General features: G+C 32.0%; 4 protein-coding genes across 30 annotated transcripts; 2 read left to right on the forward strand and 2 right to left on the reverse strand.

Moving 5' to 3' along the window:
- Positions 1–14,952: 14,952 nt before the first annotated feature.
- LOC112280198 (mitochondrial import inner membrane translocase subunit TIM14-1) lies at positions 14,953–15,765 on the forward strand. The gene has a single exon (XM_024515401.3). It carries the CDS (start codon positions 15,202–15,204, stop codon positions 15,538–15,540), a length of 339 nt encoding a protein of 112 aa, XP_024371169.1. The 5' UTR covers positions 14,953–15,201; the 3' UTR covers positions 15,541–15,765.
- Positions 15,766–15,834: 69 nt separating this feature from the next.
- Positions 15,835–22,228, reverse strand: LOC112280197 (uncharacterized). Of its 11 annotated transcripts, XM_073532893.2 has the most exons (14): positions 22,180–22,228; positions 21,248–21,472; positions 20,614–20,679; positions 20,343–20,434; positions 20,129–20,174; positions 19,756–19,836; positions 19,415–19,583; positions 19,140–19,305; positions 18,989–19,054; positions 18,671–18,802; positions 18,422–18,491; positions 18,036–18,091; positions 17,744–17,809; positions 16,559–17,616 (listed from the first exon to the last, which is right to left on the reverse strand). In XM_073532893.2, the coding sequence occupies exons 5-14, from the start codon at positions 20,138–20,140 to the stop codon at positions 17,583–17,585; spliced, it is 852 nt and encodes a 283-aa protein (XP_073388994.1). In that variant the 5' UTR covers positions 20,141–20,174; positions 20,343–20,434; positions 20,614–20,679; positions 21,248–21,472; positions 22,180–22,228; the 3' UTR covers positions 16,559–17,582. The 11 variants fall into 11 exon arrangements, 4 of the variants coding, with proteins under 4 accessions (XP_073388994.1, XP_073388995.1, XP_090105277.1 ...); XR_012217202.2 differs by lacking the exons at positions 20,614–20,679; positions 21,248–21,472; positions 22,180–22,228 and adding exons at positions 15,835–16,058; positions 16,331–16,432 and having other exon boundaries at positions 16,849–17,616; XR_012217201.2 differs by lacking the exons at positions 20,614–20,679; positions 21,248–21,472; positions 22,180–22,228 and adding an exon at positions 16,134–16,432 and having other exon boundaries at positions 16,849–17,616.
- Positions 22,229–24,071: 1,843 nt separating this feature from the next.
- On the reverse strand, positions 24,072–31,859 carry LOC112279889 (uncharacterized). 3 transcript variants are annotated; one of them, XM_024514619.3, is made up of 13 exons: positions 31,322–31,859; positions 30,975–31,027; positions 30,623–30,705; positions 30,127–30,397; positions 29,654–30,004; positions 29,041–29,268; positions 28,617–28,859; positions 28,321–28,504; positions 27,993–28,111; positions 27,408–27,763; positions 26,973–27,115; positions 26,351–26,758; positions 24,072–26,132 (listed from the first exon to the last, which is right to left on the reverse strand). In XM_024514619.3, exons 1-13 carry the CDS (start codon positions 31,659–31,661, stop codon positions 24,322–24,324), a joined length of 4,590 nt encoding a protein of 1,529 aa, XP_024370387.1. In that variant the 5' UTR covers positions 31,662–31,859; the 3' UTR covers positions 24,072–24,321. The 3 variants fall into 3 exon arrangements, with proteins under 3 accessions (XP_024370387.1, XP_024370388.1, XP_024370390.1); XM_024514620.3 differs by having other exon boundaries at positions 26,351–26,749; positions 31,322–31,857; XM_024514622.3 differs by lacking the exon at positions 31,322–31,859 and adding an exon at positions 31,237–31,259.
- Positions 31,860–62,252: 30,393 nt separating this feature from the next.
- LOC112280380 (SWI/SNF complex component SNF12 homolog) lies at positions 62,253–66,578 on the forward strand. 15 transcript variants are annotated; one of them, XR_016502248.1, is made up of 7 exons: positions 62,253–63,832; positions 63,940–64,076; positions 64,413–64,494; positions 64,865–64,957; positions 65,471–65,579; positions 65,929–66,149; positions 66,297–66,578. XR_016502248.1 is itself a non-coding variant. In XM_090249152.1 (2 exons), exons 1-2 carry the CDS (start codon positions 62,478–62,480, stop codon positions 64,013–64,015), a joined length of 1,431 nt encoding a protein of 476 aa, XP_090105278.1. In that variant the 5' UTR covers positions 62,253–62,477; the 3' UTR covers positions 64,016–64,229. The 15 variants fall into 15 exon arrangements, 1 of the variants encoding a protein (XP_090105278.1); XR_016502246.1 differs by having other exon boundaries at positions 65,929–66,578; XR_016502249.1 differs by having other exon boundaries at positions 65,479–65,579; positions 65,929–66,578.
- The last annotated feature ends 5,511 nt before the right edge of the window (positions 66,579–72,089 follow it).

Here is a 72,089-nt window from a genome sequence, read left to right on the forward strand (position 1 = left end):
AATGTTAAAGAAGAATGATGAATGATTGGTACTTGCTTAAAAATTATTATTGTAGGTAAACTCCAAAAGTATCAAATATTCATTCCAATCATTATGGTGAACTACTACAAATGTCCATAGCATATCTTTTAGGATCCAATTTTTATGCTCCATTTATCTATCTATTTGAAGATGGAAGGTTGTAGACATGGTAAGTCATATGTTCAATAGCTTAAATAAGGCTTGCCAAAAATTCCCCATGAAGCATGGATGCTGATCTGAAATAATGACATAAGATAATCTATGGTTACAAAAGAGAGTATCAAAGAAGACTCGTGCAAGTACTAAGGCATTAATATTAGAGCATACTACAATCAAATAAAGTTGCTTCAAGAGTTGGTCCGTAAAGACAACAATTACAATATAATTATAAGATATCTATAGTAAACATGTAATAAGATCTATATTCATTTGCTTCCAATGTGCCATATGTAGTAGAATTGGTTGTAATAGCGTAGGAAATGCTATGTTGTGTGCTTTGTTACATTGGCATGATTCATAAGAATGCACAAAAGCTTAAAAATCATAATCCAAACCTATCCAAAATCATGTCCTTGAGATTTGTCCTAAAATCTTATAGCATCTTAGGTATTTAAATATTGGAATATCGTCTTTCTCTTAAAGTATATGCATTCAAAATATAGCATTATTAGGTACATAAATTTTTTTCTTAAAATAGAATAAGCCATCATTGAGATGATAATCTTGATATTATACATCGTGCACTCTTAGTTGATTGTTAATCATCTTTAAATAAGCATTATGATGCATAGCTTCTTTCCATTTTGCTCCTCTCGTTAAGTCTAAAATGTCACTACTAATGGTACTAACTTTTGCCTTATTATTTGCTTTGGATTTTAAGTCAAATTTATATAATAAGGTATTTAATATATTATTTTTTTTATCCATGTTTATATTGAAGCTAAATGTCAAAGAGCTGCAACTGTTCTTTCCAATGATAATGCCATGATTTCATATTTTTCAAAAATCATGTAGTAGGAGTTGGTGATCAGTTCAAACAGTCATTAGCTTCTCCAATAAATAGTGTCGCCACATCTTTGTACAATTACTAGTTGCTCTCGATCACGTGCAGAATAATTGCTCTTTGTCCTTCTAAGCTTATGTGATTCATATGCCAGAAGTTGAAGGCCCCTATTAAAGACTTGTTGAAGAATCGAATCAATAACAAAGTTGGAAGCATCAATATTAAGTACATAGAAGGTCGGGATCATGTGGTTGTAATATTAGAGTAGTAATCAATGCCTCCTTCAATTTCTTGAAGGCCTTTTTTTATTCTAGTTTCTATTCAAATGAAGCACTTTTTTTTAATAAGCTTGTTAGAAAGGTAATAATGTGTACAAATTATCAAACAAAATGGCAATAATATCCAACAAGGTCCAAGAATGAAGGACTTCAAAAGTATCTTAGAGAATTGGCCAATCTTCTATTACTTTTACCTTGTCTTATTCCATGTACATGCCTTTAGAAGATACTATATATTCCAAAAAAATAACCTCTAACTTCCAAAGTTTACACTTTGATTACTTGTAATAAAAGCGATTGTCATGTAGCCAATGCATCACTTTCTATAGATGTTATTCATGCTTCTCAGGGATTTTACTATAGATTAGGATATCATTAATAGAAAAGATTACATACTTATTTAAAAGGTCCTAAAATAGTCTATTTATGTGACCCATAAAAGAGGCTAAAAGATTGGTGAGGCCAAAAGATAATATAAGTCATTCAAAATGTCTATAGCACATACAAAATGCCATCTTTTTTATATCTTCTTTGACAATAGGTATCTACCAATAATCACTCCAAAGCTCTAATTTACTAAAAATAGTTACACCTTCAAGTTGGTCAAGAAGATCATCTAGACGTGGAAGTAGATATACATTCTTAATAGTTTGTTTATTGAAGCCTTGATAACTGATGCAAAGTTAAAGTCTACCATCTTTTTTGGATACAAAGAGTATAGATACTTTCTATAGTAATGTACTTTCTTAAATGAGGTCTTTCTCTAAGAATTCTTTTAATAACTTTTATAATTTTTTAAATTTATTTGATGTTAGGCAATAAATTCACCGACTTATTAATTTGGTCTCAAGTACTAGTACTATTTTGAAGGAGGTACCTCAATTAAGTAGGATGCTACTAGCTAAGTCAATTGAAAAGACATCTCAATATTCATGTATGAATTGTTTTATTGCTTTTCCTCTTTTGATTGTCTTTTCTATTATTGAAGCAAGATTCAAAACCACTACATATATCGGTTGCTTATGCCATATTTGTTTCTTCTTAAAGGTCATTTCTACAAGTGAGCTTTTAGCCGTAGATCATTTTGCTATTTCATTTGATATAGGGGTACAAAAAATCACAGTGCATCTTCCATCCTTAAAAGAAATTATCCTTGTTAGTCAATTGACTTATTTATTTTCCATGTCTAGCCATGGCATACCAAGGATAACATCATATCTAAGCTTTGTTACTCTGAACTTCTTCCTCAAGGCATAAGTATCATTTAGCCTTAAGATTTTTTCTATACTTGTCTTGCTCAACACATTTTTTCAATCATTTACTAGATATATACTTCTTCTTTTGATTAAATTTTTTTAATCTCAAGTCAATTGGTAATTACTATCAAGATATAATTTTTTATAGAGCCACAATTTACAAGCACTCGATATGGATGTCTTCTTAATTAACTTGTTAGACATACTAGTCGATCCTTTTGATAGTTGTTCAAGGCCATGTTGTTTGTCTTTGAGAAATAACAACTATCTCTAGCATTGGCCCTTGATGCCTTTATTAGAGAGTATTATTTTCTTGCTTTATTTCTTCATTAACTTGGTAGTTCTTAAGATTGTGAATCATTTGTAATTTATTGGTGCTTGAACTTTGATATTTTGGACAGTCTCTGATCTGATGGTCTGGCTCCTAACAATAAAAAAAAATAATCTCTTTTGTGCCAATATTTGTTGTCTCTATAGTATCAATGGTCCTTACAAAGCATCAATCTATATCGGCATTGGCTGTTGCATCATAGTATTGGCTAGTAGCATAGAACCTTGTGATATAGATTGTATTTTATGATTTTTGAAATCTATAGCATTGATTCTCTTTGCAATCATAATTTATAAATCAAATAATTTATAATTCAAATATTTATAAATCCCTTAATTTCATTCAAATAACTAAAGGTATATATAATCCCTTCATTGGTATTTATCCTAGATAATTGAAAGTATTGCCGTAAGCTAAAAAGCCATTGGCATATATTTTCTTGCCTTAAGGTCCTTGAATATGTATCAAGCTTTTTCAATTTTAGCCTAATAAATATCAACTTCTTTGTTTTAGAAGATTCTATTTGTGTTTGTAGAATAGCTATCTAACCTAAGAGATGTATCTCAGTCTCCATCTGAGATTGCTCTGCCATATCTTTCATGCTATAATTTCCTTGCTAAACTTTGCTATTATAATGTCTTTTCTCTTTTCAGATAGCCTCTAAAAGTAGCTTGTTGTAGCTCCAAAATATTACTTGATGTAATCATAACAATTGACTCTCAAGTAAATAGTAGCTATTAAAACACTACTAAAGAATAGATTAACACTTGCTTTGGTACCAATGAAATAAGTCTAGATTCTCTAAAGTCTAAAATCTTACCAGGTCCATAATGTGAGCCATTTTTTTTTCTCCCCTCACTTAAGTTCAATTTGATTCAATTGTAATTTAGATTAAAATTTAATATTAATCAATATAGGTATATAAACCATAAAATAGTAAATAAATAAATAAAAATGATATAATAATTATAATTAATTCAATCAAATACAAAAAGTTAAGTATATAATTTTTATGATTTTTTAAATGTTATAGTCTAATTAGTTAATTGCCTTCTAAGGTTTACTTGATCAAGCTTAAAATCTGAAAATTATGAATAAAAATAAAATAAAATAAAATAAATTAGAATTAATAACTGAAAATTAATTGAAGAGTTTAAAATAACCATAATAATAATTTGAAGGTAAAAAAATAAAATTTATAAACTAAGATTGAAAGTAAAAGGTGAAAATAAAAAGAGAAGATTAATTTTTTTCCTCTTATCTTTTAAAGATAAAGATGGATGAAAAGATAAAACTTTATTATTACTAATTGGAATAAGAAAAAAGTTTTTTAAAATTATTAAATAAAATAAATTAATGATAATAATAAAATTAAGAACTAATATAGTAAATTAAGTAATAAAAGAATGTGATTAGAGGATGATAAGAGGAAAAAAAAAAAAAAAAAAAAAAAAAAAACATACCTTTAGTATGTCAAGTTGGATTCAGCCACCCTTTGCCACTCAAAAATTCACCAAAAATTCCCCAAGACTCTTGTGCATGTTAATTTTGGTGTAATGTAGGTTAACTCTAGCATACTCCTATTTCTTCAAAACTTATAGAAATCCGACCCGAAATGCTTGAGATATGGTTCTTTCTAAGTAGAGCCACTTAGATTGCCTTGGCAGTAGTCTCCCTTCTATTTAAAAATTCATCAAGAGTTGGTTAGTGATTCAAAGTTAACAAATTTAATTTTTTTCAAAAACTACATTTAGCAAGGTTTTTTTTCAAAAAAAAGAGATTTGATAAAAAAAAATCAATAGGTATTAAGCTATGTTTTTCCAAAGTTAATTGTTCTAAATTGCTGAGGCAGCCAATCCATCTTTACTTTAAAAATAATCAAAATTTTCTTCGAACTTGGAAGTTAAAGTCTCAAATTTTCTAATAAATTAGACTTTAAATTAAATTTACAATAGCAAATCACATTAACGTTGAGTTAGAGATCACCGAGTTATAAATTTTTGAAATTGACACTCCTACTATACCAAGGGCAATAGACCTCCTGCCACTTGGAAATTTGCCAAAAATCCGTCCGTGCTTCAAATTATTTGTGGCTTATGTCATTGAAAAGCTAATAATTAGGTAAAGATGAGTATCAAATATTATTCAAAGAATTAAAAAATTGAGTGACTGAGAAGAAAAAAAAATACCAAGGTGGTAACAAGGTGGGAGAAAATTCCTTCCATTAAAAGCTTAGAAAAAATTTGGCAAGGCTTCGCCTTACAAAAGGAGGAAGAGAGAAAGGGAGCTCGGCCACCTAAGCCTTCTTAAGCAGGTGGGAGGAGGCCCAAAGGTGGCGGCTACATCTCCACCATCCAAATCAAAAAACTCCTAACTAAGATCAAAGGTTTACAATCACTCTAAGCTTAAGTCCAATTTTAAGGTTGGAAATGCCTATAACTCAAAAACTAATACTTTTTGGCAAAATTAACACCACGAATGATTCTAAAACACATTTTTATTCTTAGGTTGACTATTCTTAAACCCAAATCCGAATTCTAAATCATAAAAATTATTTATTTGCTAATTTAGTTGTAAGTTTCAACTATAATTCTAATTTTAATTAATCTTCTTAGAGATGAGCAAGGATTCTTGCCATTAAAGCCATCATAATCACCATTCTTCAATTTAAGTTCCTTTAAATACAAAATCCTAGAAAATCCAAGACCAAATTGCAATTTGGCCTTGAATTAATACACTTGTGATTTTTCCTTTTTTTCCAATTTTCAATTGCAAATACTGCTTAAAATCACTAAGAGAGGAAATTCCACCATAAAAATTAGTTCACCTCCATCTTCTAGAAATCATCATTAATTTAACAATTAGACTTTATATTTTTAATCCATTTAAATTGCAATATGAAATTTAAGCTTAAAAAAATCTTAAAATTAAATAAGAAGATAGAATAATTAGACTTAAGGGATTTTCCTAATCATAGTCAAATTAGGCATTAGCCTTGGAGTTGAAAACTAAGATTGTGGATTAATTTAAGATATAATTTCTAAAAATTAAAAGAAAAATTCTATTAAAATTCTAATTTTAGTACTAAAAAAGAATTTAAATCAAATTAAAAAAAATCATGGATCTTTTTAAATTACTATTTTTAGAATATTTAACAATCATTCAATCTAATAATTAAAAGTATCTACCTAATTAGCTACCTAAAAAAATAAATAAAATTATAATTAACTAAAAAAATTAATTTGGATCCATAAATTTAAAATTAGTAAAAATATCAGTATTAAAATTTATAAAAATATTTTTTAAATTACAAAAGTGATTATAACTAATCATTGGAGCTATTAATTGTGTTTACACATAACAACAAAGATCTCAACACAATATAAGATCAATCATATCCAAATAAAATTAAAAGTAACTAAATGGAGTAAACCATAAAAGACATGATTGAATAAAAGAAAATAGAACAAAACAAAACCAAATAGAACTAAATAGAATGGAACAAGAAAACCAAATTTTACTGAGAAAAAGAGTCTAAAGCTATACGTGACCAAATGTCCAAATGGCCTCAGCCAATTGTATTTTATACTTTCTTCAACTATCTTAGAACTTTCTAGAATGTCCTTAAAGATAGACCCTATCATGATAACTATTGTAAGACTTTTTAGATGGTTCTATGGTAGATCCCACATATACCACCATTCTAACTTCAATTCTAGAAACTTTCCAAAAATAATTCCAACAACATATCTCTATGTGTAAATAATATAGATATCCTATCTATGCCCTGTTACATAAGAAGTTTGATGGAACAAGATGAAATTTTGAAGATTTTTGTAATAAATCAAGCTTTATCTAAGGCATGCCTTCCAATATTATGATGGATTTATTCAAGTTTGATTTATAAACTTACTTCTATCTAGAAATATATATATATATATTTTTTTTTATTTTATCTTTGATGTAAAAGGATTTAGAACTATTCTATGATTTGAATTCATTCCAAAAAGTGTTTATGGCCACATTCAAAAAAAATAATTAAAAAAGTGTAGTAGAGATTAAGTTCTTATCTTTATGACAAAAATCATGGTTAGCCACAATATATGCTGATAAATTCTAAAACCACACTTGTGATAGGGATTAGAATGACGAAGCTCTTATCAATCAGTTTTGATATGAATTAAAGGATAATATCAAAGTTTTTTTTATTGACAATATCAAAGGCAAAATCTTTGGAACAATTTATTGCTCAAGCAAGTGTATGTAATAATTGATTATTTAAAAGGCATCAAAAAAAATATTTGGCTAAAGAAAAATATATCAAATAATGATGGCAACTCCAAAGTTTTCAAAATTTTAATTTATCAAGGTTGGAATTAATGTAAATTGATTCAATACATTTTAATTCTCTATGAAGTAAGAAAACACTTGATTTTGTTAAAAGAATTTATACTTATATTGTGGAGAATCCAAGTACACTAATTAATATTTTTTAAAAAAGAAATACAATCATAAAATAAAAAGAAAAATTATTAAAGAAGACAATATGTCAAAAAATGAGTTTCTATATCTACAATAGGGACCGTTTGGTTGGAATCATGTGCAATACTTACAAAAGGTCCTATTTTCTTCTCATATCATTCATCTTATTTTACAATAGATGCATGTTTAGGATTTAAAAATTACAAAGTCTTTATATTATTAGATTCAAGAGCCTTAGCCTATTTTATAAATGAAAACTTTGTCAAAAAATAAGAAACACCTATAATCAAAAAAAACTAAATTTGTACATGTAGAAGTCATAGATGGTCATTTTTTGTCTTCTAGAAATGTTATTCATGAAATTTTTCTTTTAAATATAGCAATTAAAGTTTATAATAATATAATAATATTTAATGTAGTAAAATCTTCCTTTAATTTATTGATTTAGGATTTATTGTAGTTAAAAAAATATAATCCTCAAATACATTGGATTTCTTATAATTTTAATTTTTATGGTAGTTTAATCCAAAATCTTATTAGTTAAGTAGAAATACATAAGTCCAATATATCCAAAGCCTTATTAGTAGATGTAAGAGCTTTCATACATGCCGTAAAAGAAGTGTCATCTTTTGTTATTTATGCCATGCTCATTTTTGATAGTAAAAAGATGTCAAGTGATATTCTTAGCCAATATCAAGATTTTCAAGATGTTTTTTAAAAGATGAATGTAGATATTCTTCTAAAGTATTGATCTTATAATTATTCAATTAATTTGGAAGAAAGAACTCAACCACCATTTGGATTAATCTATAACTTATCACAAAATAAATTGGCTCTACTAAAAGAGTACATTGATGAAAACTTAGATAAAAACTTTGTATATTATTTCAAATCTCTAACATGAGCTCCTATCTTATTTTTGAAGACAAAAGATAGATTTCTACAAATGCAAGTAGATTATTGAAGATATAATGAGATTGCTATCAAAAATAGTTATTCTTTACTTTTAATTTTAGGAACTTTTGAGTAACTTGATGAAATAAAGATCTATATAAAAATAGATTTATGAAGAGCATATAATTTGGTGTGCATCAAAAAAAGAAATCAATAGAAGATTATTTTTTAAACTAGGTATAGATATTTTGAATATAATATCATAGCTTTTGAATTCAAAAATGCATCAATATTTATTTTTTGTGAATTTCTTGATGATTTTATTGTCTGATATTTAGACAACATTCTAATTTACTCTAAGAATAAAAAAAAATACGAACTTTTATATTTGTCATGTATTACAAAAATTTAGAGATATAGGACTATATGCTAAGATAAAAAGTATATATTTTGTAATACTTAAATTTACTTCCTAAAGTATATAATTTTTAATGAAAGATTAATCCTTTGTTAATCCAAAGAAAGTCTAGAGTATCATAAATTAGAAGATTCTAAGAACAATAAAAGATGTATAATGCTTTTTGGACTTTGCCAATTACTATTAGATCTTCATTAAGAACTTTTTTCAAGTTTTACTTCTACTTACACATTTGATTTGTAAAGAAAAATTTAATTAGAGTAAAGAAGGAAAATCATTGTTTGATTCTTTGAAAAAAGAATTTATTGTTGTACCAATCTCATATCATATCTAAATTTAGAAATATCAAAAAATTCTCTAAGGTATTCTTCATAGAAATAAATACATGAGACTTTGCTTTGAACATTGTATTATCACAAATGAGAGCACATGACAAATTCCATCCAATAGCTTTTTATTCTAGAAAATTTTTAATAAAAAGATTAACTATAAAATCTATAATAAAGAACTTCTTGCAATTATGGGTTCTTTTGAGGAATGACATCACTATCTAGAAGGCTTTTCTAATTTGGTCATTGTGTATATGGATTACAAGAACTTTAAATATTTTATGTCAATATTATTATGATATAACATAGCTAAAGAATTAAAGAGAGTAGAAAATAAAATATTATAGAATATCTTATTTTAAAATATAATAAAAAATTATCTTAAAAATATAGATAATAGTCAAAAATATAGTAAAACAAAAAAGTGTTATTATTGCTCTTTTACAAAATAGGCTTTTATTTACTTTGTAGAGCCATAAAAAAAGAAAAATAAGGTAGACTAGAAAATTAATTAACTTAGGTATATGTAAGAAGGAGTTAAGAATAGATTTTAGCAAAATTTACTTCAAAAAGCTAAGAATTGATATCTCAAGAGGACTAGTTGTCAACTTGGATCAAAACTAAACCATGAGGCACAAAACCATACACCTATGGTGACTATAAGGTTTTTTTTGTAGATCAGGGAATAAGTTTGAAAATAAACTTGAAATAAAAATTTTAAACATTAATTTCATGTCATTTAAGTTAATATTAAGATTTTCAAAGATTTTCAAAGTTAGTAATTTTTTTTTTAGGATTAGGATTTGAGAATTAAAAATATATTTAAAAATTTGAGGATTACTTGAATTTTGTCATCTATATTTAAATAAAATTTAAATAATTTTTTGGTGTATTAGTTGTGAAAGTGTATGAAAATTTTGAGGTGAATTGAACGATTAGATTGAAGTATATGAAGGTTTTTATAGATTAAGGTCTCAAAAATTGGAATTTGAAGATTATCCAATATTTCTAAGATCTTCAAAAAAAATTCAATTAGATTGAAAAGATTTTATTTTTTATTTTTTATTTTTATAGATACTAGATTCAAGTTCTAATATTTAAGTGAAATTTTAAAAAAATTTAATAATTTAAAAAATAATTATTGGCATTAGAAGTTCATCATTTAGGTTGAAGTAAGAGGCCGTCCAACATCCACTTGGATTATCTTACATTCCTCTCAATTCATAAGTGAGACTAGTTTCATCTTTCTTGCGTTTGTTCCTACCTAAGACATTTAAAAGTATGAAAATTTTGAATTGATATCAACAATTTGATTATTAATTATTAGGTTGTATTTTGCTATAGGATTTGTTAAGAATTTATTTAAGATTTAGGATTTAATTAAGATATGGTTTAAGATTTGGTTTGGAACTTGTCTAGTATTTGTTTAGGATTTAAGATTTTATTAGGATTTGATCTAAAATTTGATTAAGGTTCAATTGGGATTTCAATTAGGATTTGACTTACAATTTGGTTAATATTTAATTAAGATTTTAATTAAGATTTTTATGTTTAATATTTTTTTAGGATTATTTGTATTTATTTTGTGAGTTCTTTTAAATTTATTTTGATAGATTAAAGTTTGATTGGATTTATTAGGAATTACTTGAAGTTTATTTAAGACTCTATTAGACTTGGTAGAATTGTTGTTGTATTTTATTTATCTTCTATAGCTAGGTACCCAATATATTTTCAAAGAAGAATACATGTAATACAACAATATGGATATTGAATCATTGTTAGGCTCATTGAAGCATATCATTATGAAGATTTGATTTTAAGTTTACATATTGACCTAAAAAATAATAAGGTATATCGAGCATACTTTTTAAACGTTCTTCTTTTGTACCAAAAGTAGGAGATGTAGCTTTTGATCAACAAAGAATAGTAGTCTTAAAGCTTGTGTAATTTTATCTTTGAGTGATAAAATTATCATAGTTTGTTGATTAAATTTTTATCAAGTAAATTCAATCAAATATATTCTCTGAATCACTTGTTCATAATATCAAAAATACTTCTTTTAAGTCTCATGATACTTCCAGGTTTGAGTTCAAAAACAACTTAATTTATCTCAAAGATTGCTTATATGTTCCAAAAAAAAATATATGTTTACATATTTTTTAAGCACATCACAATATTCCAACAATATGACATTTTGAATACAAGAAGACTTTAGAGCTTATATCTAGAGATTTTTGGTGGCTACAAATGAGAAAGGCTATGAGAGACTTTTTCAATCATGTAACATATATTCAAGATTAAAAACTCCTTTTCATTGATCCTATGGACTTTTCAAACCATTGCCTATATCAAAACAACCATGGTTTTTTATTTCTACAGATTTTATTATGGATCTTTTAAATTCAAGTTCATATGAATTTATATTTATGATCATAGATTGCTTCACTAAAATGGCACATTTTGTACTATGTATAAAATCTATTTTAATTGAAGAAATAACTAAGCTTTTCTTTGACAACATCTATTGCTATTATGGATTACCAAAGTATATTATACTAAATAGGAAGATACAATTTGTATCAAGATTTTAGAGAATCTTTTTTAAGATATTGAAAGTAGATATAAAACTATTTTTTGCTTTTCATCCTCAAACTGATAAGCAAACAGAATGAATGAATCAAATTTTGGAACAATATTTGAAGTGAATCACAAACTATCATTAAGATGATTGAACAATATTTTTGCCATTAGTAGAGTTTCCATATGATAATTTGATACATTTATCTATTCAAAAAATATCTTTCTTTACCAATTATGGTTATCATCCACAATTTGATATTTTTGACTTTTCAAAAATTTATAATCTTGCAACAAAAGATTTGGCAAATCATTTATTAGAGCTATATGTAACAATAAAGCCATAGTTAAAAGAAGCTCAAGAATGTCAAAAATAAATATAGATGCCTATTGCAAGAAACAACCATAATTCAATGTGGATGATAAGGTATAGTTACTTTATTACAATATCAAGACTACTCATCATAGGAAGGAGTAAAAAATCTTGCAAATGTAGCAAAGAAGATTGAAGCTTTTCATTGATAACATCTATCAAAATAAAGATGAAGAATAGAAAATCTTTGCTATAAAAGAAACAAGATATATGAAAGATAGCATTCTACCTTTTATCCTTGTTTGTAGCTTTTTTGTATTTATAGCGCTAAAGAGATAGAAAATTAATAACTAGCAAATTCAAATCAAGATCTATTATTTATTGATTTATTGGATGAGGCATTGCGATTATTACAGCCTATGAGATGACGTAATCAAGATGAAGATTATTAAAAATAAACTGTCATTCCTCAAATAAATGGTAAAATATAACTTGTTTAATATCACGACCTTCAAAGAGACTCTCAATATTTTGTGATTTTATTAGAGGTAGGAATGACTCTAGATAATGTTCAAAATGTTTTATTTGAAGGGAGTTATGAAGGCCTTAACAATGATCAAATAAATGGGTGTTCTTCTTGCCTTAGTATGAGATACTATCAATGGCTAAGAAGACCTATCAACCATTTTCGAAGAGAACAAAAATCAAAACATGTATCAAATATGATTTACCACATCTTGAATTTCCTCAATGTATGATGATTGCTTTTCATAGAACTTGTCCGTAAAATGGAAGGTAATGTCGCAAACATATATTTATTTATTTCAATAATTACCTATATGATTAAATAAAAGTAAATAAAAATAAATTAATTTTATAATATCTTCTAGAAAAGCTTCTTAGAAGCTTTATAGATGATGCTTTGACTTTATACATATTTGTAGTTAATTAGTAGGCTAAAAATTTGATCAATAAATTAGCCATATATTATATATATTAATAGCTTGTGAAACAAGTTAACTATATATCACACATATAGATAACTTGCTTTGCAAGTTGAGTCATATGTCTAGCAAAGTCAACATGTGTTGGAGGTCTTATAGAATATTACCATATAGCTTGTAGTTAGAGAGTATATATGGAAACAAGAGTGAAGTCTTCTTCACTCTTGTCAACACCTTTCTAGCCCTTAGTCTTATTTCAAGACTTTCTAGACTTTGGTAATAGCTATTCTAGTTCAATACATTACCATCTTTAAATGATTTTTTAGTCTTTTCAAATAATACAAGAGTGTATTGAAATTTCCTTTCTATGAAATTCATGTTCTTCATGCTTAGTAATGATTGTATTTAAATATTTTCATAAATTTCAATATTTTTTAAAGTCTAATACAAACTAAATCAACTTTCAACTATAGATTAATTAATAATAATTTTTATTTTTTATTGATGATATAATACTATTAAAGAGAACATGATTATTGTTGCATCAATAATTTTAATGACATGTCCTTCTAATAATTTTCAAAAAAAAATTATTTTTAATATTATTAAAAGAAAAGTTAATATATCTTTGTAAAAATTAATTTAAAATCTTTATTTTAAATAAAGAGTAGAAATCTTTGTTTTATTTCTTATTCAAATTATTATAGAAACACCAAGATTATAAATAAATAAAATAAAATAATTCAATGTATTAAATATAATAAAAATAATATAATATAATATGTAATATTATACTAAAGAACTCACAATATTAATTCTTTTAGTCTCTCTTTCTCTACATACATATATATATATACATACATATATACATAATCTAAAAAAATAAAAAAATTTCTTAGTAAAGCATACTATCTTAAAAAAATATCATGATTCAAAATTTTATTAAATATTATTTAATTTTAAAATATTTATATTCTTTTTAAATAAATGGTAAAAAATAGATGAAAAAAAATACTACTTTATTAGTATTAATATATTGGTATATTTTTCTAAGATTATTTTTATAGCATTTAGAAGTTATATACATAATATTGTAATTAAACTAATGTATTTTACAAAACAAAATTAAATGTACTATTGCAACTTATGATGTTCAATGCATTAGAAATAGATTCATCATATCATATTATGATTTAAAATACAAGAATTAAAATTATCACAAAACTTCATTTTCTTTGTAAAGATAGTAATATTCGAATATAATTATCTTTTCACTAGTTAATATTATTCATTGTCAAATAAATCTATTTATAATAGGTTATTAATTTTTAGAATAGGAAACAATATTAGATAGTCAAATTGTATAAGTGCTTATCTTTTTATTTTAAAAAATTTGATAAAAATTAATTAATTATCAAATATTAGAATCAATTAATATTAGATGTTAAAATAGTTAAATACATTAGATAGCTAGATTTTATAAATATTTAAACTTTCTAATTAGTAAAATTTAATAATAATTAATTAAATATTAGATATTAGAGATTATAATTTATATACCATAGAATAGATTCAATTTCCAAGTATTTTGATAGAATAGTGCCTAATAAATATCTAAAAAGTATCTATACATTAAAAAAGTATCTATACATTACTTTGCATAAATATTTTTTTTGTCATGGATACAAAAATTAAGTAATTGAGTTTAAAAAATATCTTAATCAATTAAATAAACACAAAATCTTATACATATAACAATGTAGAAAAAAATAATATATATATATATATATATATATATATATTGGTAATATTTTATATTCTTAAAAAATATAATATCTAAATCTGACATTCATTTAATATATAAGATCATTACCCTTTATATAAGTTTGGATGCGATTTACTCAAGGCAGTGTGGGCTCCATGTGAGCCATCTTCCCAATCGACGTCCGACGGAAGAGGAAGCTCCGTCAAACGAACGGTAAAGAGGACGACGAACGAGAGGGGGACGATGCAGGCACCTTCGTCGCCAAGCAACCTTTCGTCTAGAAACTTCGGCCCCTGCTTCTTCCACCTCAGTGTTGCAGTTAGATTGCAGACTGGTCCGGTGACTGTGGTTTCTCTCGTCGTCTGAGTGAGTGAGTGAGAGTTGTGATTCTTTGCTTTGATACATGTGAAGGGAAGGGCAACTGTGTTCATGCACTGAATTTGAAAGGTAGTCGCAGATGATTTTGCGGAGACGTTGAATTTGATCGCTGGTGGAGAGGCACTATTTGCTGTAGGGAACCCTAGTGTGGGTTTGGTCAGGGTTACGAAAGCATTTTCTTGTTGAGGGTTTACGAGGGGGAGCTTGTGAGGATGGCGACGCCGTTCATTGCAGGGCTTTCAGTTGCAGCAGCAGCGATGGCAGGGAAGTATAGTATTGAGGCGTGGCAGGCCTTCAAAGCTAGGCCGGCGACGGCGCGGATGCGCAAGTTTTACGAGGGTGGATTCCAACCTGTCATGACGCGGCGCGAAGCTGCTCTCATTTTGGGAGTTCGAGAGAGTGCAGCGCAGGACAAGGTCAAGGAGGCGCATCGCCGTGTTATGCAGGCCAATCACCCGGACGCCGGTGGGAGTGATTTTATTGCATCTAAAATTAATGAAGCGAAGGATCACCTTCTGGGTCAGAAACGCGGCAGCGGGTCGGCTTTTTAGAGTTATGGTTCGAATCTCGATTTATTTCTAGGGTGAATTTAGTGATCGGTGCGTTTGTGATCATATTGGAAGAGGAATCGTCGTGCAGTCATCATCCCCTTCGTTATTAACCGCGCAACGAATGGTGCCCGCTTGATACCGTAATTGGTAGTCCTGCTCTTGACTAGGAGCGTTCTCTCCCGGAAGTGTTGTATACATTTAGATAATAAAAAAAAATTGCTCCAACCACGCTCAACCTCTACATGTGCTTCATGTGTCTTCTCTAAGTAAGTAGGAGTAAGTGAATGCCTGGGATACAGTTGATTCTTGTTTTATTGATGTCTACGTTGAAGCTTACGATGTCTCAACTTTACTATTCCTTTCACAAAATCGTTTGGTTGGCTCATTGTCACGGTTGTCGGGAATTCTCGCCATTGCACAATTGAAGCATAGCAATTGTATGTCTTTTCTCTAAGTTTATCTTGGTGTTGTAAGGCCGAAAGAGTAACACATTATTCACCTTCCACATGAATCCGCATCTGGAAGACAGTCATTTGACTTTGCATTGAGCACTACCACAAGGCTTGCTATAACCATAAACCAAAACAGGGTAGTTGCAAATCGAAGTCAATTAATCCTGTGATCACTAATCATGCATAGTTTGTTACACCATGAGACTACAGCCTCAAAACACAAGCGCAAACAATATTGGAGTTAATCAATATCGTACTTAATTTAAGACACATAGATTTCTAAAAATCCGACAGCCTAGACGCTAGCAAAATTGGAGAGGAGGACGTCAGAGTTTTACATTTGGAACAGCCCTGCCATCACCATCCTCCCCAGCTCCCTCGGAGATAGGACCAGCTGCAAAAAGGAATAAGAGGTTCGCGACATTTCGATCGGCGCCTTTCTGTAAGAGTGCAAGTTTTAATTGGTTTCAGTGGTAGCCGTGACGACGATTGAATTCGCCGAATTCGGAAAATTTAGAGAAGACATGGAATACGTTGCGTCCGCAGGATGTGCCTGCCATTCTACGTTTGATGATGTTAACATAGATCAACTTTATTCTTCATGATCTTTGAAATTTGATAACTCTTCTAAATATCCGTAGGAAAATTATCATTGCTTTCGAGTTTTTACGATGTAGTGCAACCTGTACGTGAGTACTGTCAATGAAGACTAAAATCTGAGGTATTTCGCTTCGGTCAAGCCATCACAGGATTGCTACATTATTTCATATTCTGTAGAATGGAACTGCTATAATCATAGAGTTTGGTAGTAATATCCAATATGGACAATAATCCCAACTGTCACCTTTGAATGTACCTTAAATATTTGAACTAAAAATGAGTTGGAAGAGCACTTAAGGCAGCACAAAGTTCAGCAACCGCTCCAAATCCTCCAGAGTCCGATAAGTTTAGAAGATGCTTGTGAACCATCTTTGAAGTCCTCACCTACCCACTTCTTTACTCCAGCCGTCTACCCAGGAGGCTGTTGCATGCTGTACATCGCCGAGCCTTTTCAAAGAAAAACATCCCCGATTTCTTTGAATAAAACCGTTGAAGAAGTACGCAACCTTAATCATCAAAAAGGCCCCAGTTTTTGAAGTTGAACACATCAATCAACGTCGAAGCTGCATCTAACAACGCCGCCTAAGAAAATAACAGAGGCAGGCACTACGTCCCAAGACGAAACAAAAATCTAGAACCAAGTGAATGTATGCCCTCAACAAAAAAGATCTCTACAAATCGTCCTTCCACAAAACGTGATTGGTAATACAATATGATAGGTTTAGAAGCATGATTTATCAGCTAATTCAACAAACAAAAAGACACAAACAAAGTAGCTTAAGGGCATGCACATCATCCAGAACCAGGCAATGGCTAAAGGACAAAATGTCTGACGCAATTCAGCACAGGAGAAAAAAAACAGAAAAAAAGAAGGAAAACATGCAAGCACCTATCCAAGCGTCACATACAATTCACGCATGAAGATAGGTGAGAGAAAAGGAAGTCCCCTGCAACAATGTGAAAAGATGCCATGGTCTTATGACGGAGGATTCAGTTGATCACAGGGATTGGTTTAGCCAAGGCCCTGCATAAAAAAGATACTTAAGTTAGCACTTCCGACACCAGGAGGCGGGAGGACAACAGGTGCTCAATGTGAGTTATGCATGCAGATACTATCTTCAGTACCAAACCTCCACTCCATTCCATCTTACTGGCTGCTTTTTGACGGTGACGGGGGGCTATAAGCTCGACCGCTGGGGTTGCTATTTGCAATAGCCCTGTAAAACAGAAAAATAATATATATATATGATTCACCCATGCAATGCAGCTACAAAGCACATGTAGCATCTGAGAAAGTTTCAGACAATTTGGTGAACCAGAAAGGCAAACGGTGCATCGTAGTTATGTCTACATGCTACTAAAAAGGGAAACATGAAAAGTTTGGCAGTCGTCCAGACAAGACATCAAGAACAGCAGCGCCAAGATTGAGCAGGAGTTGCATACTTCTTCGGGCTTCGGCTTTTCGAAAACCTCTCGGCTCCACGCGAAGGGGAGGCACGCTTCAGAAAGAGAAATCAAACAAAAGTCAGCATAGTACGTGTTTTGAATATAGGAAATATATGAACATCACAAAATGTATCATAGGTATTGATGTTATAAGCATTTAACATGGAAGTTAAAAACGGAAATGCACATCATTCTTTCTGTGTCATACAACTAGAGTTCATATTAGATTATTCAAGAAAATAGCTCGTAGGTACCACAAACTTTCGAGAAGGGAAATGGCGAGTACATATTTTTGCAACAATTAGAGATTAGGGAGGCACGGGCAAAAATATTTGATACTCAGAGCCATCTCTGCATAGGTCCTATCAGAAGAGATTAACGACCTTTTTAGAAGGACTTTGTGAAGATGAGTAAGAGGTCGACTTTCCGCGTTTGCTTACAGGAGAGCGTGCCCTGCATATACGCGGCATACTTTTAATGAGCGTTGCAGAGGATTGATTGTAACTAAGCTTAAAAAAATTAGAAGATTGTTCACACATAATTGAATGAATGAAGAGCAATAACACAAACCTGCAGAACATAACGCTATTCTAAAATCAGAGAATATCAATAAAACGTGCCACTGTTAATACCTACTTGGAGCTGAATGGGACCTTGAGCGTGAACGAAATGGTCGGCGCGGAGGTGGAGATCTACTGGTACGATGTCTTGGTGGAGATCTGCGGGGTGGAGGCGACCTTACGCGCCTCCCAGATGGAGGAGACCTGCACATCCAATATAAGCCAGAATGTAAGACACTTGATCATACTGCGATACAGTTGATTCTTCAATAAACCAATCACTCGAACTACCCTCTGGACAGCCTTTACGCTATTCTCCACCCAACAAACCGCCTGGCATCGGCATTCAAATTATAATACAACATATTTAAGACAATCATCTTTACTTACCTTCTGCATGGAGGCGGAGAGCGCTGTCGTCCTACAGGGTTGCCTCGTATTCTCCGGGGAGGAGACCTGATAGAGAGATATTCTGTTATAAATCTGCTGAAGAGTTAGAACATGTGGAACTGCGGAAATAGGTTAGTGTTAAACAGTACACCTAACAGGTGAACGACGGCGGCGGCGGAAGGGCGAAGGGGATCGTCGGCGAGGGGATACCACGGGGGGTCGTCGACGGGACGGCGAGGCAGCCATTCTCCTCCGGGGTGACACGGAATGCCTTTGAGAGGGAGGAGATGGCTGTCGTCCTCCACGAGGTGGAGGAGCTGTGAGCCAATATATAATTCAGAATAAGTGAACCAATAAACATGCATAGTACTATAGATCATAATAGGATTCATATCGACTAGAAAAGCCTAAAGAGCTACCACTTACAATCTAGACGGCGTGGACCGTCCTTCAAACCATCACGTGGAGGCACATCTCGTCCACTGAGTTCTCTCTTGGGAGGAGGGGAAACGCCTCTTTTCAACGGAAGAGCACTAGCCTTTTTCCTTGGTACCAATAGAACTTGTGCACTTACGATGTTTCCGTCAATTTGACCCTGCACCATCATGGCGGACATTGTTAAGTACCAATATTACATCACATCATATCAATATTCCATTACATTACAAGTGTTTCAGCAAATTCTATGGTCACTACATCTTGGATAAAACCATATGATAAAAATCAAAAGAAACTTCATGAGCTTTCGTGCGAATAAAATCACAAACCCCGTCCATATGCGCAAGTGCCTTCTCAGCATCTACTCTTGTTTTGAATTCAACGTAACCGTACCCTTTGGGCAAATTCACCTGATCATCTCATAACCAGAATGTCAGACGCATTTGCTACGGCATGATCTGAAAAGAGTCCCTCAAACCCCCAACATATTGTAATTAAAGAAGAACATTTGTACCTTGAACGTCACTCTTGTCCAGAACTGCTGGGAAAACACCTCAAACAAAAAACTACTACTTTTGACGACTTCCAAGATCGATCACAACATTGGGAAGCAAAAGAATTATGGACCTTCAAATAAATGTCCACTACAGATGTAAGCAATAGAAATCGAGGAGAATAAAACAAAAGATCATAGCAGCTTACAGTGCGATCCATCGCCAGCTCCACATCACAATTTCTTCATAATTTCCTATAGCGAGATAGTGCACAGAAATTATTCCCGATGTTTAGTTAAGTAAAAAGCCATACACCAACATGTACCAGCACATACATAGTATTCAATATGAAGTTCACACATTATTACATATTCATGACTATGTAACGGAGGGATAGAAAAAAAAATCATCATTATACTTACCAAATATCTCTTTTACATGTGCTTCGCTCACGTTCCGAGTAAGAAAACCAACATGCAATACAGTGGACTCAGGAATCGAGCTACGCAATTTTCTGTGATCCGAAATATGTCATATCAATAGGCAAAAAAGTTGAAAACCATTTAGTATCACGCATATCCAAAAACAGAGAGTATGTAGAAGACGGTGTGAGGACCAATGGCCAGCAGGAGATTCTCTTCACGAGCTTAAAACAAGACATTCCACACAAATAATGTTGTAAAGATTGCTTACTTTACTGGAGAAACTTTCTTAGATAAAGAAAAGGGTGATCTGATATTCTTTGCACCTGCATTGTCACTAAACTCGACAAACAAATAGCAACACATTATAAGGTCCACAAATATGTAAGCTTCAGATTCAGAAAGTAAACTAACCGACTTGTCGATACGTTCCCGGACACTTACGAAAACTGCGCACTACTTGATGCTTACACATTTGTAAATACGACAGGATGATCTCTAATGTGGCACACAAGGCATTCAATTGTAAAATTAAATGGACGTCCACTACTCAGTTTTAGGTTGGATACTCCAAAAGAGAGAACTAAGAAAGATGCAACGCGACATTGACTTCAAACTTCTTAAGATGCAATGAACAGGAAGTAAGCCCGTGATTGTTACAGCAGAGGTACTGTTTGAACTCCGGAAAAATATCAGAAACCTTTATTTGATTTTAAGAAAACATCGTGACTGTTCAGATAAAAACTCCTGAATCGTTCACAAAACCTGGAATGCACCATCTAATGTACAATGATATCTACCTTGTCAGAGCACAACTATACAAGTTGACTTTCCTCTCGAATCAGCAGCGGTCTTCAAATGAAGTATGAAACTCATTATCATGTTTAAAATTTTCATAAAACTACCTCGTTTTCGCTGGAGGACTCCGACTTCTGGAGGTCTCGCTTCCAGAAGATGACGACGATTGTGACCTTGATCTTGAACCTGATGCTGACGACGAACCCGTGTATGAGGATGACTCAGTCGTAACTGATGGCGATGCCGCTCTAGGTTTCCCTGTGGACTTTGCCATCTCTTTTTCACTATCTGTTCGCCTCAAAATCGAATCTACAAGAGAGAGGAAAACAAACCTGGAAAATTCAACAGAACAAGGTCACCGATTCGATCCTATGAACACAAGCAGAGACTCTGACAAACCTCTATCAAATAATAACGTCCAGAGACCATTCCATATATGCTTCTCTTAACTTGAAAGGAAGCTTAACTTTTAAAATTTGTCGAAATATAAAATGCTCTGATCAATGAAATGCGTCTAAAAGTGTACACGGGATCCTCAACAATCTTAAACCCTACATGTCAACCACCAAACTCAGTGACGACCCTTCTCTGCTCGGCTCAAGAAATGCACGTCTATCCAAACCCACGGCAACAAACGAAATATCTTAGCATTGGTGATTAAATTTTTTAAAATAAATTAAAAATAAAAAAATAAAGAGAGCAAAAGAACTCCAAAAACAAAAGCAACCCAGACTGTAAACACAATAACGACCTTTTCCCAGCACTGCATTAAAGCAAAAAAAAAAGCCAATAATCACAGCCATTATCTACGACCAAACTGCAAAACACTTGCCAGCAAACTAAAACCCAATGGACACTGCTCGAAGAAGCCAATTCTACATCAGCCTGACTCTCAGAAGCGCTCCACAACGGCAATGCCAGAGAAAATCCTCGCTAACTTAACGCAGAGACCACTGTTTCGACTGAACAAAAGCTCATTGCGATCAGAAAAACACAACGGAGTAAGATGATCCGGAGGAGGAAGGAATAAGAAACGCGCCCTTGCAAGAGATCAAACGATCGACGTCAGCATCCCGACGTGCTCCGGGAGAAAAAAAAAATCAAAACTAATTCAGACTCATTCGAAATGTTCCTCCAAGTGCCATGACGCCCTTGGATGAATGAATGAATTTCTTCATTTCTTAGTGGCATTTGATTTTGATGAAAGCCGTCTTCGTTGACCTCTGCTCGCACTTCATATTTCGAGCTTCCAATGTGTGTTTGCTGTGCTTTTTAGGATCCCATCGATCACGTTGTGAAATTGTTGTTCAGAAACGCACAAATAGACCAGTCAAGGAAAACGACAACACTTCGTGTTCTATAGTAGGAATAAGAGCTTCCATGAGTAAATTAACAGGTGATGTACAGGCCCGGCAGGAAATTTGGGTAATTGTGTGCAAGCAATCTGTATTTGCTTGGGACTGGCATTGTGGAAGCGACTGGGATGCAGATTGGAAGCTTGGAAACACAGCAATGGATTTCTCGAGTGGATACACGAACGAGGCTGTGAATTTCCAGTTGGACAGAAATGGGGCTTGTTAAGATAAGCTGCTAGTTGATGGATTGTGTTGGAATGTTAGAAATAGGAGGGGGTTTGCGTTGGAATGTTGTAATTTCATAGGAGAATGGCTGCTGTGATTGTAGGACAAGATCCTACCGAAGCTTTACTGGTGTTGCTGTTTACAATGCAGAACTGGAAAATGGATGTGTTTGCGAAACTGTAATGACTATAGTGATAGAAAGTGAGCTCCTGCGTAGTCATTAAGGGAGTTCGGGCTGCCAATCATTGGGTGCACGCGGGGGCCAGCAAGGACATGGAGGCCGATAGCGTCTTCGTTTCAGCCGCAGTGCTGTTGCAGCTACGCATGGATACAGATCAAGAAGTCATACCGCAGGATTTAAGAGTTCAAGGTTGAAGGCTATGTTTCTCATTTCTTTTGACACATGCGTAACAATTTGTTCAATTACGAGGATGGTGAATTGGAGCCGAAACACCAGCGGTGTGGTTGTGAAGTGGTAACCAGTCCATGCCATGAGTTGGCGTCAGTGTTGATCAATTGTGAAATGTGCTAGTATTGTTGCCCAACATTCTACTCGTTGTAACTCATGCTGAAACTTGGTGAAAGTGATTTAGCTATTTCATCATCGAAATAAATGTAAGTAAATTTGATAATATCCAAGTAATTTTTAAAGTATAATAACGTCTAGTTTAAATTGTTGCAAATCAATTCAAATCACTCTTTTCATATTGCTGAATTTATTCAATAAATTAGAAACAGATTTGATTTAAATCAATTTTTTCACATGGCCAAATTGATTGAATTAGTTTAAAACAAGCTGGATTCAAACTATTTCAACACACACACACACATATATATATATATTCTTTTCCTGTTTTTAATATTTTTTGTTATTGATTCTCTAATTATTATACTAAAAATCCAAAAATATGTATATTATTTTGTTTATATTAAGAAAATGTTTAAACATTAACATATGCTTGGACAATATTTCTATGCAGTTGTACAAGAAATAATAATTAGAGCATAGATCTATTTATATCAAAAATTAAATTAAATATATTTTTTATTTTAATTAAACCCCATTAACATTATTAAATATTTCTATGCTGTTGCTCCTCGAAGATTTCAATGCACAGTTCTGGTAAGTCAGGCTGACACTATGTATTGACAAATTCTTCGAACGTGCGCATATCAGAAACTAAAGATGCGGCGCAGCTTTTTGCGGGCGCTTATTACACTTACGTGTGAGGCTCCCTTTCTTGTATACATTGTCGTGTATGGATCAGAACAGTTGATAATATTTACGTGTTCGAAGTCAGCATGACCATATTGAAGAAGGCTCTGAAAGCATAGATGCAGACTTTGTCGGTTGGGTGGAAGGCACCACTTGACGTTAAGTACTCTATTCACCCACAACTTCAACGTGTCTAGTTCAATATTCCAACTACTCACTGGCCAGACGCGGAGATCAAGATCCGTGAGTATGCGTAACATAAGCAGTTTCACTAAAGAGCTAACATTTCTCAGCGTATCCAATATTCTTTCCTATTAAGCCTTGATAACCTAAATGCCAACAATTTTCCTAAGGATTTCACATAACACACACTCTACATGTTCGTTTACTTCCTTTTCACGCTACCTGCCCTCTTAGCCTTAATAAACTTCCTATTGGGTTTAGCGCCCGAGTCTTGGCCAGTTGTCCCCAATGCAAAACCACCACCACCAAAGTTGAGAGGTTGTCCCGGCTGAGGCGATTGCGCGAAGGGGTTGGCAGCAGCAGGGGAAGGTTGCTGAGGAGATGGTGCAAATGGATTAGCACCGGCAGGGGCTGTTGAACTTCCAAAGCCTCCAAAGACTGACGACGGTGTGGTGACTGGAGTGGAAGGTTTACCGAATGGGTTTTGAGAGGCACCAAATGCAAGAGATTGTTGTTGTGGAGGTGGTGAAGAGGCCATCATCTGACCATCATCAGCCATGTTGTCCTCCATATCGGTTCCCATGCCACCATTCGGAGAAGATCCAAATGCAGGTGCAGTGCCACTCGTACCAAACATAGATGGAGAACTGGGTTTTGCACCAAAACTGAAGGGTGAAGATGATGCAGCACTAGAGCCACCGAAGGCGAATGCACCAGTTGAGGTAGTGGGTGAAGCAGCACTAGATGCTCCAAATGCGAAAGCACCAGTAGAGGTAGTGGGTGATGCGGCACTAGATGATCCAAAAGCGAACGCACCAGTTGAAGTGGTTGGTGATGCAGCACTAGATGCCCCAAATGCGAAGGCGCCAGTTGAAGTGGTTGGTGATGCGCCAGTAGATGCACCAAAAGCAAAGGGATTACCAGATCCGGCAGAAGCACCAAACGCAAATGAGGCTGGAGAAGATGAAGATCCAGCATTGCCTGAAGCTCCAAAACCGAAGACGGGAGGAGACTGTGAAGGTTGTGCTGATACTTCTGAGCTAAAACCTCCAAAACCAGATGTGTTAGGTGCATTAGATACTCCAAATGCCGGAGTACTGGAAGCTCCGAATGCCGGAGTACTAGAAGCTCCAAATGCCGGAGTACTAGAAGCTCCAAATGCCGGAGTACTGGAAGCTCCAAATGCCGGAGTACTGGAAGCTCCAAATGCCGGAGTACTGGAAGCTCCAAATGCCGGAGTACTGGAAGCTCCAAATGCCGGAGTACTGGAAGCTCCAAATGCCGGAGTACTAGAAGCTCCGAATGCCGGAGTACTGGAAGCTCCGAATGCCGGGGTGCTGGAAGCTCCGAATGCCGGGGTGCTGGAAGCTCCGAATGCCGGGGTGCTGGAAGCTCCGAATGCCGGAGTACTGGAAGCTCCGAATGCCGGGGTGCTGGAAGCTCCGAATGCCGGAGTACTAGAAGCTCCGAATGCCGGGGTGCTGGAAGCTCCGAATGCCGGAGTACTAGAAGCTCCGAATGCAGGGGTGCTGGAAGCCCCGAAAGCTGGAGTGCTGGAAGTCCCAAATGCCGAAGCACTAGAAGTTGAGAATGTCGCTGTGCTCGAGGGTCCAAATGCAGGAGTGCTAGACGCTCCGAAGGTTGGTATGCTGGAAGCTCCAAAAGCTGGAGTGCTAGATGCTCCAAAAGCTGGAGTACTTGAAGCACCGAATGCAGGAGCACTCGAAGCTCCACCAAATAAAGGAGCTGGATTACTTGACCCAAATGTTGAACTGCCAAAAAGAGAAGAGGATAACCCAAAGCCAGCACTGACTGATGACGGTGAAGTAGTTGAAGCCACAGGAGTGGAATCCAAGGAGGCAGGCTTCAAGCCGAACAAGGGTGCAGACTTGGACGCTGGAGCTGGCGAGCTTGCGCCTACACCAAATGTAGGGGTAGAGAACACGTGTGTCGATGGCGTTGAGGCTGAGGTAGTCGCAGCAGCAGATAACCCAAACGTCACAGGCGCAGTTACTGCATTAAAAGGTATCCAATGTCAGCCATAAAAGTAGTACCCCAAATTACGACACAAAATAAAACAATGAATTTAAGTCGGTTCATAAAAGTGAACAAAACAGGGGAAAAATGAAGTAAAATACCAAACATTGAAAAATGAGCACCCTGAAATCAGATAAACCAGCAATTACACAAAGAAACCCCTTCAAATTCAGGGAAGTAGAATTATTTGGCACCTGATCCATCATTAGCCTTTTCCGGGCTCTGTCCCAACGCGACCTTTTGAGATTTATTCCCATCATCCAAAGTTACTGCGGGAGCTGTTGACTGCAAAGTAGGTGCTGCTGAAGAACTGCCTGCTGCCCCGAACAAAGATGATCCCTTGTTCATTCCAAAAGCAGAAGAGGATCCAAATGCTGGAGCAGGAGATGTAAAGGTAGTGGCTGAAGAAGTCCCGTTGCTTCCAAACATACCAGAACCAGCAGTAGGGGATGTTTGGGTTGCAGGTTCTGCGGATGGAGATGCTGCCGACTTACCAAAACTGAATACGCTCGACTCCTTATTTGAAACGAGAGTCGCTCCTGAGGAATTCCCCGTACTGAAACCAGTGGTCTGACTGCTTGAACCGAACATACCTGCAGAGGCTGCATGAAGGCATCAGAGGAAGCCAAGCGCATGAATAAATTGCACGTGCTGCCGAAAACTCAATTTGAGCACAACTCCAAACTCCCAGCCAATGCGGTGTGAACACTTTGAGAAGGACTACACAAACTGCTGGGCAGTTGCAAAAACGTTCCTTGAAAGTGTAAACCAGATTCTTAGCATGTCTTTAAACAGGCAACTAAAGTTTAATAATACCTGGCTTGGCCTCGGCACGGGAGGTTTCGAAGTTGGCTAAAGAGACCGCAGAAGGTGAGGTTTCAGGAGACGAGGAACTCAATGTAGACGTTCCTCCCTTCACTTCTTGGGCCGGTTCGGATGTCTCACGTGCAGTCACATTACTGTGAAAACATAAAAAGCATTAGCAACTTCAGCAACATGCATTAGATAGTAACACAACGTACACAGCACTCACACGCTGATAGATTAGATTGATTGTGGCCGATAGTGCATCCATTCTGACGAGTACTTATATCGTTGGACACAAATTTTGAATGTAAATACACAATGGGTTCTCGATTATGGTGTAAGAAATGATCGTTGTAAATACAAGCCTTCGTGATTAACCAAAAGCTGTCTAGTGCTACCTGATTGGGCCAAGCCCAGTTTGATCACAGCAGGCAAGAAGCATACCTTGGTGAAGAGTCCGGTTTATTATCAGACTGATAGTTGAGCTTCATATCCTTGGTATGTACATTATTATCAACTCCTCCTGACCCTGATGTGGGCAATTTAAATACTATATTGTCTGCTGGAGTACCGGTGTTGAACTTGAAAGTGGGCTGCCCATTAAGCTTCGGTGCAGGCCCTGTGCTGGATGGTGATGGAAACGGCTTAGGTGTCGGTGGAGGCTCCATAGCAATACCAAAAGAATTGGACGACTGGAATGTAAAACCTCCTGATGCACAAGTCGACTTTCCATCACTAAAAGTCGTCACAGTTGAAGTGACCAAAGTAGAGTTTGCACCTCTACTCTCTTCATCCGAATCCTATGCACAAATGCAATGGAGCTCCTCAATTTCAATCAGAAGCAATAAATATTATAGGGGAGGGAATCAATAATTTTGAAGAAAGAAAAGAGGAAGAAGAAAAAGAAAGAAGAAAAAAGAGAAAACCTCTTAAAAGGTACAAAAAGAGTAGGAAAAGCAATATAAACAGGCTAAAAGGAAATAAAACTGGGCCCAAGTCTCCAGACATGGCAAGCAATAGTCCACTCACATCAACATCAGCATTGATCTGGAATCCTTTATTCCTTCCCAAGGCAGGACTTGAGTTAGCCAAACTAGACTCTGAGACTTTCAACCTAGATGCGTCCTGGAAATAAAATGATGTTTGATCTGCAAACAAAAGTTCACGTTAGCATACAACAACGCTGGCTATTCTTTGTTTTGCCTACACAAAAAATTTAGTTGTAAATAAACCTCTAGGCTTGCATAAAACTTCTAGTAATCTCCAAAAGAACATCGAACGTTGTCGTCGTCGTCATCATCATCATCATCATTACCATCATCAAGAACATCATTCACAACAAATACTGTAGTTGTACCTGTGCTCTTCTCTTCAAAATTATGTGATGGGATGGAAGCTGACGCTTTGCCTTTGCCTCTGGTTTTTGTGCCATGTCCAGCTCCTATCCTTGAAACCCCAGCAGCAGAGGACAAATCATTCTCAAGATTGCGACCCCGTCCTGAAGGCCCGGCTTCTTCCTGAGGTCCTGCATAATCCCAGGACTGCACACAACCATATTTAGTTAAATTCACGCGGAATTCATAACGTCAATGGAACAAAAGAACAACAGAAATAGTACACCAGAGCAAAGGAAATTATTCGTGTTTAGTGTACCTGCATGGTCTGACGTGCCTTATCATTCATCATACTTGTTGTCAACTCAGTTGATGGACGATCCCTGACTAACGCAAGCTCTGACTCTAAGGACTTCTCTTTTGGAGGAGTCATTATATCCAAGGTTTCTAAGATCTTGCGAGCTGTTGCACTCGCTCTTTCAGGTACAGCTGCATTCATTCCCATTGCTAAACCTTTGGATCCCTCCTTGTGTTTCAAAACATTTTTCACATCGCCTTTCTCCTGAAACAATCAAACCGATTCTACTAGTCACAATACAATCAAAAAAAAAATTGAAAACATCAATGACCAAGGTAAGTCTAAACTAAGCACTACAAAAGGGACACGACAGTGCAACAGAAATTTCACAGTGCCCTCAATGATGAGATGTGTTGAATGGTTATCAATTGATGAAGCTTCTCACCTCTGTATCAGCATTCTGGTTCCACATTGTAATCGATTTTTGTTTGACGTCAACAGGCGTATGTAATATCCTAGGAAGAGGGGGATACATGCCCAGGCCTCCTCTTCTTTGGAATCCAGTACCTGGACCTGGCGAGTACAGAGAGGACCTAGGCCTTAAGCGTCGAATAGCCCCACCTGTAGAATAGCCGCCATCCTCTACGGCTGAAAAACTTCTCTTTTTCGATCCCTGTAAAAACCAAAACAGCTAGTTAATAACTATACTGAGCTTAAACAAACACTAGAAATGCCTTCAGTTTCTCTATGAGAGCATAGTCTCAGATAATGCAAGCAGAATTCAATCCGCGATTGTTCGACGACAAAAAAACTATGACAAAAATTACTACAGTAAAAATTAATTTCTTCGCAAGTACTATGCAGTATAAATGCACGGGAAAAAAGCGGCGCAGCTTTCATGAGCGTAAAAGAGAACATGTATTGAAGTAAGATAGCGATCTCCAAATTCTAAATTGAATACGATCGGAATTTGAGAATCCATTAACGCGGCTTCTAATGGTACTTACAATGTTACAAAATTCCCATCAAAGTAGACCAGCATTCAAGGCGATTCCTACCTCTCCAGGCAATGGATATCCAATCGCTGAACTGACTGCAGTGGCGCGAGGAACAGGCTGAAGATGTCCTACGGTTCGAGTGACAGGTGGAGTTCGCAAATTGTCATCAAAAACACCGTCTCGACTTCGAATGCCACCCGGAGAAAGAAGACCAAAAGTATTAGGAACAGTAGCGGATTCATACTGAGCAGAGAAGTTGTTTGATTGTTGCTTCCTCGCCAAATAAGGCGAAGGCTGGTAAGGTGAATGTCGTATTGGAGTAGGAACTTTCTCCCGAACAGGTGTAACCACTCTTGTGACTCGCTCTCCCATGTAGGCCCTTGCAACATCAACTGCCACAGTTTCTCCAATCTGGAAGAACATTCATCTGTCAGTGGATAGAGTACTAGTCACGTACGTCACAAAAACAGCATGAAAGCTAGATAAATCACGATGAAGAAAGAACACAGACAAGTCCTCCATTCTTGAGATACCTCAAAGGTCCCAGGACCTGCGCGGGTGCCATTTTCTTTTCCAGAACCACCTAGCCAAAGGCTACTTTTCTGCTCTTGTCGAGCTTTAGTGCGTTCTTCCCTCCACCTCTGTGCATCGGAAAGCTGACCGCTGCTTGGCGCAGACTCGAGAGCCGGAACTTGGTTAACATTAGCAGTTTTTGGTTCTTTGCTTACATGATCAACTTGCTCTTCTGCAGCCCCAGTCTGCTTAAACGACCTTAAACTCGCAATTAACCGATCAGCTTCTTCTCTGTCAGGGGAAAGAGACTTGTCTTAGAGTGTCACAACGTTAAAGAAGAAAGAACGACCAGTCATTACGAGATTCAAGACCAACGGGGCTGCGTGGCCAGGCTAATATTAACACTCATAAAATCTAAAATAAATGTCTTTTGTGTTGCGAGTACGTTAGAGGCAACATGACCAAGTATTGCATCTGACATGAAATCCGACATGTACTAACAATATTAGAACGCACCCTGGGAAGGTCCTCCTTATCCAACTTTCCACTTCTGATGAATTGTCTTCATCGCCATGCTGACTACCGGCTTCCATTGACTCCTGCGAAAAATTTCGTCCACAACTCCAATAATGAGATAATATATAAACAAACTAATATGATGAATTCACCAGTCATCTTGAAGACAAACACTCTTCTACGCCCATGACGTTGATTTACACTTAAGTTGATAAATAAAAACGGAACGGAATCGAAAGATAAAAAAGCGTGCATCATAGAGCACTTAAATAGCTGGTGTTGAAGTTACACGGCACAATGACACAAAGTCAGGAGAAAGGAGGCTAAAGACATGATGAAAAGAGATTCTTACAGCTTCGGCAGCTGATGGCGACATCATATCCGTTTGTCCGTCAGCATATTCTCCTGCGAAAGACAGATTGTAATGAGGGAGTAAGTTAGAGCAAGATAGCCAATCAAAAGTAGCTTGAAGAATATAACAGAACTTAACAGTCTGAAATTCAATCAGACAAATGACCCCAAATATTAGATCAAACTCAAATTTGAAAGGTATGTACATTGCAGGTTTAAAACCATGATCACAGACCCCTAAGATGAGAAACTACATAACTCACACACAGCGTGTGCCTCGTCGTCAAAAATTCGCCGTAGGTCAAATAACGCACTAAAACGCACATGCAAGTGCATCACAAGTCTCACCCGCGGTTTTTTCCGCATCTTTAAGAAGAAAAACACCGCCCCCAGCCGGACGCTTGAAAAATGAAGAATACAAATACGAAGCTCCGGTAGTGACAATCTTGGAGGCAGTGCCAAGCAACCTCGACCCTAGCCACCCTTCCCGCCTGTTTCCACCCGCAGTCCCTCCATTCGCATTAATTAAAGCCTGCGGCCCTGCCGATGCATGGCGCCCAACGGCCGGCCGGTCGTAAGGCGTGCTGTTTCGCTTCGGACCTCGCCGAGCTCGCATCTTGCCACCCCCACCTCCACCATACAGCGACCTGTCCCCATTCTGCACTGGCGAAAAAGCTACGCCCGCCATCCTCTATCCTTGAAGAACTATAAAACGAAACAATCACTCTAGCTCCTACACGAATATGCGAAACCACTCGCAAACAGCTGAGCTCACACCGAGCAGCCTTTTCCCCCACCCCGTGTAGGCATGATCTCCGTCCCAATCCCTGTTGCGTCCTCGCAACCGCTCCTTTCTGCTCCAGCTCCTCCCTTCGCTCCCTGCGAAAGAGACGAAAGGACTCTGCTGCAACAGCTTAGGGTTTCAAAGAAAGGGCTGGCAAACGCCATCGCCGGGCCTGGGAGACGACGAACCCAAGACCGTGCTCCCGCCCTGCGACCGGGACGCCACATCTTTTCGCGCGCCAACAGCCGTCCCCGGCATAATCTGCCAGCGTGGCCACTTGTCTGGCACGTCCGTCCTTTTTTGTCCTATTCGCCGCGATTGAGACTGCGCTACCCTGTTCTATGTTCTCCGTTCTCATCCCCGTTCCCCACAATTTAGAACTGCCATTGCCCGCTTCATTAATGGGAACTTGGGGTACTTCTATCTTTTCATAAAATTGGTATTATGTTGTTGGTTGAGGGCTTCAGCGATTTTTGTCTTAGGAAATCATCATATGTCAATGGTTCGAGAAAGGGAAATTTAAGATGTTCATTGTGAGCTAAAATAATCCCCACTGATTGGTAGTTTGATTTAACTCGTACAAAAATTCATGAAGCTTTATAAAGTTAATAATTACTTCTGTTTGTAACTTAAAATCCAACTTAATTGCCAATAATAATTTCCTCAATTAATTCATGGAAAATCATTCATTATTACAATAAAATAACTTTTAAATAATATTTCATATTTAAATTTAAAAAATCATCTAATCATAAATTCACCTAATATGAAAGTTTCATCATAATATGGAAGATATAAAAAATAAGCTTGGAATACTTGCAATAATAGTCATACAAAAAGAATTTGAACTTTCTTATCAATACATTAGTTACTCACTCTTCAAAACTCTCTATAAAAATTATATCTATATTTGATTCCCTTAAGTTACTAAACATTATTATCTTTGACTTGTGCTACTAATAATGTGCAGATCTTGTGGCAATACTTAAAATCAAAGTAGATTAAAAGTTGGTCTAGCTTGTAGTATTTAACTATAAAAATTCAATTGAAATTCAATTAATTAATCTAAATTGGTAGAGTTGGAGCAATTGACGACCTTAGATATTAAGATAAGCATTATTGGCTTTTTTGATATTATATTGCTACTTTATTTTTTAATAAAATATCACGTAATTTATCTAATTCCAATATTTTTATAATTTATAGCATAATTCTTACATTGAAGACTTATTTTGTGCATCAAATATTTATTACTGAAGAGGATTTAAAAAATTATGTTTTAATTACTTTTTAAAACATAGGATTGTAATGAGACATATTGTGTAATTTTATATACAAGCTAATGATGTGGCACATATATAAAAAACTTACTTTATAAATTAGGACACATGTCTTACAAATTGGACATGTGTTGGAGATCCTATAAAATATTACCATCCAATTTTTAGTTAGATGATATATACAAAGACAAGAATAAAGCCTTCTTTACTCTTTATCAATGCCTTTCTAGTCTTTAGTCTTGTTTCAAGACTTTTTAGTCTTTTTGTATTTTGTAATAGTCATTTTAATTTAATATTATACCATTTTTTAGTGAATTTTTAGTCTTTTCAAGTAACACAAGAGTGTATTGATCTTTTAATTCTTTAAGATTCATGTCTTTGATACAAACATGTATAAAGTCAAATTTTCATTTATAAAGCTTTTGAGAAGCTTGTACAAAAGATATTATCAAATTTACTTGTATTTACTTATTTCTATCTAATTCCTTCAATCTAAGTATATATATATATATATATATATATATATATATTTATAAAACACATTGTATCTTGCTATTTATTTGAAGAAGAATATATCATTCTTAAAGGTCTTGTCTGTATTATATTGTCTTAAAGCCTAAATTATATTTCTTTTATAGCAAAGATTTGCTATTATTTATCTTGATTTTAATAGATATTATCAATAAAAAAGCATCAATCTTCTTTACTACATTTACAAGATTTTAAGCTCGTTTCTATATATGTTCATCAATATCATATCTGCACTAATGAATAAGATATTTCAACTTGTTTTGGCAATGCTTTGAATCTAAAACATATTCTATTTTAAACATTTGATTATTATCTACTTCTATAAGAGGCAGTAGCATTTGTCTTCTTCTTAAGATATTCATTGTCTTATAAGACTCAAGAAGAGATATGCGGAATACATGATGGATCTTCATAGACTCCAATAAATGTAATTAGTAAGTAGTTGGATTGATTTATTTACAAATAAGAAATAGATCAAGTCTACAATGATCCAATTTGTTACAAGGTATCATGGACATACGCAAATAAGCTAATAATTACCTGTATAAATAGGTAAAAGTAAGTAGAAGTAGGTAAAAGCAAGTTAATTCTATAATATCTTCTATGCAAGCTTCTTAGAAGCTTTATAGATGTTGCTTTGACTTTAAAGGTGTCTTTAATTGATTTTTTGGATTAGAAACATAGTCAATAAGTTGGCCATATACAACACATGTTGTTAGCTTGAAGACCAAGCTAACTATGTAGCCCACACATATAAAAACTTGCCTTATAAGTCAAGGCATGTATCCTACAAAGTCAATACACATTGGAGGTCCTATAGAACATCGCCACGTAGCCCTTAATTAGATAGTATGTATAGAGACAAGAGTAAAGTCTTTTTAACTCTTGTCAACTCCTTTCTTGCTTCTAGTCTAGTTTCAAGAGTCTCAAATTATCTTATCTTTTGGCAATAAGCCTTTCTAGTTTCTATTAATATACATATTTCTTTATTTCTATTTTTTTCACTCTTTCTTTGATATGGATTTCATTGCTTTATGCATCATCTTTTAGTTCATGTTCTTGACAGATTGACAAGAATATACTTACAATATTAGAGCTTTGTCTTATCTTGATTCAGAGTGGATTATCCCTTTCTCATCATAAAACATAAGCATATTAGAAGTTATGGATTACCCTCTTCTAAATTGATATTGTTTTGAGTATTTTCTCTTTCCTCAAGTCTTTTTTTTTACTTATCTTGAGTGGTATTAGATATTTTTGTGAGTATTATTATGGCAAAGCTTATTGAAATGAGGAGTGCAATGGTACAAATGGAAGAGTAATTGAGAGAATTGGTGCTTGTGATACATCAACTTAGCTTACCACCACAAGAATCAACAAAAATAGTAAGAAGTGAGGATATAGAGATGATTAGAGCTACTTCAACATCTGCACCAAATCATGTCCCTCCATCTAAGGTAGAACATCTTTTTAATATTAGAGAACCAAGAGTTGCCCTGCCCCAGAAGTATGATGGTACAAGATTCAAATTTTGAGGATTTATCAATCAAGTACAACTTGTGATTGAACTTCAACCTGAAAGCTATCCAACTTCAAGATGACAAGTTAGATTCATTGGCACATTTCTTTCAGATTTAGTACTATCGAGGTTTTTATCTTTTTTTGAATGACGAGATCCAATATTCAATAATTTGGAGGCATTTTTGGTAGAATTTTGGTCCATGTATGGAGAACATGATGCAACTTGTGTTGCAACTAATAAGATTCGTATTTTACGACAAGGTAATCAATTTGTAACGTTAGATGCTTCACAATTTTAACAACTTGCAACTGATATCAAGTGCAATGATGTTGCACTTATTAGCCAATTTCTCTATGGATTACAATATGAAGTAAAGAAATTGATGCTCAACTTACCTGATCCTCAAACATTGAGTCAAATAATTGACTTTGCTGTGAAATATGACAATCAATTTTTTAAATTTTGATCTAAGAATCATACAAATAGGCCTCAATGTTACTACAATTTGATGGAAACACCAACATTTCTTCAATACATACATTCAGAAGTAGAGGATATGTAAATTAATGAAGTACATTTCAAATCTCTTATTGAGCAAGAAAAGACTCATCGCTGTCAAGAAAGATTGTGCTTATATTATGGAGAACTTGAAAATACTACTCAATATTCTCCAAAGAAGCAACAAAATCACAAAATGAGGAGCACATCTATCAAAAAAGATAATGTGTCAAAAAACAAATTTGTCTAGCTATAATACAAATTGTGCACTTAGAATCTTATACAATTTCTAATGAAGGTCATATCCTCTCTTTAGAACCATCTCCTTGTTTTATAATAGATATGCATTTAGGACCTAATAATTATAAAGCCTCTGCCTTAATAGATTTAGAAGCCTCAGCTTATTTTTTAGACATAAAATTTGTTAAAAATCATAAAATACCATTCGTACAAAAAATCAAATTTGTTCATGTAGAAATCATAGATGGTCGTCCGTTGTCTTTTGGAGATGTTACTCATAAAATACTTCCTATAGATGTAGCAATAAATGGTCATAGTAGTTGCATAATCTTTAATACAATTAGATCTCTCTCTAATCTAGTTATTTTAGGTTTATTATGGTTAAAAAAGTATAATCCTTGAGTGGATTGGATTTCTTGTATCCTTGACTTCTCTAAAAGCATAATTAAGAGTAAAGTTAATCCAGTAGAAAGTCATAAGTTTAGTGCAATTAAACCTATGTTTGTACGTGCAAGAGCTTTCTTGCATGCTGGTGTCATGGACATATATTTATTGTAATTATTACTTAGGTGATATAAATAGGTAGAAGTAGGTAAAAGTAGATTAATTTCATAATATCTTATTGAAAAGCTTCATAGATGCTGCTTTGACTTTACATGTGTTTATACTTGATTGATAGGTTAAAAACTTGGTCGAGAAATTAACCACGTGCTATATATGTTGGTAGCTTACAGAATAAGTTAATTATGTGGCACCCACACAAAAAACTTGCCTTGTAAGTTAAGATATGTGTTGTGCAAAGTCAACACGTTTTTGGAGGTCCTATAGAATGTTGTCACGTAGCTCCTACATAAATAGTATATATAGAGGCAAGAGTGAAGCCTTTTTCACTCTTGTCAACTCTTTTCTTACTTCTAATCTAGTTTCAAGGATCTCTAATTTTCTTATCTTTTAACAATAGCCATTCTAGTTTCTTTCTTGATATACATATTTAATTATTTCTATTTTGTCATCTTTCTTTGAAAAAAGTCTCACTTATTTATTTATTTTTATCAAATTCTTCTCCTTGACAGATTGACAAGAGTTTACTTATAATATCAGAGCTTTATCAAATCTAAATTAATAGTAGATTATTCCTTGCTCTTGATAAGACATAATGTCAAGGATATGAATCTAGAAGAAAGAGAATCCTCAATACACTCTTTTATCACTGAAGAAAACTAGAAAGTCACTCAAAAGGTGATGTAATATTAAGTAGAATGGATATTGCCAAAAACAAGAAGACTAAAAACTCTTGAAATAAGACTAAGACTAAAAAGGCGTTGACAAGAGTAAAGAAGGCTTCACTCTTGCCTCCATATATACTATCTAACTAAGAGCTACGTGACGATGTCCTATAGGACCTCCAACATGTGTTGACTTTGCTAGCTACATGTCTGATCTTGCAAGGCAAGTTATCTATGTATGCACCACGTAGTTGACTTATTCTACAAGCTACTATACTGAGATAACTTATTCTACAAGCTACTAATACATGGTTAGCTTTTTGGCCAAGTTTCTAAGCTACAAACACATCTAAACTCAAAACCGCGTCTATAAAGCTTCTAGAAAACTTTTTTAGAAGACTATATGAAATTATTCTATATATATATATATATATATATATACATATATATACTTCTACTTAATCATATAAGTAACTATTGAAATTTGTTCTCAAGTCCTCTCTTATATTTGTCTTGAGCGATATTAGACATCTTCTCTTTTCTAAGTGTTATCATGGCAAAACATGCTGAAAATGAAGAGTGCAATGACACAAATGCAAGATCAATTGACAGAGATAATACTTGAAATGCATCAACTCAATTTTCTACCACAAGGAGCAACAAGATTGGTAGGAAGTGAAGATATAGAAATAATTAGAGCTACTTCAACATTTGTACCAAATCATGTCTCTTCTCCTATAGTGGAACAACTTTCTAGTGTTAGAAAACCAAGAATTGTCCTACTCAAGAAGTTTGATAGTATCAAATCAAAATTTAGAGGATTTATTAATCAAGTACAATTTGTGATTGAACTTCAATCCTAAAGCTATCCAATTCCAAGATTACAAGTTAAATTCATTGGTACGCTTCTTTTAGATTCAGCATTATTATGGTTTTTATCTTTTCTTGAATAATGAGATCTAATATTAGATAATCTAGAGGCTTTTTTGGCAGAGTTTCAATCCATGTACGGAGAACATGGTGCAATTTGTGTTGCTACCAACAAGATTCATATTTTACGACAAGGCAATCGATCTATAACATTATATGCTTCACAATTTCGACAACTTGTAACTGATATCAAGTGAGATGATGCTGCACTTGTTGGCCAATTTCTCTACGGATTATAATATGAGGTAAAAAAATTAATGCTCAACTTACCTGATTTTTAAATATTGAGCCAAGCAATTGTCTTTGTTGTGAAGTGCGACAATTATTTTTTTGAATTTTAATCTGAGAACCATACAAGTGGACCTCAACGTTATTATAATTCAATGGCAACACCAACATCTCTTCAATCAATACATTCAAAAGTAGAAGATATGGAAATTGATGCAGTACGTTTCAAACTTCTTATTGAGCAAGAAAAGACTCATCGTTGTGAAGAAGGATTATGCTTATATTAAAGAAAACCTAAGCATACTGCTCAACATTGTCCAAAGAAGTGACACAACCATAAAATGACGAGTATGAGTATCAAAGAAGATAATATGTCGGAAAACAAGTTTGTCTAGTTACAACAGGGACCATGCTATTGGAATCTTGTACAACACATAATAAAGGTCTTATTCTCTCTTCAGAACCCTCTCCTTGTTTTACTATAAATATTATTTTAGGACTTAAACATCACAAAGCCTTTGCTTTATTAGATTCAGAAGCCTCAGAATGTTTCTTAGATGAAGAATTTGATAAAAGACATAGTATACTTTCAATGAAGAAAACTAAACTTATTCATGTAAAAGTTATAGATGGTCGTCCATTGTCTTCACAAGATATTACTCATGAAACCCTTCCTATAGAAATAGCAACTAATGGTCATAATAGCTTTGTAATATTTAATATCATTAGATCTCTCTCTAATCCAATCATTTTAGGTTTATCATGCCTAAAAAATATAATCCTAAAATAGATTGGACTTCTCATAATCTTAACTTTTCTAAAAGTATAACTAAGAGCATTGTTAATGAAGTAGAAAGTCATAAGTCTAATACAATTAAACCTATATTTGTAGGTACAAGAGCTTTCTTGCATGTTATGAGTGTAAATTTCACTCCCCAATTACAAGATGGCCTCAATTAAGAGTTTCTTGTAATTGGTGGTATGAAGAAAAGTAAGTAATTAACAACAATAAAAGATGAACAACTACAAAACAATTGAAATAAATGACATGAAGTAAGTACACAATCAAAAACTAAGTCATAGTCTGTTCACTATGTTTTCATCCAATAAAAAGTAAAAGTAAAAGTAAAAGTAAATAGTAAATAGTAAAAAGTAAATTTTTAGATAGGTAATTTTATTATCTTTTCAATGACGTAAGAAACATATAAATCTGAATTACTATGAATAAGTTATGAAGTTTTAAAAAATAGGAAGTAAATAATTAAAAAGTGAAGTAAAAATATTTTATCTCAAGGGTAACTTGCTTGTAGATCAAGGATTCGAGCCTCACCAAGGCTCACATGTAGTATATATCAGTTGCGTAAAGAGGCCTTGAGGCCTTAGTCTTATCTTCCTACCTACATCCAAGGTACTACAACCCATATGGGACTTGTGCACCTCCCTTCTTATAAGGACTATACTGGTTGCTGGTCCTCCTATTTTCTACTAGTAGAATTAATATTTTTGTATTTTTGACTTCACCATGGTGTTCAAAAATACCCATGTAGCCTAGAAACGTTGTATGGCCTTCAAACCTTGCTCCATTTTTTCATAATGGCTCCCCAAATGGTAAAACTCAATTTTACTAAGATCTTGAAAATTATCCTAAAAATTCATAGAAAATTCTAAATAAATTCTAAATAAATTATAAAAATTAATTTAATATTTATATAATTCTAATATCCATTTAAAGATATAATTTCCTATATTGATGATTTTTTATAGTAATAAAAATCAATTTGAATCTACTAAAAATTCTAAATAATTTCTAAATAAATTCTAAAAATTCCTATAATGTTTCTATAATGCTAATAGCAATTTAAGGATATAATTTCCTATATTATTTTTATATTAATGGAATCAATTTAAATCTACTATAAATTCTATTTTCTATATAAATAATTAAAAAGACATGAGGTTCTTTCTCATGTTTTTTTTAATTACTAATTAATATTTATAGTTTTTGTATAAGTAATATATATATATATATATATATATATATATATATATATATATATATAAAATCAATATAAATATTGATTTTGGTAACTAATCCTTACTCCTCAATAATAATTAAAAATACTAAACCAACTAAAATAATTACCTCCAAGACTTACTAAGATTCCATTTCTTCTCCACTAATACTATTCTTCTTTCTTTAATATCTTCTAAGTACATCTTTATCTAATAATTATAATTTTGGCACTCTATATGCATTCTTTTGTCCTAAAACAACTAATGAGTCAATCTCATGACTCACACATACTACAAAAGAAGGATCACCTTAAGTCATTTATATTGTACTTATTTCTATTGATGGAAAGACTTCAAGTGGCATTCCAAGCCAATATCAAGATTTTCAAGATTTATTTGATAAGAAGAATGTAGATATTCTTTTAGAACATCATTTCTATGATTTCTCAATTGACATTCAAGAAAGAGTACAACTACCATTTGGACCAATCTACAGTGTATCACAAAATGAGTTGGCTGAACTCAAGGAGTATATTGAAGAGAATCTATCCAAGAACTTTATATGCTATTCCAACAGGAGCTCCAATTTTATTTATGAAGAAAAAAGATGAATCATTATGGATGTTTTTCAATTATCGATTATGTGTGTGACTATCTTTTATATTTGAGGCAACCAAAAATCTCTAGATTTAAGCTCCAAAGTCTTATTGTATCTAAAATGTCTTGTTGCTAGGAAGTTGTAACTAGCTTGAAGAACATGTAATTATACTTTATTTTTTAGAACATATAAGTGTCTCTTGAAATAGATTAGATTATTTTTAAACTTGAATTTAGAAGTGTTATGGATATTCAATAAGAAGATTTTAGAAATATTCTTAAAATATTTTATTAGATTTTAGAAGATCTTTTAAAACTTTAAAAATATTTTTAAAATATTCTAACAAATTTTAGAAAGTTCTAGAAGAATTCAAAAAGTTTTTTGAGAAACTTTCTAGGATCGCTTCATCTTTAAGCAATATGAGAACTTCTCAAGAAGCTTCTTAAGATTACTTCATCTTCAAGTAATATGAAACTTTTTTGAGAAGCTTCTTAATATTTAATACAAATTAGAGTTGAGGCTGAAGACATTTTTAGTCGTGATAAAAGACTTCTTAAAGCTTTAATTTACTTAATATTAATCTTAAACTTATCTCATTTAATCAAATATTTGTGAGCTTTCTTATTAAACTCATATGTTCAATTTCTTATTTGGTCGCTTATATAATATATCCATAACAAGAAGTGTCATGAGATTTAAAAGAATTATTCTTAATATCACAAATAAAAGGATGAAAGAATAAACTCAATTGAACTTGCTTTAAAAATATTGAATCAACAATCAATGTTGATTTTATTGTTTGAGGATGAAAATACTCTGGCTTCAAAAAAGTTATTCTTTGTTAATTTAAATTTGCTTTTCTTTCTTTTGATATAAGATAAGAATGTCTAAAAAAGATGTATGACAAAACTTATTGATTTCTTAGTCAATAAGTGATCTTGAAGCTAAATCTTCTTAAATACATGTTTCAATGGATTTAGTGATAATTCAAAATATGTATTAATATAAAATACTTGAGATTCGTATAATTTATATATACAATGATTAGATTAAAATCAGCTTTTAGGTAATGACACCATTCTTAAGATGAATGCACAATTGTAAAAAAATCTTTGTTGTGGATATTGTAGTTAATTTCGACTATTAAAAAATTCTTAGAATAAAAAGATATTGAATAAAGTTTGTCATTTTCTTTCATTTGTAATAACATCACATCCATGGTAAAATTTGATGCATTTATTTCTATGATAAATATCTTGAAAAAGTTCAAATAATATAAGATTGGTGTAGAAATAAATGTTTAAGGCTTCAAAAGATACTTTAGCTTCTTTATGCTATTTAAATTTGTCTTTATATGTTAGATGTATAAGAAAATCTATAACTTGAGAATTATTTTTGATGAAGTTTCAAGAATAATTAAAAAATTTAAAAATTATTGAACAAGTCTTATTATTTTTGGAACCTTCTAAAGTATAAAAGTCCAGACCTTCTTAGGATCCATCATAAGGTCATCATTTAAAATAATATATTTTAAGAAGTCAATCTAAGTAGTTTAAAATGTACACTTTTTCATCTTGGTATTATTAAAAATATACTATATAAGAGATAAAACAAGAAATTGAACAAAAGAATTTCAACAAAAAAGTTAACAAAAAATTGATTAAATCAAATGAATATAAACTAAATACTAAAAAAGTGAGCTAAAATTCCAAGAAATATAATGTCAAGACTAAAGATCCCCTGAAAGTTTCTTCTAATATATACTAAATATGAAAAGCTTCTTGAGAAGTTTCATGTTGCTTAAAAATAAAGCAAATTTAAGAATCTATTCAAATAATTTTTTTAATCTTGTCAAAACTTCCTAAAATTTATTAAAATATTTTAATAACCATGTAAAAACTTCTAAAATATTCTAAAAACCTTTTATAAATCTTCTATTAGAATATTTTAAGAATATTTTAGAACATTCTAAAATCTAATAGAATATTTTTAAATTATTTCTAAAATCTTTTTAGTAGATATTTTTAACATCACATCTTCTTCTAATTTCAAGTTCCATGAAGAGATTTGATTATATATATGTATATATATATATATATATATATATATATATATATTATCATATACAACATTTTAGTATTAGCTTTATAGAAAATTCACTATAAAATAGATTTAGGTTCTTGAGGATAACATTAATGAAACTCTTATATCTTTTGTAGCATATTAATTAGATTTTCTATTTATTTTTACATATATTCCTTGATATTTTAGTCATTCCAATGAATAAAATATTCCAACTTTCTTCTTCTTTGCTAAAAATCAAGGATCTTTTCTACCTTATATTTCACATAATTATTTATTTTAATGTAAGGCGATAATTACTATATTTTTCTTTGAATAGTTGATTTTGAATAAAATTCTAAGAAAAGAACATAAAATACTAGATATACCTTAATAGATGTGGATAATTCCAATTTATAAGTCATTACATTGATTTACTCTTGAATACAAAATGGCCCCAATTTTTGGTAGTCCAACTTATTACAAGGTCAATTAGTTTTGAAATCTTGACAAAAAAGCCAAACTTTATCTCCAACTTAAGAAGCAAGGAATTTCTTTCTAAATTCGTCTAAAGATGCTTTATAAGAAGCTTGAGCTGCTTATAAATAGAGGTTCAAAGTTTTCTAGACTGTAACAATCATTTTACAAGATCTCAAATTGTTAGATTTTTATCTTTTAATATACCTAACAAATGAAGCTTTGGATGGTAACCATAATTGGTATAAAATGATGTTTGTTGAGTCAAAGTATATAGAATATTATTATAAACAAACTTTTCTAAAGATAAATATAAGATCCAATCATCTTCTTGATAATTGATGGTATGTCACAAATATTAAGTGTTTCCAATGGTCTTTTCTCTTGTCTCTTTTTGTAAGCAATTCTACTTCTTTATTTATCTTTTTTCAATTTATTGTCAATCTTTCATCTTCTTCTTTATCTTCAAGAAAATTTTCGAACTTTTCTTCTAATTTTTAATCAATTACTTGAAGAAAATACTCTATGTTGCTTAGATTCAAAGATTTTCTTTCTTTCTTTGATAAATGTGAATATTTCTTTTTAAACTTTTTAATAATTTAATTGCTTGAAGATTCTTCAAAGACCTTTTTATCTATTTAAAAATAAACTTCTTTATAACTCAATCACTATTTTTTAAAAAATACTCAACTTTTAATGCTTGAAGAATTTTTTTTCCATCAATCTCAAAAATATTCTATAATAGATTTGATGTGATTTTTTGTTTCTAAATTAGTAGCCAATTTAAATAACTAAATCATTTTTTCCTTAAAAATATACTTCAACTCCATTACTTTTATATAACATCTTAAATACTTTGTAATATCATAGCCTTCAATTTGATCAATCTTATCGATAATTACTTACAAAGCTTTATCCTTCATATCTTTTTTGCAATCTTTAATATGTTATTGTTGCATAAATAAAGTAAATAATTTAAAATGCTTACAAGGTTAGAATCAAAATACATACCTTGTTCTTCAATAGTACTACCACTTACAACTCAACTTGTAATACTAATTGAAGTATCACCTATAGATCCTCTTTCAACTATCTTACCTTCGTTCTCTTATAATTCAAAAAAAAAACACACACACACAAACGACCTTCCATTTCAAATTTTTACATCAAATTCATTAAATATGTTTTTATATGTAAAAACTAACTTAAAAATATATTAGGTATTTAACTATAAAAGATAAATTATATTTACAAAAAAAAGAATCTAAAAATTGTAATAAAATTATAAAAATATATTAATTGGATTTCAAAAATTATAATTAAATTTTTATTAATTTCCAAAAAATCATAAAGAAATTCTAAAAGAATAATTAAATAACTTATAAAAAATATCATAGAAATTATAAAGAATATTTCTAAAATTATTAAAAATAATTTATAAAATTTATAAAGCAATTTTAAAGAAAATCTTTGAAATATTATTAAAAAACCTCAAAAAATCTCTAAAAAAATTTTAAAGAAATTAGAAATAAATCGTAAATAAATTTTATAAAAAAATCTAAAGAGCTAATTAAAAAATCTTAAATAATTTTAAATTAAATTCTTAAAATATTCTAATAAAATCCTAAGAAATTCCTAAATAAATTCTAAAAAGCTTAAATAAATTTTAATTAATTTCTAATTAAATCCTAAATAAATTTAAAAAATCTTAAATAAATTATAACTAAATTCTAATAAAATATAAAAGAAATTCTAAAAATCTTTTATAAAATTCTTAAATTATCATGAAAATCCTAATGAAATTATGTCCAAAAATCAATCAACGTTAACTAATTCTAGGATAGTCTTAAAACCTTAAATCTTAAAAACTTTCAATTAAATTTTTAATCTTGCTTAAATTTTTTCACTAATTTCAACGTAATATTTCACATCAAGTACAATAACTAAGAGAAGAATCCAAACTATCAGTTGGAACAAAAAAAAAAGAAAAAAAAGAAAAAAAGAAAATTCTTTTATTGCTTGAGCCTTAGCCATTTTTTTTTTTTTTTTTCTAACCTTGATGTTAATTTTCTTGCAGCAATAACTCCTTATTGAACTCTTCACTTGCCCTCAAAATTGAAGAAATTTTCAATTATTAATCTCATAATTTATTTCAAAATTTTATTTTAATCCAATTTTAAGATTATTGCAGATCAAGAAATCCATATTAATTCTTAAAATTCAAGTTATGAAATCCTAAGCTAATTGGATTTTAATAATCCTTGATATAACTATTAAATTGAGTTAATATATGCAAAAAAAAATTAAAATAAGTAGATATCTAAGCTTATAAATTCTTATTACTCAAAATGCTTAAAAAATTCTCATACATTTTAACCCTCTTTTATTTTTCAAAAATACATACTATTTAAAATACCTTTTACTTCAAAAAAAATTCATCAATTGAATATGAATCTTAATAAATCAAAATTAATGCTCAAGTAAATCTTAATTTTTTTCTCTCTTATCTTATTCTTTTATCAACAAAGAAAATCCTTGAAATTACCATAATTTTTCAATTTCGTATCTTAGAGTTTACAATTGGTTCCCTTGATGTATCAATTTTTAGTTTTTTAAAATAATTTTTGCTAAAACTATTCTTAATTTTTTTTAAAGATATTTATATTTTATTTTTTAATATATAATATTTTTTATTTAAATATATATCACTATTTTCTTGAGATTAATAAGCATTAAGCACTAAATTTAAAAATAAGCATATGAATCAAATTGGTGATAGAAATGTCACTATCTTGTGTAACATTGTAACATTATACTAATACCTCTATTGCCTTGATAAAAAATATTGCATTGGTATCTTTGGTGTAAATATATTGTTGTAAAAATCCAACCTTGCCTATCTATTCCACTTCAATTTACTACATTATAAAACTTAACAAAAAAAAAAAAAAAACAAAACAAAACAAAACAAAACAAAACAAAACAAAAAACAAAAAACAAAAAAAACTTAGTCAAATAAAAGATAAAATACCTAATTACTACAAATCAAGCTACCACTTTTATCCTAAAAGAAGAATCTAAGAGTGCAAAGGTGTAGAGATAAACATAAGCTTTATTTAATAATTGCATCATCATATCGAAGTAAATTTTTTTAACAATGAGCTTTCTTTTTTAAAAACACTTATAATACTTAATTTGACATAGAATTTCAAGTCAAAAGAACTTCTCCACATCAAATTTTAAAATTCTAATTGGCATTGATAAGGCCAGCTAGAATGAATTTTCAATTATTTCAAAGCTCAAAAATGACAAATTTAATAACAATTTGGAACTTCAAAGGATGTGTCTCAAGCAAGAATACATGTAATACAATACCATTAAGTTCTTTCATACTCTTGTTGTCACCCTTCATCTTATTCTTGAAGCCCCTTCCTATTTTTAATAGATTTTGTAACGACCAAGATTGAATCTTGAAATTTAACAATTAAAATGCTTCAAGCTAGCTAATTGAATTGAAAGGTTTTTGTGATACATAGTAAGGAGACATATCTTCTTCTTGTTCACCTTATTGTTACTATTGATAATAGATGTGCTTGTTGTTATGGATCCTATGACCATCTTTAAATGAGACCTTAACTTGTTGCTAATTTCAAGATCATGTTTTCAAGGAATTGAGTGCTTTGTAGAGCCATCCATCTCAGCTATAGATTATTATAATTGATTAAGGATGAAGAATCAAATTTCATTAGACACATATAATACAACAACAATCAAATTTTGACTAATTCAAAATAAATTTAAAAGAAGTTACAAAAAATACCAAGGAGTTTTAAACTAAATTCAAAGAAAAATAACAAGAAAATTTTAAAGAAATATAAAAATAAAATTTTAAAGAAATAATAATAATATTTTAAAATATTAATAATAAAAAATTAAAATATATAATAAAAAATCCTTTTAAAATAAAAAAATAAAAACTTAAATTGAATCTTAATCAATTCTTAAATCAAATCCTAATTGAAACCTTAATTGAATCTTAATCAAATCTTAGATTAGACTATAATGAAATCCTAATAAAATTCTAAATCCTAGAAAAATCCTAGACAATCTCAAGTCAAGTTTTAAATCAAATCTCAAGAATTTCTAATCCTAATAAAATCTTAGACTAATTTCTAATCCCTAACTAAATTAAAGATAAATCCTAAATCAAATCAAAGACAAATCTTAAATCAAATCCTATACCAAAATAGAATCTTAACATTAATGGTCAAATTATTGATATCAACTCAATATTTGGAGACTTTTTAATATCTTAATTAGAAATAAGTATAAGAAAGATGAAATAAATTGTACTTACCAATTAAAAGAAATACATGATAATTCAATTGGGTGTTGAGCAGCCTCTTATTTTAATTTGAATGCTAAACTTCTAAAATCAGTACAACCTTTTTGAATTATTGAATTACTCTCAAATTTGACTTAAATGTTGAAAATTGAGTCTAATATCCACACAAAAAAATTCACTTCAATTTAATTGAAAAATTACTGAAGATCTTACAAACACTTACTAATCTTCAAATTATAATTTTTGAGACCTCAACCTACAAAAACCTTCACATACTTTGATCTAATCATTTGATTGAACTCAACTAATCAAGAAAATCATTAACTTTGAAAATCTTTCAAAATTTTAATATTTATTTAATTGATATAAAATCAATATTTAAAAATATTTCATCTAGTCAACTCTCAAATTCTATTCTTTGATTTATTAAAGAACCTTAACATTGTCGTATGGATGTAACTTTATGCCTCAAGGTTTGATTTTGATCCAAGGTTGATAACCAAATCTTTCAAAGTATCAATTTTTTGATAATTTGATATAAATTTTATTTTATCTTATTATTAACTCTTTTTAAAACTTGCTTATGTCAATTTCTTATCTCATTTATTTGGGTTTGGTTCATTTATGCTTCTACAAAGTAAATAGAAGTTCATTCTACAAAAAATCAGCATTTAGATCAAATATTTTATTATCTTTCTATGTTTTAACTTTATTTTTTTATTACATATTTTTATTAGGTTTTTCTATAATAACATTCATATTTTTATTTTTCACTATATAGTCAAGTTACTTCATGACATCTACTTCTTCTAAACTTATGCATTCTTTGGTATGCACCAAATAATCCAAATCTTATTTGATTCATATTGGGTTCTCTACATCTCCATCCAAATATTTTTCATTAATTTTGTTATACAAGTCAAAATTATCTTTTTTTTTTCTTAAAAGATTTATATCTTCAATATGGTCTTTTATTATTATTTTCATTTGTCTTCATTTAATATCTTCACTCACTTCCTTGCAACTTGTATTTTTAACCTTGTTCCATCTGGTTCTCATAATGAATGAGTTCCATTATCATGAATAGTTGTTATCACATATAGTTCAAACCATCATTTAAAAAACTCCCTTAAAGTACTCTGTTGATTTTCTAAGCTACTATTATAGATCAAAACTCAATCACTTTCTTCAATTTCTTTAGATCTTAATTGATGTTGCTTATTAAATTATGAATTATTTTGTAACCTTATTCTTTTTAATCTTTTTAATGCAATTTATACATCTTCTAATCTTTGCTCAAGATGTTAAATTTTAATAGCTCAAAGTTCATCTCTTGTTGATTCATTTTTCCATAGTAATACACTTCAGGTAAGTACTTTTTTTTCAATTGGCATAATAGATTTTTGACCTGTCATGAGTTTAATAGATATATATCCCATTACCAAACTATGAATTATTTGATCAGCCTACCATGCAAATAGTAAAAGTCAAGGCCATTCTTTAATCTTTCCATTATAAGCTTTAACTAATATTTTTATAATTGGTGGATGATAACGTTCACATTTTGTATCAACTTTAGGATTATAAGTAATGGTCAATGATAATTTAATTCCACATCTTTCAAAAAAATCAAAAAAATTTAAGCATTTAATTTTCTATAATCTACAATGATTTTTCCTACACATCCATAGCAGCAAATAACATGTTTAAGCATAAATCTACAAATTTCTTTTTTAGACTTTGTTTTCAATACTATACCTTCTACTTAATTTGATAAATCTTTACTAGCCAAGACCAAATATTTCATTTGTCATAATCCAATTGGAATAATAATCAAATCAAAAATCTATTTATAATGAATAGCCAAAGATATGTTGAATATAGACCATCTTAATGTCATATATTAGAAAATACTTGACAAGTCTTACATGATTTTATAAATAAAAATACATCTTAATACATATTTTTCTACCAATATCATTCTTTGTGTTGATCTAAAGTCTCATATTTTTCTCCTTCATTATATTCTCTAATAAGAATATGATCTAAAAAAGGTAAAGTTTTTTCAAGAATAAAGTTTCTTAATATCTTATTCATTCTATTCATCATATGCAAAATTAAGTTAGTAGTACCTTGTTAAAGAATGCATATTTTAAATAATTCAAGTCTTGTTTTCATTGTTATTAAATCTCTATTTCTATTTGCAAGTTGAAATTGATCATAACTCAAATATAAATCACCTATTGAATAAATTATCCTTCCTGCAAATATTTCTATAAATTCATGTATTAAAGGTCCTATACCTATATTTTTAATAGTTATTACAATCACTATTTGCATATCTTAAATAAAACATAATGATATATTTTTCTTATGCATTATAAACCAACAACTAGAATATGGAGCAAAAAAAGGCTCCAAAATCTTCATTTGTATCTTTTCCTTCAATAATTCTACTAATTTAAGTAAATGTGTCATTGGCACAAAAATTGGCCTTAGGTTCCAAAGTACATAAGGTATTGTAAAGATAACTATGAAAGCAATGATATTAGGATCCACACATCCTATTTCATGACATCTAAAGGCAAAAGTTTTACCTTGCTTTGTATGTATTTTTTAAAAATATTCAATTTTTTTTGATAGTAAGAAATAATCACATCCAACCTTCAATTCTTCAAAAGTCTTCTTTATAAATTAATGTCCAATATTCTTAGTATTTCTTAAATTTTCTTCTCTTGATGCTTCTTTCATTTATTTTATAAAATCTTTTGATAAAGATCCAATAATTAATCTTATTTTTTTATCTACAATTTTATATTTTATCTCTATAATAACTTCAAGTGCTTGAAAAGATTCAAGTATAGAATAAACTTCCTTTAAATAAAGTTTTACAACCTTATTATCATTTCTTAATCCAATAGATGTAATTAAATTCAAAGAATCTTCTAATTTATTTTTTAAAATAAATATCTAAAATATTCTTATCATCTTTTAATTTTTTAATTTATATAATTATTTTTTAATATTATATATTCTTTTTTGTTTTTTTATTTTTTTAAATTCTAGATTTTTTTGTATATAATACTTCCATATTCAAAAATGTCAATAAAACTTGCATCAAAGGTGCCTACATCTTATAAGAGTACTTCTTCTTTTGTACCTCTATAATCTTGCTTTATAGTAGTACTTCTCTAAAATCCTTAAATCCTTCAACAATTCTTGACAATAGTTTCTTCTTCAATCTATTTCAATTTTGTTCATAATTATGAGATATAATTTAAAATTATATTACTTTCCTTCCATCTTCACTACGTATCCATACATAGGTTGAACCATAATCAAATACTTTTGTTTCTATTTGTATTGCTGTTATATATGATTGTCCTAAAATCATTGAATAAGATGTTGCATCTTAAACAAAGAATTATTGCTCTATTGTAGCATCTCAAATCTAGATTTTAATATCTAGGTAAGTTCTATATAATTCACCTCATGTATTATTAGCTGCTTGTATTGTCCATCCATGTTCCATATCAATTCGCTACCTTTGTTTCTTATAAAGATCTTTAGACATAATATTTATCTTAGAATCATAGTCAATTAAATGAATAATTAGTTCTTCTATATTTCATACTTTCACCAATACTTTTGTCCTTGTCCAATTCTTAACATATAATGGCTTGAAACTTTTATTTCTTTATCACTATAATCTTCAAAATATACTCATTGATTATAACTATTTCTTTTACTTGGTGGTTGCTTGTAACAATTATTAGTCTCTTTTTCATCTTTGTATATCTTCACATCAATAACATTATTCATTCCACTTGTCACGGCCATAATCATATAAGCTAATAATTACATATAGAAATAGATAGAAGTAAGTAAAAGTAGGTAAAAGTAAGTTAATTCTATAATATTTAATATGGAAGCTTCCTAGAAACTTCCTAGAGGATGCTTTGACTTCATAGGTATCTTTAATTGACTTTTTGGATTAGAAACGTGGTCAACAAGTTGGCCATGTGCCACACATGTTGTTAGCTTGAAGATCAAGCTAACTATGTGGCCCACACGTAGAAAAACTTGCCTTGTAAGTCAAGGCATGTGCCCTACAAAGTCAACACCTATTGGAGGTCCTACAGAACGTCGCCACGTAGCTCTTAGTTAGATAGTATATATAGAGACAATAGTGAAGGCTTCTCCACTCTTGTCAACTCCTTTCTTGCTTCTAGTCTGTTTCAAGGGTCTTTAGTTTTCTTGTCTTTTGGCAATAGCCATTCCAGTTTCTCTTTCAATATATATACTTGTTATATATATTTTGTTACCTCTCTTTGAGTGAATGCTCACTTGTTTGAATTGTTTTTTCATCGAGTTCTTGTCCTTGACAGATTGACAAGAGTGCACTTACAATATCACAGCTTTGTTTTTCTTGAGTAAGAGTGGATTACCCTTTTCTCTTGATAACACATAAGCGTATTAGAAGTTTACAGATTACCCACTTCTAAACTGATATTGTTCTTAGTATCTTCTTTGTTATCAAGTCTTTTCTTTTTCTTTTGTCTTGAGCAATATCAGACAAATTTTTCTTCTTAGTATCATTATGGGAGAGCTTGTTGAAATGAAGAGTGCAATGGCACAAATGCAAGAACAATTGAGGGAGTTAATGCTTGCAATGCATCAACTCAATTCACCAACACAGGAAAGAACAAGAATAGCAGAAAGGGGAGATATAGAGATGATCGGAGCTGCTTCAACATCTGCACCAAATCACATTCCTTCTCCAATTGTACAACACCCTGTAAGCACTAGAGAACCAAGAATTGCTTTACCCGAGAAATTTGATGGTACAAGATCAAAGTTTCGAGGGTTCATCAATCAAGTACAATTGGCAATTGAACTTCAATCGCAAAGCTATCCAACTCCAAGATCACAAGTCAGGTTTATTGGCACTCTACTTTCTGGTTCTACATTATTGTAGTTTTCGTCTTTTTTTGAACAACGAAATCCAATATTGGACAATTTGGAAGCTTTTTTGGTGGAGTTTTGATCTATGTACGGTGAACACGATGCAACTCGTGTCGCAACAAACAAGATCCGAATTCTGTGACAAAGAAACCGCTCAGTAATAATGTATGCTTCACAATTTCGACAACTTGCAATTGACATCAAGTGGGATGATGCTGCACTCATCAGTCAATTTCTATATGGATTGCAATACGAAGTAAAGAAATTGATACTCAACTTACCTGATCCTCAAACTTTGAGTCAAGCAATCGATTTTGCGGTAAAATGTGACAATCAATTTTTTGAATTTTGATTCGAGAGTCGTACACGAGAACCTCAACGTTATTACTCAATGGCAACATCAGCATCTTCGCCAAACATACATTCGAAAGTAGAAGACATGCAAATTGACGTTTTAAACTCCTAACTGAGCAAGAAAAGATTCGTCGTCGTCAAAAAGGATTATGTTTATACTGCGGAGAACCTAAACACACTGCTCAACATTGTCCAAAGAAACAACGTAACTATAAAATGAGGGGTACGGCGGTCAAAGAAGACAACATGTCGAAAAACGGATTCGTCCAGCTACAATAGGAACCGTGCAGTTGGAACCTTGTACAATTCCTAATAAAGGTCCTATCCTCTCCTCAGAACCCTCTTCTTGTTTTATAATAGAATTATATATAGGACCTAAGAATTACAAAGCCTTTGTTTTATTAGATTCCAGAGCCTCAGCATGTTTTTTAGATGAACAATTTGTTAAAAGTCATAAAATACCTTTTGTACAGAAAACTAAACCCGTATATGTAGAAGTCATTGATGGCCATCCTTTGTCTTCTGGAGATGTCACTCATGAAACTCGCCCTATAAAAGTAACAATAAACGGTCATGTTAGCTACATAGCTTTTAACATAATTAAATCCTCGTCCAATCCAGTTATTTTAGGTTTATCCTGGCTAGAAAAATATAACCCTCGAATAGATTGGAATTCTTGTAAACTTGACTTTTTCCAAATCATTATTAATAGTTCTACCAACCAAGTAAAAAGTTATAAATTTAATATAGTAAAACCCATACTTATAGGTACAAAAGCATTTATATACGCAGCAAAAGAAGGATCAACTTTTGCTATTTATGCTGCAACTATTTCTGAAAGCGTAAAGAATTCAAGTGGCATTCCAAGTCAATATCAGGATTATCAAGACGTTTTTGAGAAAAAGAATGCAGATATTCTTCCTGAGCATCGCCCATATGATTGTTCAATCGACCTCAAGGAAGGAACTCAGCCACCATTTGGACCAATTTACAGTTTATCGCAAGATGAGTTGGCTGAACTCAAGACATATATTGACGAGAATTTAGCAAAGAATTTCATACGCCATTCAAAATCTCCAGCAGAAGCTCCAATTCTATTCGTAAAGAAAAAAGATGGATCTTTGCGAATGTGTGTTGACTATCGAGGACTCAACAAGATCACAATCAAGAACAGGTATCCATTACCTTTGATATCAGGACTCCTTGACCAGTTGAATCAAGCTAAGATTTATACAAAAATAGATCTAAGAGGAGCATATAATCTAGTACGAATCAAAGAAGGAGATGAATGGAAGATTGTGTTTCGAACCAGGTATGGACATTTTGAACATAATGTCATGCCTTTTGGACTCTTGAATGCACCAGCTGCTTTTCAACATCTCATGAATGATGTATTTCGTGAATTCTTAGACAATTTTGTCGTCTGCTACTTAGACGATATCCTGATCTATTCTAACAACGTCGAAGAACATGAAATACATGTTTGTCAAGTATTACAAAAACTTAGAGGTGCACGATTGTACGCCAAGATGGAAAAGTGTGTATTTCACACTACTCAAGTTGACTTTTTAGGATACATCATTTCAAATGATGGTCTCATGATGGATTCTAAGAAAGTCCAGACAATCATGGATTAGAAGATTCCAAGGACAGTAAGAGATGTCCAATGTTTCTTGGGATTTGCCAATTACTATCGGATCTTCATCAAAGACTTTTCACGAGTTGTAGCTCCACTTACACGCTTGACCAATAAAGACAAATTCCAATGGAATCAAGAAGCGGAAGCAGCATTTGAAGCCTTGAAGACATCGTTTGTATCTGCACCAGTCTTATATCGTGTTGACTTTTTCAAGGCATTTTTTATGGAAACAGACGCATCGGATTTTGCCTTGGGTGTAGTTTTATCACAAATGGGAACAGATGACAAACTTCATCCAATAGCTTTTCATTCAAGAAAATTCTCAACAGCCGAGATCAATTACGAGATCCACGATAAAGAACTGCTTGCAATCGTGGATTCTTTTCAAGAATGGCGTCATTATCTAGAAGGCGCTTCTAGTCCAGTCACTGTATATACAGATCACAAGAACCTCGAGTATTTCATGTCAGTATGCGTGTTGAATTGTCGTCAAGCTCATTTGAGTATGTCTTTGTCAAGATTCGAGTTCATTATCACTTATCGGCCAAGAAAACAACAAGGTTTGTCCGATGCATTGTCTAGACGTTCTTATTTTGCACCAAAAGAAGGAGATGCAGTTTTTGAGCAACAAAGAATGGTCCTCTTGAAACCGGAGTAATTTCATGTCCGAGCAATGAAATCAACATTGATTGTTGATTCAACTTTTCTCAAGCAAATCCAATCTAGTATGTCCTCAGACCCTCTTGTTCATGATATTGAGAATAATTCTTCCAAGTCTCATGATTCTTCTAAGTTCAAGTTCAAGAATAATCTATTATATTTTGAAGGATGCCTATATGTTCCAGAAGGAGAAGCACGTTTACGTGTTCTTCAAGCACGTCATGATTTTCCAGCAGCAGGACACTTTGGATATAATAAGACTTTGGAACTCATATCAAGAGATTTTTGGTGGACACAAATGTGGAAGTCAGTCAAAGACTTTGTACAATCATGTAATATTTGTTCAAGATCAAAAACTCCTCGTCATCGACCTTACGGACTTCTTCAGCCATTACCTATACCAGAACAACCATGGTCTTTTGTTTCTATGGATTTCATCACAGATCTTCTAAGCTCAAGAACTTATGATTCTATATTTGTGATAGTAGACCGTTTCACTAAGATGGCACATTTTGTGCCATGTACCAAATCTATCACAGGTGAAGAAACAGCTAAGCTTTTCATTGATAATATCTATCGCTATCATGGATTACCTAAAGATATCATATCGGATAGGGGAACTCAATTTGTGTCGAGATTTTGGAGGACCCTTTTCTAGATTTTAAAAGTGCACATAAAGCTATCTTCGGCTTTCCATCCTCAAACTGATGGACAAACAAAGCGCGTAAACCAAATCTTGGAGCAATATTTAAGGTGTACCATCAACTACCAACAAGATGATTGGACAACCCTTTTGCCATTAGCAGAGTTTGCTTATAATAATACGGTACATTCCTCCATGCAACAAACACCTTTCTTTGTCAATTATGGCTATCATCCACAACTTGATGCTTTTGATTTTTCAAAAGTTGATAATCCTGCAGCAGAAGATATGGCAAATCGGTTGTTAGAGTTACATGCAATAATGAAGGCGCAATTGAAGGAAGCTCAAGAACGACAAAAGATAAACGCAGATGTATATCGTAAGGAGCAACCACAACTCAACGTGGGTGATAAGGTATAGCTACTTCATCGTAATATCAAGACCACTCGTCCTTGCGACAAGTTGGACTATCGAAGGCTGGGACCATTTTCTATTTCTACACAAATCAATCCAGTTGCTTATCGTTTACATCTACCGAAGACAATGAAAATCCATCCAGTATTCCACGTGTCTCTTCTTGAACCATACAAGAGAGTGGACATACCAACAAGACGACAAGCTCCACCTCATCCTATAGAAGTGGACAATAACGAAGAGTTTGAAGTAGAAGAAGTCTTAGATTCAAGGCGACGTCGAAATAAAATAGAATATCTTGTCCATTGGTGCGGATATGATATTAGTGAATGCACATGGGAGCCAATGAAGAATCTTGCAAATGCAGCAAAGGCGGTGGAGGCTTTTCATCGACGACATCCATTAAAATCAAGATGAAAACCTTCTTTATAAAAGAAACAACATCTAGGCAAGATAACATTCTACTTTCAATTCTTGTTTGTAGCTTCATTGTAGTTGTGGCGCTCAGGAGATGGAGAACCAACAACCAACGGATTCAACTTAAGAGCCTTTATTTGCTGACCTACCAGACGAGACATTACGATTGCCACAACCTTCAAGACGATGCAATCGAGATGAAGATCTTCAAGAACGACATGTTCTTCCTCGAATAGATGGTGAGATACAACGCGTTTGGTATCACGATTTGGGAAGGGACTCCCGATGTTTGGTGATTTTGCTAGAGGTAGGAACAACTCTTGATGGTGTTCCAAATATTCTATTCGAAGGAAGTTACGAAGGCCTCAACAACGATCAAATAACTAGGTAGTCCTCTCACGTTGGTATGGAATACTACCAATGGTTGAGAGGCCCTATCAATCATCTTCGAAGAGAACAAAGATCAGAGTATGTGGCAAATACAATTCGTTGCATCATAGATTTCTTCAAGATATGATGACCGCTCTTCGTGGAATTCGTCCCTAGAAGGGGGGGTAATGTCACGGCCATAATCATGTATGCTAATAATTACATATAGAAATAGATAGAAGTAAGTAAAAGTAGGTAAAAGTAAGTTAATTCTATAATATTTAATATGGAAGCTTCCTAGAAACTTCCTAGAGGATGCTTTGACTTCATAGGTATCTTTAATTGACTTTTTGGATTAGAAACGTGGTCAACAAGTTGACCATGTGCCACACATGTTGTTAGCTTGAAGATCAAGCTAACTATGTGGCACACACGTAGAAAAACTTGCCTTGTAAGTCAAGGCATGTGCCCTACAAAGTCAACACATATTGGAGGTCCTATAGAACGTCGCCACGTAGCTCTTAATTAGATAGTATATATAGAGACAATAGTGAAGGCTTCTCCACTCTTGTCAACTCCTTTCTTGCTTCTAGTCTGTTTCAAGGGTCTCTAGTTTTCTTGTCTTTTGGCAATAGCCATTCCAGTTTCTCTTTCAATATATATACTTGTTATATATATTTTGTTACCTCTCTTTGAGTGAATGCTCACTTGTTTGAATTGTTTTTTCATCGAGTTCTTGTCCTTGCCACCACCTTCACTTATTAATTATCTCTATCTTCTAATGCTTTCAATAATAACATCATGAATTTTTTTTTTGTAATTTCTAAAATCTTTTTTAATGTGAACTCTACCTTAGCATTTAGTACACATTCATTTAATACCTCCTTTAAATATAATGTTGCTTCAATATCAAAGAGTAGTTTATAAACTATTGATTTATCTTTATCTTTTGTCTCCTTTTTTTTTTTTTTTTTTCTAATATTGTTGAAGTACCTTTTATAGACAATTCTTGTGAAGCCATCTCATGAGCTTTGTTTCCTTGAATTTATCTCTTAGAAGAATTTCCTTATCTTATATTGTCAATATTTCTTCTTCTCTTTTCTTCCATTAAGGTTTTATATTGGCTCTTAGCAATATATGCATGAACTAAAAGAACATCTATAGGATCTTCTCAACATGTTGCATCTTATATTGTAGCTATAGTTCTAAATAATGCTTTTTGAGGCGTCTTTTCTTTTTATATTGTAGAAATGGCTAAAGTCCAAAATCTACTTATTTCTATATTTTCATCAAATTCATCATCTATCCTAATACCATAACTTGCACTTTTTCATATTGCTATTCTATGTGCTACTAAATAGTCTTAAATCAATGCTCTTATACCTCCCTTGCTAAAATTGATTTCAAGAAGGTCTCTTGTATCCTTTAATGCCACTTTTCTATCTTTCCAAAAAATAACCTCTTGTTATATCATATTATTAAATTCATTATAATCCTTCTTATTATAAAAAACATTATGACACCAAATGCATCTTTGTACATTTATTTGTTTAGAAATAGCTTTTAAATTAGTTATAGAAGTCTTTTCTTTAAGTCTTGCCAATTTGATATGAAGATCTCATAATACCATGTATAATTTTTCTAACTTTTATATCTTTTTTCTTTAATGTAGATGCTAGAGATTGAATAATAAGCATTACTGATCATGTTGTATGAACTTGAGTTTTAGGTGCTTGTACTACTCTTAAAATATTAACATTGTCCTTCTTCTTCTCTTCTTTTGTAAGCAAACCTACAACATTTTTAATATTTTTCCACTTTATTGTCAATCCTTCATCTTCTTCTTTATCTTCAAGAATCATTTTTTTTTTTTTTTTTTTTTTTTGTAATTCTCCATCAGCTGCTCAAAGAAAGAATTCAATCTTTTTTTGATCAAATTTCAACTTTTCTACCTTCAATAATTGAAAATATTGTCTTTCAAAATTCTTGTAAATTATTATTAGCTCTATTACTTGTAAATTCTTGTTAGGCTATTTAATCTATTTTAAAAATAATTTTTAAGTAATACAATTAGTGTCTTCCTAAAAATATTTGTCTTTTAATGCATGTGAAAATATCTCCTATAAACTCCTATAATGCTTCATAATTGATATAACATGTTCTCAAATCTTTGATATTAAGGCAAGTCTAAATAGTTCAATCATCTTCTTCACAAAGATCTGGTTTAATTCCATTTCCTACACATAATATCTTAAATACTTTGAAATGTCTCTTCCATCAAATTGGTCAATCTTATTAACTATTTCTTATAATGTTTTTACTACCAAAGCTTCTTTACAATCATTGCTCTGCTATTGTTGCGTGAATAATATAAAAGCTTGAAACATGCTTACAATGGTTGGATTCAAATATATACCTTGTCCTTTAATAAAAACTCCACTAGTAGCTCTATTCAAAGCTCTTCCCATAGATTCTTCAAAATTCTTGCTCTTGTTATCTATTAAATAAAAAAAATAAAAAAATAAAAAAATCCAATACCTCCTACTTTAAGCTCTCACATCAAGTTCATCATTTATATCATATTGCATGTGTTCTTCCTTGAAAATGCATGAAGCACCTAACTATAGAAGGTAAGTAAAAATGCAACAACAATCCTACTAAGTCTAATAGAATCTCAAATAAAATTTAAGTAAACCTTAATAATCTTAATAAAATTTTAATCAATCTAAATTAAATTTAAAAGAAGTTATAAAAAAACACAAAGAAGTTTTAAACTAATTTCAAAGAAAAATAACAAGAAATCTTTAAAAATATAAAAATAAACTTTTAAAATAATAATAATAAGCTTAAAGAAATACTACAAATTAAAAAAAATGCAAAATATGAAAAAATATAAAAAAATCTTCTTAAAATATAAAAATAGAAATTTTAATTATATCTTAATCAATTCCTAAATCAAATCCTAATTAAAATCTTAGTTGTACCTTTATTAGATTTTAGATTAGACCATGATGAAATCTTAATAAAATCCTAAATCTTAGATAAATCTTAAATAATTTCTAGTCATGTTTTAAATCAAATCCCAAGCAAATCCTAATCCTAATCAAATCCTAGATCAATTCCTAAGCCCTAACCAAACCAAAGACAAATCCTAAATCAAATCCTATAGCAAAATAGAATTTTAATACTAAAAATCAAATCATTGATATCAACTCAATATTTTCACTCTTCCTAATATCTTAGTTAGAAAAAATTACAATAAAGATAAAATCAATTGCACTTATCAATTAAAAGAAATATAAGATAATCCAATTGAGTGTTGAGCGACCTCCTACTCCAACCTAAATACTGAACTTCCGGCATCAATACCTCTTTCTTGAAGTATTGAATTGCTTTCAAATTTCACTCAAATGTTAAAAATCAAGTCTAATATCTATATTAAAAAATTTCACTTCAATCCAATTGATAGATTACTAAAGATCTTAGAAATACTAACTAATCCTTAAATTCCAATTTTTGAGACATCAACACACAAAAGCCTTCGCACATTTTGATCTAATCATTTGATTGAGTTCAAAATTTGCACACTTAATTACAACTAGCACACCAACATATTACCCAAAATTCATGTATACACATCTCAAAACTCAAGAAATCCTCAAATTTATAAACATATTTTTATTTCTCAAAATCCTAATCAATCATGAATATCACTAACTTTGAAAATCCCTCAAAAACTCAATATTGATTCAATTGACATACAACCAATGCCCAAAAATCTCTCCTCTAGTCTGCTTTCAAATCCCATTTTCTAATCTACCAAAGAACCTTGATATTGATGTATGAATATAGTTTTAAGCCTCAAGATTTGATTTTGACCTTGGTTGACAACCGATCCTCTCTAAGTATCAATCTTTGTTAATTTGAAGGAAATTTTCTTTATCCTATTGTTAATTCTCTCTTAAACATGCATATATCAATTTTTTATCCCATTTACTTTGATTTGACTCATTTATGCCTCTATAAAGTAAATAGAAGTTTTTTCTATAAAAAGAAAAATATCTAAACTAAATCTTTTACTACCTTTCTATCTTTTATCCTTATTTTTCTATTACATCTTTCCGCTATGCTCTTCAATAATAACCTCCATATTTTTATTTTTTACTATATAGTTGTATTATCACACGACAATAACATGGGCAATGAAGTAAAGAGAGAGAGAGAGAGAAGATGAAGGAGAGGGATAGAAGAGCTAAGGATAACTTAATAGTGCAAGCAAAGGAGTGCGAAGGATGCGGTAGGATAAGTGGCCCCACATTCTAAAAGTAGAGAGCTTCCTTGACTTGTGCATGGAAAAAAATTACATGTCCCATCTTTATTTTGTGGTGGTTTTTATGACCACACTATAATAGCTATTACATTTTTTTTAATTGTAAAACTACTAAGATATGTGATGCTTGTGGAACATATTTTATGATTTATAAAATAATTTAAAATATGATAATTTGATATTAATATCTTGTACCAAAGTGATATTTTAAAGCGAAAATTAATTATATGATTTTTCTTAAATTTTAAAAATTAAAATATAATAATAAAACTCTATGATCTTTTCAATGGAGTATGTGTAAATTAAATGTTTATTTAAAAAATGAAGCAAATTAAAATGTAGTCAATATCTGTTTTAATTCTTCTCCTAAGAAAATAATCAGCGATGAATCCTTATTTATGAAATATCTGTGTTTGAGAAAAAATTATTGAGCAAATTTTATGAGTTGCAAAAATCCTTCCTGGGAACAAAAGGATCATGTACAAACTGAACAAACTTCAGCACCCATGTGAATGTGGATGAGTGCGGGCCCAATGAGGAATGGATTCTGAGGTCCCAACCTGCCGCCTTCTAACTTGCCCAGCCTCCGACCTGCCCGCCCCCTTGGTTCCCCCACGTTCCCTCCCTCCTATCCCAGAAATCAGATCGGCGGTTAAGATTGAATCTGCGTTGCAACTGCAATCCGACGGCCCGCGATGGCGGAGCCAGTCTATTGAGTTGGGAGGTTTCAGCTACACGATTCTACGAGCGAAGGCGGGAGGGGGGAGGGAGAGGCAGGTTCAGCTGTGTTGTCTCCGCCATAGCTCTGCCTCACCCTTGGTCACTACCGCACCGCAATTTATCGCTATTGAACACCGAAGAGGCGTGGTCTCTCGCTGCTGTCGTAGCTTCTCTCGCACCGAGTTGACGCACTGAAGGGGTAGGAGGAGCTGGAGGAGAAGGAGGAATTCGGAAGTCTCAAGGTTGAGGTTGGGAGATTGATGCAGGGGGGAGCATCGTCCAGTGGCGGCCCTGGATCGCTGGGCCAGCAAGTGAGGCAAATGGGGGCACCGCCGGGAGGGGGAGGAGGAGGGTCCAGTGCTAAACGGGGGAAGGGCCCTTTGGGAGGAACAGTTCGGGTTGGAATGCGTCCAAAATCCGTGGGGGCGAACAATGCGGGCGGGAATGCGTCGTCTGCATTCAAGACGACAGACGTGATGCCCGCAGCGATGCGAAAGAAGCAGAAAGTGGCGGAGAGGCGCATCCCTGACAAGGTTGCTGCGGTGTTGCCTGAAGGTGCGGTGTACACCGAGCTCGTGGAGTTTGAGGCGCGCGTGGATGCGGCATTGGCCAGGAAAAAGCTCGATATTCAGGAGGTTATGCGATTGCCGCCTCCTGTGGAGCGTGTTTTGAGAATTCATATCTCTAATACTTTTGATAATCAGACCCAAAACCCTAACCCTCCGTTTCAGCAGCATTGCGCGGAGCCTCCTCCATCGTGGACACTGAGAATTATGGGGTATGTTCTAGAGAGTGATGATGCGGAGCCTGTCGATGGGAATGGCCCGAAGCTGGCGAACCCGTCGTTGCCTAAAATGTCGTCGTTTTTCAAGAGAATTACCATCCAATTAGATCCGATTCATTACCCGGATAATAATACAATTGTATGGGATAGTGCCAGGGCTTCTGAGCATGTTGAGGGTTTCGAGATTAAGAGACGGGGAAATGTTGAGTGTGATGTTAGCATACGGTTGGAAATGGATCATTCCCCGGAGAGGTTTAAGCTATCACCTGCTCTGGCTCAAGTTCTTGGCGTTGAGGTGGATTCACGGACGCATATATGTGCGGCCGTGTGGCAATATATAAAAATCAAGAAGCTCCAGAATCATGTGGACCCGACCATGATCGACTGTGATGCTGCATTGCGAAGAATTTTCGGTGATGAGAGAATAAAATTTGCGTCAATTTCTGCAAGACTACACCAGCATTTGAGTCCTCTACAGCCCATACATCTGCAGCATAGAATTAAGGTGTCGGGGAGTATCCCAGCAGGGAACGCATGCTACGATGTCAGCGTCAACCTTCCAGCGCCTCTACTGAAAGAAATGAACCAGTTCCTGACCAACATTGAGAAGCATAGGGATATCGATCTTCATGATGACGTGATAGAGAACACTATACGGAAAATCAGCGAGCATCGCCGGAGGCGTGCTTACTTCCTGGGATTCAGTCACTCTCCGGTGGATTTCATCAATGGCTTGGTTGCTTCTCAAAGTCGGGACCTTAAGATGGTTGTTGGGCAGAACAATCGGAACGCGGAGAAGGAGCGAAGATCTGACTTCTACAATCAACCTTGGTGTGTGCCTTTTGTCCTTACGGTTACTGAGACTTTTGCTCGAGGCTTCAACTACATGACACATTTATTTTAGTGTCATGGGCTTATGATGGAACGTGGGAGTGCAGGGTGGAAGATTCAGTAATTCGCTATTTGAATCGACGACCAGCAAAGGCCTCTGAAGCTCCAGGGATTCATCCATAAGCACTTCAGGACTTCGTGCGCTTTATGATCATATTCTCCTGCTGTAAACTAGTGCAAACAGGTAACATCACCTCTTAGTGAAAGTTGCCATGTGTTGTAAGTCTATATCCTCGCTCTACTCTTTTTCAGTGACGGATAGATGTGGTTACGTATGATACAATATTCTGTGTTATCGAGTTGCGTTCATGCTAACAAAAGGAATCACTTTCTCATACACATGGGTCATGCTGATAAGAGCTGATGAATTCTCCATGAGACCCAGTTCCACTGTTTGCTTCACATGACTTATCTTTTAATTTGTTTGAGAACAAGGAACAGAATTCCGAAAGTTTAGAGCCGATTCCGAAAGGTGAGGAAGTCGTGGATTCTAATTTCAAGTCTAACATGTTGCACGCAGTAAAATCCCAGGGTGATCATCACGTTTTGAAGTATTTGATGGTGGCTGCTCACGACCGTGATATACACTTGATTATGTCTATGTACGTTAGATTGGATACTATTTTTAACAGCCTTGACAGTCGGCATTGACGGAAGTCATTTTACCAATTTCACTGCCTGGCACATGTTAGTGGTGTTGAATTTTTCATACGCATTTACATGAAAAATTCATTTTCCATCATTTTGCAGTTCATGTTAGAATGGCCTTCGTAGGCTTTCTACAGTACTAAAAATGCTGCTCAGTTTTTACAACGTATGTCGCACTAATAGGTGAAATCCTTGTGGAATTAACTTTTCCAGCTCCAAGCTGCATTTGTTCCAGGTGACCAGCGTTATGATGGAAATAAAATAGAAGGGATGTAGTGGATTTTGATGGTAAGAACTAATGTTAGGTGCTTGGTCCTTGAACAGCAGTCATGCCAAAGCATCCATAGACCTGGGAAAGGAACACCCCTTTCTGAGCTGGGACTTCAACATTATGCAGGAGAGGTAGTCTTTTCATAGGTTTGTGTTCATGGTGCCCTTTCTGGTTGGATTTAACATTCAAGAACTGTTCTCTGCTTTGTGAATCTGTATTCACTTGGGTTGTTTTTCTTTGCATCTGGTTTGGCACGGCTTCAGTCAGTTACAAGAAATTTACTCGCTCGTGTCAGTTCATGTTGGATGATGAAGTCATGATTTTTTCATGTCTTGGTTCCGGTATAGAAGTATAGCTTCAGGTCCATGAGGGGATGGAAATCTCATGTTTAAACCAAGTGAAATGAGTTTCTTATTAGATTTTATTAATGACATTATATTCCTATCTCCTTGTTTAAGTTCCACTGCATGTACCGTCTATCAAATTTCATACATGATACTAATATCTGCCCGCTATATTATTCTAACTAATAATCTAATGATTCATATATCAATTTATTCTATATTTCAGTTTTTCCTTTCAATGAATTCTTTATTTTATTGAAATTGATTTATTTTAATTCTCTTACTAAAATGTACAATGACTGGTATCTCTTCAAGTGATTAAGGAGTACATTGTAGGCCGTTTTTGATCATGTATCTTCAACGAGAACTATCAAATTGTGCAGTTCAAGGTTTGCAACGCGAATTTATGAAAGTCACTGTGAATGTAAGTTTAAATCATTATGTTCCACTAGTGTATGTGTATCATTAATCACAGCGAGTAAATTTTATTTATCTGACGGTAAACTTTACAAAGTAATGTTGAGCACGGAGTAAGTCAATTCTTTGAATGTACTGTCCATTGCTATTTATTCTTTTCTTTATTATCGTTTACATTTGTTTGTTTATTTTAATATAGATTTGAAGATCATAGAGTTTTGTATTTCACAATGTCTTACACGAAATAAGCTTCTAGAGATCTACAGTAGCTCTTTTACCTTGTTAGATTTATCAAAGGTGAGAGAATCGATATGAACAACTTGTGTGAACTTACGTCCGACACTACTTTCATGCAGCCTGGAAATTACCATTCCACAGAAAAGTCAAATAATCTCGACTGAGGCAAGCTCATCTCACTCCATTCTGGATAAAAAAGGAAACTTGCACAGAAGCAGCTCAGGTTCCAGAAGTCTTGGCGTGATGCTCCTTCATCGCATTTGTCAATAACAGTCGGCATCGACTGTATCCCACCAGCCGACTGTGAAGCCTGCCGATTCCCGGTTTTACTTACATGATTGTAAGTCGAGCCCAAATCGAAGAACACTCTGCCTACAAATTGCTTTTTTTTATGACTGGGTAACTCTTGCAGACCTGTGCTACGATGATTTTGCACCCAGTTTTTGCACATCCTTTCCAGAGTCTGATCGTTCTTTGCACCATGCAGTCTCCGAAGATAGTTGCAACAACACAGACTTGTGTAGCAGACTAGACTTACATCGTTGACGCCCATTTCCAGCCCCTGCTCCATGCACGATGCTGGGACATCGTGACATGTTTCTCCAAGGGATGCTGCTGCAATGGATTAGATACACTTATCGGTGTGTTGATATATTTATTTACATAATTAGTAATCAAGTGCATAAAACCAAATTATTTTATAAAGAATCCATGAGTGATTTGTAATAATTTTAAATTTAAGCAATTTCTTTGACTACTTTTTTAATAATCTTGTTCCAGCAGATTTTTAGTTGCCTAGAGGCGTTCCCTTTGGCTGACTGATTAATGAATATATATATATATATATATATATATATATATTCTATTATAAACAACATTTTATATTTTGTATCCTATTTTCGAAATCTTTGTATTATCTCTTGCATATCATTTTTCTAATGTATATTTTTGATATTACAATTTTTAAAAATACCATAATTCAAATATTTTATGCTTCTTTAAATATGTTCTTTATCAAATTATCTATTTTAGAAGAAAATTTTCATTATAGAAGGTGTTGATTTAATCTTTGTACTCTTTAAAGTTTGAGTTATACAATTAATTTCAACTGTTTCTTACTACTCGAGCTTTAGGGTCTACAAGCAAGCACAAGACAAAACTTTGGGACAACTACCACAAACAATGCACACTAATTTGTAAATAAGCTAGTTTATTACTAAAATTTAGAATTACATGGCTTTTGGCCCAATACTACTTTATTCCAAGATTGTACTATCTAATAAAACTATGTTCATTTTTCTAATTCCTAATTAACCACTAAGATATTTTTCTAATCTTTTAATATTTTACCTTCCTAGCTTATACTCAAGTGGTGCCTCCACATTTTATGGTGGTATTGTCATTGCTGCTCTTATCTTTTTGTTCGTGGTTTTGGCCTTATTCTATTTGATTACGCTAACAAATAATATTTTATCCCTCAAAGTATCTCACATCCTATTTTCAAGATGTCAATGATGCAAAGAGGTCTTTGACAACTTTTATGAGAAAAAATTTGAATGCTACAAGATAATACTTTACTATTATAAAGTTGTTATATTATAATACTAAGGCCTTAATATGTACAATGCATAGGTATATACATAAAAAATTGGTCAATTTGTTGATTTTCCATAAAATAAACAAACCTTTTATATTTATAGTTGTGGCATATTATTCCTTGAATTATGGATGTTTGAAAAAATATTTCAAAATTAGATATTTTGCAACCATTACATCCTCAATCTTGTTGTTTAAGTTATTGTTATAGTCTTTATTATTAAGCATGTGCATAGTTACTTGTTTTGCAAGTTGCTATCTATGCCATTTCATTGGTATTTGTTTCTTGCATAAGAAGGCATCTTGGGTTTCCTACAAGTCACACTCAAGATCTAAATTCCTATCTAAGACTTGCAATCTATCCTTATCCTTAGCTACTTTATTGAGAAAGTTATATGGTGAATTCATACCTTCGCATGGTTACTTAAAATGAGGTATTATATCAATATCCATGATATCTTCTTCTCCAACTTGAATGTTGATCTTTCAACAAAGATTTCTACTTATTGAACTATTTAATTGCTCCAAAATTTTGATTGTATGTAGATATTTAAGTCTAAATTTTTTTCATCAATTTTTATTCCTACCAAATTAGCAAATATTGCCAAATTATAAAATCCCTTATTCACCCAAAATTTCAATTATCTAAGATCATAACCTATAAAAACTCTCATATTCTTCAATCTAACAATTTAATTAACTTAAAATTTTTCATGCACATTTACAACAAGCATAAAGACAAAATTCTTAAATTTATAAATTTATTTTTATTTCTCAAAACCTAAATCCACCAAATACATCATTAACTTTGAAAATTCTTTAAGACCTCAATATTAATCCAAATAATATATAACCAACTCTTAAAAATCTCTTCTTAAGTTTCTTCTCAAATTTCACTCTTTAATTAACAAAAAAATCCTAGAGTCATTGTAAGTATATAATTTTGTGCTTTAGAATTTGATTTCAATCTAGATTTACAATTAGTCCTCTCTTGATATCAATTTTTGGTATTTTTAAGTGATGTTTGCCTAAACCTATTATTAATTTTTTTTAAAGATATCTATATTATTTAATTATCTTATTTATTTTAATTTGAGGTATTTATGTTCTTCCAAAGTACATAGAAATCTCTTCTATAAAAGAAAATATTAAGACTATATTTTTTACTATCTTCCTATCATTTATTTTTATTTTTTACTGCATCTTTTTACTTGATTCTTCTATATTATATATATATATATATATATTTTACCATATAGTCAAATTATGACATGACATCTACCTCCTTTGAATTTGTGTGAAGTAAAATAAATCTCCAATAGTTGGAAGTCTATTCTAATTTGCAACAATTTAATTATCTAATTTTTTTTAATAAGTTCCTATTAATATTTGATTATGTATCCAACAATTCCAATAAAAATATCAATTGGAATTGATATAAGTCTTTTCAATATATAATCTATTTTAATTCAATTATATTAATTAATTTATAATTTAATTGATTAATCTATTTTCTATTGTGTTTTAACTTTTCAATTCTATACTAATTTAAATTCACCATCAACTTCTACAATAAAAAGATAATCACTTAAATATCACAACAAAATTCACACTTTAAAAGATAATTTCTTTTAGATGATTTAATTTAAGTTGATGGAATTTTTAATTTTAATTTTTAATTTTATCTATTACTAATTATCATTCAAACATTCAAAATTCATTCCAAAGAAATTTCCATCTATGAATGAATTTTTATTTCATAAATAACTTTTCATCTACAAATAAAAATTTATCTACTTTTAATTAATATTCATATATAATTTTTTATTAAATGAGGTTTGTTTATCCAAGTCAATGTGTCATCCAAATTTAAATTTTATCTAATATGAATTGCACTTAATTACAATTCATTTCCACATATATGTTTTTTTTTTTTTTTAAAATTCTTACAAAAATGCCATTAGAAAGAATTCTCAAATTTTATTGCTTTGCTTCTGGATATGCACCAACTGCCTTTCATAGCACCTTTGAAACATGATACTTAGATCTTTTGACAATATAAATCAAGTAGGTTGTTGAATTTCAGATTGGCCATTCCTTTGGTAATTTGTGCTCCCTCTTCCTTGACATGATTGCTACTATCTTGCCTTCTATCCTCAAAGGATTAACACATATACTAGCAACTTATAATATTGACTATTTCTAATAATAAGTATAATTCAATACTAGATAATTTTTAATTTTCTATTATAATATATACAACAATTACTAATCAATCTTAAATTAATAAAGACAAGACCAATTAGTTGTCAGAGTAGATAATAGACTATCACTCCATCTCCACACTATTGAAGCTTTGAGCATGTTCCCTTATCTTTAAGTATACTTTGAAAAAAACTTTGAGCTAGAGAAAACTTCAATATAGAGAAGAATGCAATTTGGCCTTTGTAGGATTGAAAAAAAAATAAATAATTGATGAGCAACAAGTGGTTAAGACTACTACTCTATTAGACAAAGAGAGAGATCAATTAATCTAAATTGACCATCATGGAGTTAATCAATGACTGGAGTTGAAGAGAAAACTTTCTTAGCTATACTTTATATATACTATTTGACGAATTCCAAGTCTGAATGAAGGAGTTATAGGGCATTGAAGACATCACATGTAATTCAAAGGTAGTAAGTGAGTCATTTTGTTGATATTAATGTTTGGAGCCATATCTTGAATTTCTGGACGAATTTTTGGCTCAAAATTTCCATAAGTATGAATTATTAAGTTGAAAAGCTATAGATTAAAGTTTCATGGTATTTGAGTACTTATTTTATGAGATATGAAGAGATTAGCATACAGGTATATGTAAGCTAGGGTTTAAAGCTATTGTTAGGATTTTGGTGATATTTCAAGATCTGTAACGAACTTGCAATTGAAATTTTTTTGTGGTAGTTTTTGAAAGCATATCAATACTTCATGTAAAATTTAGAATTTTTGGATGGTCTGATCGTGAGTTATGAGATGTTGAAGTTCAAAAAACATTTCTCATAAGGATATATAAGGTTTAAAGATACTTTATCATATATTTGGGTGTTTTCTTGGTACTTGGGCTTATGTATTGATGTAATTGCCCTAAAAGGGAATATATTATATATATAAACTTGGTACTTTTATATCTTATAGTTGATTGAGTATTTAGTGGTAGCCAGAAGCCCAAAGCTTTCTTGAGGCAAACTCTCTCTATCCCAATAGCGCATTGATTAATTAGAAGAAATCCTCAAACCAAATTGAAAGAACTAGAATCATTGATGTTCCTCTAAGGCTAATTTACCTTCTACCATCACACTTCTCTTATGCAAATCACTTTTTGCAATTTAACCTCCATGACTATGCCTAACAACAAGGACCATGGCAATAATTTAAAACTATGAAATCAACACATAAAGAGTTGACAACCATTGTCAAAGACAAGCAATGTTTACAATAAAAAAAAGAAAGATGCCCACAATCAAAAAATTCTTTTGATCACTAAAACTAGAATAATGATATAGGTGAGCCAATGATACTATTGTAGTATTTGCAAAAGTAAGAAGAGGAAAAAAAAAAAAAAAACAATAAAATTCCATAGTTTTTTTATATTTTAACAAAAAAAAAAAAAAAAAGAAGAAAAAAAAAAAAAATTTAAATGCTAAAACTTATGAAGCATCAAAAAGAAAAAGAAACGAAAAAACAATCAAAGAAAAAAAAAAAATCTGAAGTAGCACAAATCTTTATTGAAAAAGGGGGTGCCAAAAATTGGGGGCTGCTTCTTGCTTCATATCTATCTTTTTCTTTGTTTTGATTATTTTTTATTTTTATTTTTTATTTTATTTTTTTCTTTTCCTATTCTTCTTTATATTTTTATTTATTTATTTATTTATTTTTTCTTTCTTTTATCCTTATTTGATAGTTTTGAATCAATAATTCTACTTCATCTTTTAATTTAATTTAAATCTTTTAATGTCAATAAAAACCACTACTATCACATTAAGACTTATACTAGCTAAATTAAAAAATACTTTATATTTTAAAATTCTTTCTCAAGGAATTTTTACAAAAGACCTATTTTAGCTACTACATCATGTTAATTATTATTTGTCACAAAATTCCTATATTAACTCCCTAGATTAATGACTTTAAGGACCATAAGTATATTTTTTGTGTTCAAATCTACAAGTGAGTCAATTGTGTGACTTACACATGGCGACCATTTAAGATGAATTATAGAAGAGAAAAACCTAAAATTGACTATATAAAATCTACTACTTGAAAAGTGACATGGCTACAAAATCTGTCAAATTTTTGCTAAGACTAAAATGAATGAATTATTTCTATTTAAGTTTTTGACTAAATTGGATTGTTTTAGAAGACTATTCAAAGAAGATAGACTTGAAATCTATCTTTTGATTAAGACTTTAAAGACAAGAAAAAACTAAAAAATTAAAAACTACATGCTCTAAAAACTTCTCCAATCTGAAAAGAATATGACATCAAGCCTTATAAGGCTTATATATCCTTTGGATATTTATTATTGGTCTTTTTTATATTAATAATAGCTCATTAAAATAACTTATTTTTTTAATCAAATTCAAATTTAAAATACTCCATTAACGATTTCTCACTTGATTAATAATTCTATAATCCTTAGATGGC

This window comes from Physcomitrium patens, chromosome 3 (genome assembly GCF_059467195.1).
Source record: "Physcomitrium patens ecotype Gransden chromosome 3, ASM5946719v1, whole genome shotgun sequence".
NCBI lineage: Eukaryota > Viridiplantae > Streptophyta > Bryopsida > Funariales > Funariaceae > Physcomitrium > Physcomitrium patens.

What these genes read in the sequence shown, in the direction of transcription:
- LOC112280198 (XM_024515401.3), top strand. Translation starts at nt 15,202, where the DNA reads ATGGCGACGCCGTTCATTGCAGGGCTTTCAGTTGCAGCAGCAGCGATG.
- LOC112280197 (XM_073532893.2), bottom strand. An exon ending in CACTTGCGCATATGGACGGG is followed by an intron (nt 19,584 to 19,755) that starts GTTTGTGATTTT and finishes ATGATGGTGCAG; the next exon opens with GGTCAAATTGACGGAAACAT. An exon ending in TCTCCGCCTCCATGCAGAAG is followed by an intron (nt 18,803 to 18,988) that starts GTAAGTAAAGAT and finishes TTGGATGTGCAG; the next exon opens with GTCTCCTCCATCTGGGAGGC.
- LOC112279889 (XM_024514619.3), bottom strand. Translation starts at nt 31,661, where the DNA reads ATGGCGGGCGTAGCTTTTTCGCCAGTGCAGAATGGGGACAGGTCGCTG. An exon ending in ATAAGGAGGACCTTCCCAGG is followed by an intron (nt 30,398 to 30,622) that starts GTGCGTTCTAAT and finishes TTCCCCTGACAG; the next exon opens with AGAAGAAGCTGATCGGTTAA. An exon ending in TTTTGAAGAGAAGAGCACAG is followed by an intron (nt 28,112 to 28,320) that starts GTACAACTACAG and finishes TTTTGTTTGCAG; the next exon opens with ATCAAACATCATTTTATTTC.
- LOC112280380 (XM_090249152.1), top strand. Translation starts at nt 62,478, where the DNA reads ATGCAGGGGGGAGCATCGTCCAGTGGCGGCCCTGGATCGCTGGGCCAG. An exon ending in GACTTCTACAATCAACCTTG is followed by an intron (nt 63,833 to 63,939) that starts GTGTGTGCCTTT and finishes GTGGGAGTGCAG; the next exon opens with GGTGGAAGATTCAGTAATTC.